Source organism: Dreissena polymorpha, chromosome 6 (genome assembly GCF_020536995.1).
Source record: "Dreissena polymorpha isolate Duluth1 chromosome 6, UMN_Dpol_1.0, whole genome shotgun sequence".
Taxonomy (NCBI): Eukaryota; Metazoa; Mollusca; class Bivalvia; order Myida; family Dreissenidae; genus Dreissena; species Dreissena polymorpha.
In genome coordinates this window covers 69,970,222-70,042,310 of record NC_068360.1, presented here as the reverse complement: position 1 = coordinate 70,042,310, position 72,089 = coordinate 69,970,222, and the positions used below count along the sequence as shown (strand labels likewise).

At 35.9% G+C, this 72,089-nt stretch overlaps 4 protein-coding genes across 5 annotated transcripts in view; 3 read left to right on the top strand and 1 right to left on the bottom strand.

Annotated features, from left to right (window-relative positions):
- The window catches only part of LOC127836044 (mucin-12-like), a 7,609-nt gene extending 4,871 nt beyond the window's left edge, over positions 1-2,738 (top strand). Inside the window, exons 6-7 of the mRNA XM_052362463.1 lie at positions 1-70; positions 2,161-2,738. The exon at positions 1-70 is cut by the window's left edge and continues 113 nt beyond it. Of these exons, the coding sequence (XP_052218423.1) occupies positions 1-70; positions 2,161-2,360 (270 nt within the window). The 3' untranslated portion in view covers positions 2,361-2,738. The remainder of the gene's footprint in view (positions 71-2,160) is intronic.
- A 9,107-nt stretch (positions 2,739-11,845) lies between these two features.
- On the top strand, positions 11,846-16,659 carry LOC127836046 (mucin-2-like). Of its 2 annotated transcripts, XM_052362467.1 has the most exons (6): positions 11,846-12,102; positions 12,456-12,596; positions 12,738-13,153; positions 14,064-14,316; positions 14,744-14,929; positions 15,308-16,659. In XM_052362467.1, exons 1-6 carry the CDS (start codon positions 12,054-12,056, stop codon positions 15,457-15,459), a joined length of 1,197 nt encoding a protein of 398 aa, XP_052218427.1. In that variant the 5' UTR covers positions 11,846-12,053; the 3' UTR covers positions 15,460-16,659. The 2 variants fall into 2 exon arrangements, with proteins under 2 accessions (XP_052218427.1, XP_052218426.1); XM_052362466.1 differs by having other exon boundaries at positions 12,456-13,153.
- Positions 16,660-26,756: 10,097 nt separating this feature from the next.
- On the bottom strand, positions 26,757-38,868 carry LOC127836049 (electron transfer flavoprotein beta subunit lysine methyltransferase-like). Its single transcript, XM_052362470.1, has 4 exons — positions 38,758-38,868; positions 32,344-32,664; positions 31,443-31,573; positions 26,757-27,500 (listed from the first exon to the last, which is right to left on the bottom strand). Exons 2-4 carry the CDS (start codon positions 32,616-32,618, stop codon positions 27,151-27,153), a joined length of 756 nt encoding a protein of 251 aa, XP_052218430.1. The 5' UTR covers positions 32,619-32,664; positions 38,758-38,868; the 3' UTR covers positions 26,757-27,150.
- Positions 38,869-39,090: 222 nt separating this feature from the next.
- Positions 39,091-44,126, top strand: LOC127836050 (mid1-interacting protein 1-like). Its single transcript, XM_052362471.1, has 2 exons — positions 39,091-39,355; positions 41,926-44,126. Exon 2 carries the CDS (start codon positions 41,928-41,930, stop codon positions 42,456-42,458), a length of 531 nt encoding a protein of 176 aa, XP_052218431.1. The 5' UTR covers positions 39,091-39,355; positions 41,926-41,927; the 3' UTR covers positions 42,459-44,126.
- Positions 44,127-72,089: the final 27,963 nt, after the last annotated feature.

The following is a 72,089-nucleotide window of genomic DNA, read 5'->3' as shown; positions in this document are numbered from 1 at the left end:
GCGCTGATACTATCGGATCTGCAATACCGGGCGTTTGGAACAACCAACTCCACGACCTTTCCCAACAACGGTATGTTCTAACCAGTACCTACTACAAGTTACAAGTACCTGCTTTCTAAGAATCGGCATTGAAAATGTGCCGACTGATACAGTGCAAGCAAGTGAACAAAATCCTTTTCCGCACCAGCAATACCGATAAAAAGTGCATGTTTATTAAAGATCCGTTAACACTTAAAACTGTCCGATACTACTATTCTATATACAAACTTCCAATAATAAAAAGCTCCGAAGGTTGTTTACAAAATGATGACCTTAACACAGGTAATATTGGTGTAAAAACATTAAAATACAAACTTTCTGCAATTTTCTGGCATCTAAAAATCGTTTCACGATTTAATCATGTTTCGTGTTATGGATGATCTCGAGTCAGGATCTGACTCATTCGGAATGCGTTAATTTGCATAATTTATGCAAGCGTTCCCTGAAATCTGCAGCTGCCGTCATCAAATTCCAAAATACTATTTTATTACCTGTCCAGCCGTTTACTCACAGTCGGCCGATAACCAAGCAATATTTCGAGCCCGTTTGTCCACCCGAATAAATCTTCGACATACTTTCAAATAATATTTTTGAGTTTTCTCCCCTTTATCGATAGCTCGCGTCATATTCCTTTAAAAAAAACGAGACATGTCACATAATTCATGCATATGCAACCGCTTATTCCTAAAAACTAATTCCAATACAATCAGAATTAGTAAGTATTTTTCATTTATTTACATTTGTCAAAGCGTCGTTGTTGTTGTTGATTGGATGATTTTGTGCCTGGCTCTCATATACTATCCAGCGTACGTTACTTCCACCTGTGTTTTATTATTATCACGGTACTAAAAGAATTATATTGCGCCGCTCTTGTAGAGTCAGGTAGTCGTGATTGCCTTCACAATTTCAATTTTATATACAATATAATACAGAAAAGGTTGTTTGAACTAATACAATTATAAAAGATAATATCATAATTGAAACTGCCTTTAAAGTTGTTAAAAAGTTATGCAGAAATAGAATTTACATACTTTTTAAACTTAAGTAGACTTCAACATCATGGGAAATCCCACTCTTTCTCCGACGCAGTTCCATTCAGTTATGTTTTGCCCCCACATACTCTTTCATTTTTGCACACTCTTTTATTTTTGTTTGAGCTCTGCCATTTTCTCATTACTAAGATAATGAATATTCATGAAAACTACGTCATGCTCCCGACGCTGCCCGAAGCCAATTTCGCGTTCGCTTGTAAATGTAAGGATCGTATCTGGAAATTCAAAAGAAATATATCGTCCCACAAAAAGAGCATTTTGACTCTCGTTAAATCAATGTTACTAGACCAAATCTGGCATTGAAAGTTTGGTTATTGCTTTATGGAACACTGATTTTTTTTCATGGGTTAGCTTTAGTTTACGAAGTATTCATGTTTAATTAATTTTTAGCATTTAAGGATCTATAAGAACCTTACTTACTTATATTGAATAAACATCCGCATTATAGTCAGTTTCGAAGTACGCGATAGTGTTTGTTGCTGGATCAGTACATAAACTTCTGTGTTAATGAATTTACGAACTCTTTATGTTCCTTAGTACAAATCTCAAAATCGTTATGAAAAGATACATCCTTAGTGGCGTTGGTATGTAAATTGTTACTGGTTATTGATATAATCACAATAATACGCATATAAACATGTATTTTTTATTTACATATTTTTGTAGATCTTATGTATAGTACAAATGTCAATTAGTCAAATCCGTTTCATTTACTACGCATCCGCTTTAACAGTTTTGATAGTTAAATACTTGTTTCTGTAAATATATGCGATCAATATTGAAATTGATACAATATGTTGTTTGGACTGTAATATGATGCAATTACGAATAACCAACATATAATTGCCTCGAAATGCATTTTGCCTAGTTTTGGGAGGAAGTATATGAAGCTGAAAAAAAACAGAAACTGTCCATTTTCAGGTAGCTCATACTTGTTTTTAAACAAAACACAAAATGACTTACTCAATAATGTAAATTTACTTGCTACCGATATAACAGGTTTAACTTATTTCTAAGCCTCATCAATGGTACGTTATGTATATCAACACGGCTTCTTTTAAATCTGCAGACGTGACGAGATGCCAAGCCGATCAGCCTTCGACCACCACGCCCAATCCCACAACACCTACGCAAGCCCCCAACCAGGCCGGCACAATCGTTGGGGCCGTGGTGGGAACGTTGGTCTTCCTCGTGGTCGTCGCTATGGCCATTATGTACATGAGGAAGAGGAGTACAATGAAGAAGGCACAAGCATATGGCGAACTCTAGGCCACCTTCCGGAATGTGGTTTGATAATCACATTAATAACTGTGCAACGTTTTGCAATACGCAAATCAATGATTGTGATTTACAGGCTTTGTTCAATCAACAATAATTATTTTTTTTGCTGTATATATTTATTTCGTGTGTGCGTCCTCGATGGGATGAGATAAATGTGTTAATCTGTCATATGATCAATACATTGATATAAATGATATTTGAACAGATACTTATAAAGTGCTTGACTGTACAATTAAAGTTTAAACTCTACTGGACTTTTTTACCTGTTAGTACATGTATATATTTAAAGATTGTTCATTCGTTTCAGATCGTTTTAACGGATATTACTCATTTAATGATGATGTATCAAATGAAATTTATATAATGTCTTTTTGTTTTTACTCAATCCGTGGGAACTCATTTTGAGACTTTGAAATATTTAAGTCTTGCGTTAAAAGTGTCTGAATGTGTACGATGTTTACTCAAATATACGTACAAGGTATGGTTGTTGCTCTCTTATAGAACACTTTACATTATTTTCCATATGACACACAATTATATTGACATACTATTTACTATGTTCAGTACTTGGACTAGGATATGTCAAACATAACAATGAAATACATTTTCCTTAAAACATCCATATAAAGTTCATATAAAATCTACACTGCTTGTGTGTCAACATTCAGTTAAAACAATGAAATGTTTCGATGAAGCACACATACATATAATCTATTAAGCAATTACGGCAAAACGTTATTTGATATTCTGTATTTTTTATGATGCATTTCAAAACTTTAGATTCTAAATAGTCTAATTAGCCTTATTTACTCAATTTTAAAGTTGTGCGAATCATTTCTGAATGACTCTGTTTAAAATATGTTCAGTATTTTACCATTAAATGGGCTAATTCGCTAATATGTCAGTGTGTTTATCTTCTGGAAAACACCACAGAGTTGGAGATCAATATAACATATTTAAATCTTGGTCGTTTTCGCCAACAACCACTTCTTGTAATTAAAGGGGGTCTTTTCACGTTTTGTTAAATTGACAAAATTTAAAAAAAAAATGTTTCAGATTCGCAAATTTTCGTTAACGTTATGATATTTATGAGGAAACAGTAATACTGAACATTTACCATGCTCTAAAATAGCCATTATATGCATCTTTTGATGATTTAAAACCTGAAAATTATAAAGCGTTGTAACGCGAAACGATTGAATTATTTGGTGGGTTCTGTGGTTGTCGTTATATTTTGTGAAATTACGAGGATTGAATATATATAGTAAAAAATACAGCTTTCATTGTATGAGCACGGAATGCCGAGTGGTCTAAGTGGTACCCCTTTTACTCCAGTACTCCATGGGTAAATGGTTGAAGGTTACTATTTTCTTTTTTTTAATTTTATTCTTAATTTTTTACTGGAGCTTTTTAGATCCAATGTTTACATTTATCAATATAAAGCATTTACTGACAAACTTCAATACATGCCATTATCTGTGAAAAGGCCCCTTTAAGAGTTTACGTACAGGTCGTCCTTGCGACTTCACGACGTAATTCAGTATCGATCTGCCTCTGTGACCTTTCAGGGGGAAATATTTAATATTAAGCCAGGTTAGGTCATATTAACCAAGGCGGTCCGGGTATTCGCCACGGAAGACTTTTTGGTTGATCCAAATAATTCAATGCACGATGGCCAATAAGACCTTATTGTGCCCTTAAACTTGTGATGGTGATTTGTGGTGGAGTGTGTTGAGTATATTGTATGTGGGTGATGTGTATATGGCTAGTCGGGATTGAAAGGGTTGGTCAAGTTGTTCGCGTCCGCCAGTCGTTAATTGCAGTTGCGTTTTGTCTCAAATCCCAGTGTGCCAGATGTTGAGTATATTGTATGTGGGTGATGTGTATATGCCTGGTCGGAAGTGGAAGGGTTGGTCAAGTTGTTCGCGTCCGTCAGTCGTAGAAGGCAGTTGCTTCGTTTCACAGTTCCCGGTGTGCAGAGGCCGCCGCTCCCGCGCAAGCGGATCCACGCCGGGCGGGTCAGACCCCACTCACCCGCACACACGGCCCCGCCCCGAGCCTCCAACTGCCGAAGCCATCGAAACAAACGCTCCCTCATCCGTCCTCTCGCTTCACGCGACAACAGATCAGTCCATGGTCGACCAAGTAGTCTCACAGACCCCCATCCGGAGCCGCCATCGCTCATTCCCACCCGCCTCCAAAACACCCAGGCCGCGCACCAAACTGGACTGTGTTTGTTTTACATTTTTATGATTATTTACTGATTTAACCTGAAAAGTTTTATAATAATGAAATAATAGTATATGATCTAGGATTTGAGTATAGGTGTTTTGCCTATTATTATTATTATTATTATTATTATTATTATTATTATTATTATTATTATTATTATTATTTTGGAGTATTCCTATTATCTTAAGGATCAACAATATTGTTATTGGCATTATTTTATAGATTTCGTATTCTTGTGTGTGTGTTTTTTGTGCTCTCTGCCCCTTGAGAGGTGTTAGTGGGGGTTCGAGCGGGATACAGTGGAGCCCCGATTCCAGAGGCGCCCTGGTTCTTTTAAGTGCCCGGTGTACAGCACCGATACACTGCAACCCCGTTTAACGTCCCTCACGGAGGACTGGAGTCGCAAAGTGTGTGTGTGTGTATTTGAGATTTATTTACAGGTCGTCCAGCGTCTTCTCGACTACAGATGTATCGACCTGCCCCTGTGACCCTTCAGGGGAGAAAATAAGGTCATATTATACATCATAGCACGATGGCCAATGAGACCTTAATGTGACTAGATGCTCTTTTTTTTTTTTTTTTTTTTTTTTTTTTTTTTTTTTTTAATGGATTATGTAGTGGTTTGCCTTTTATCAAAATGGTTTTTGCAGTATTCCTATTATCTCTAGATTATCATTATCCTTATTGGCATTAATGTTAATTCCTTATAGTTTGTGTGTGGTTTTTGTGCTCTCCGCCCCAAGAGGTGTTAGTGGGGGTTCGAGCGGGATACAGAGGGCGCCCCGATTCCAGAGGCGCCCCTGGTTCTTTTAAGTGCCCGGTGTACAGCACCGATACACTGCACCCCCGTTTAACGTCCCTCGCGGAGGACTTGTTAGTACATAAACATAGATTAGTACAGATATAACTCTATTGCCCTGTGTCTTGTTGTAAATTCACATGGGCTCTCTCTGTTGTGCTGGTGGATATTGTCAGGTGTTTAATGGTGTTGCAAGGGTCAGAATAGTTTTGAAGTTTAATATAGTAGAAAAGGGGCTGCGTTTGTGTGGTTGGACCGAGATGACTGGTTGGTTGTTGGTGGTACAGGGAGGACAATATCTGGTTCTACACTTTCGTTCTTTGGGAGAAAATGTTCACGCGCCTTTATTTGTTTTTGAGAGAGAGAGAGAGAGAGAGAGAGCGCACGTTCTTCTTCCTGTTTATATTGCTAGTGGTTACACAGATGGTAATTATATGTATTAGTGCATTTTGTTCAGGAGGGAATAGATCTGGGATGTTAATGCTGACCATCCCTCTAATTCGATCTGATCCTCATAGTGACAAGGGTAATACGTGCAGGTTAGCAATACAAGGTTTGCAATTCAACGTCAAACGTAACAAGGCACAGGCATGCAAGGAAAAAACTTACACTACTCTACAAGAAAACATCACCTACGCTACAGTAGGGGAAACAACAACAACAAATACCGTCACCATTCTCTTTTTATTTTTATTTTTGTCATGTTGGGTATGTCATGTCAACGGGGCCAGAGTGCACGGATGTCATGTCAACGGAGCCAGAGTGCACGGGCGAGAGATATCTCTTCAGGCGCGCCCTCTGGCCCAGCTGACACGCTCTACTCAACATGTTTAAGTCTTGTACATATGGGAAAAATGTTAACTAATCGCATTTAATTACAACAATATTTACACCTATAGGGGTTGCACTGTGGGTAAATTTGCCCACGTGCGCACTTACTGCGTCTTCCGATCCTGCGTGGAAGTATGTTGTCTGTGTGCTTTTCCCCTACCTTCGTCGTTGTTGCTGATTACAGCTTAAGAGAAGGAAAGCGAGGGTCTCGCGGAACCCTGGGTTTTGTTACCTAGAGCGCTATTTGGTTGTAAAAGAAGGCTTAGAGCTTATCCATAGTGGTCGAAAGGGGCCAAGTGACATATGTATTGGGGGGGGGGGGACGTACCCTTCCGTCGTTTTAGTATTATTAGTCTTTATCTATTTATTTATTGGTGTAATTTTCCTATATATCATAAAGCGCAGACGAGGAAACCGCGAACGTTCGTTATAGACAGCTCCCTCATCTTTGCCTTGTTTATAGTATTGTTAATTTATGTATTGACGTCAACAAGGTGTTATTGGACACTGCATTGTAATGTACTACCAATCCAAAGTACATTTGGACCCCAAATACAAATATAGGTTCTCGGCGTGCACATTACATGCAGTGTTTCTATATCTATTTATTTATTGATGCAATTTTCCTCTTGTCATAAGTACATAAGATAGTCATTATTAATTGGAATCTTTAAAATTACATATATCATGGATTGTTTTACGGTACAGTTTTAGAACCAAGTTAATTAATAATAGTATATAAGTTCGAGCCGGGCCCAGACGAGTGGCCATATGGACAACACCGGAGTGACCATCGTCCGAGACCCACCCGTCATTAGTACATAAAGTTGCCATTATTGATCTGAGTTTTTATTTATTTATTTATTTATTTTAATTTTTCCTATAGGGCCGGGATAATATGGTTAGGTTCAGTTCGGGCCCAGACGAGTGGCCATATGGTGCACACCGAAGTGACCATCGTCCGAGTCCCGCCCGTCATTAGTACATAAGATTGCTATTATTAATTTGAATAAATGAAGCAGTATATAACTGACGGTATGTGTTGTTATTTCTATCTACCGCTAATAGTCCAACGGAATATTATATTTTATCTAAGTAGCCCGTGTCGCGCAAAAATTTAAACACGTGCAGTCGCACAACAGGAGCGATTCCGCTTGGAGGCATCAACAGTGAGTCGCGATTAATGATAAGTGGGTTTTTGAAGGCCGCTATTACCCCTGCACTTAGTTCTAGTCTCTGTTCAGCGTGTTTAGGGCATATAAAGAAAAGATGTTCAAACGTGTTATGAATGTTGCACTGGGGGCAGAGGACAGTTTTGTAATAGTCGCCGTGCAATCTGGTCACCCTTAGGCGCATGCGCGAGTAAGCCCTGTCCTCCCTTTTAATGGGACTATAGATGTTAATCTTATGGCTAGGGTTGGTTAATATCGGTAAATTATGATCGGCGCAGTAAATTGACCATTTGTGATCCTGTTCATTATACCCTTTTTGGTTAATGATTGCAATTAGTTCGCGCGCGCTAGGCTTTAAATCAGAGGGTAGACCTTCATGGGAACCTATTCTGGCAAGTTGGTCAGCGTGTTCGTTACCCGGAATGCCTACGTGACTCGGGATCCATACGAATTGGAGAGTGATATTGTTGTTTGCTAGTTTTGTGATTCCCTTTAATGTTGCACATATAAGGTCGGGACGCGTTTTCGATGATCCTGCATTAAGTGCTTGTAAGGCGCTGAGAGAGTCGGTTAATATCGCGTAGTTTGAGCGTTCGTGGGTTTCAAGTTCATTAAGCCACTTTATGGCGCTGTTTATTATAGCTACTGGAGTCGCAAACAACCATACACGGCCATTTATACATTATGGTAGGCTAGGAAACCATCAGTGCCACGACAAAAGGCGCGTGATGACTTATATCCTTAGGATTAATATTATGTGACGCATAGTTAAGCTTTATGAGATAGCATATTTTCACACAAATTTACCGCCAAATTGAACTCTTTTAAGATCTATCGGTTCTTGTGCTCGCAATTTTCCGGTCATTATTAATTTTCGCCCTCTTTTTCGTGTACTATCCTGCATTTGACCATCGAAAACACAACACTTACGTTATTCTTTTAAGACTATATTAACCTTAATTTCAAAAAAGATAACTTTAATTTCATTTAAACATGACACTTCTTTTATATTATCTAGATTCATGTACATTTCCTAAAATAAATACTAGTAGTTCTCAGTCGAAGAACAATGGTTATTACCGTGATTAAAGAACATATGAACAGTCTATTTACTAACTCTTAAGCAAGAATTTGGTCACCAACAAGGCATCCGTATATCTATGTGAAACGGCCAGCATGAGAACGGCCATTGTTGCCATTGGTTTTCCTGATCGTTGTGTTCTATGTTTCTGTGCAAGTGATATTAGCAGATCTAGTAAACCATTGCTGATAATATCCTTATGTAGTTTAAGAACCTTGTCCTGTCCTTAGCACTTTTTTCATGTATAGGCAGTTCGGGGCTCTCCACTAGTTGCTGGTTTAGGGGAATCGTATCACGACAGTAAGTGCAATATGTTATAAAAACAGCTTCCTAGAGAGTAAAACGTCACGACATCTTGATATTCAAAAATCGCATCGCATGAGTGATTTACGTTATTTACAAATAAACAATGATAAGCGTTTTACCATAGTATAGTTTAATGGCTTTGATAGACGCGCATCCGTAATAGAATATCTATTTCTAATATCCATAGTAGTCACTACTTCTATTACGCCTTTTATTGAAAACATATACTTATCTGTAAAAACATGACAAAAGTGTGTATTTGTTTTACTCGCACATCTGTAAACATGTGCGAATATTAATGTGACACACGCGCATATACAATACTGTTTGTAACTAGCGATTAGTTCAGTTCCGAATCAGTTCTATTTAGAAGGCATTTTTCAATTCTGCTTTTGTATGAGTGTAGCACTTTCTTTATACTTCATCGAAACTGTAACGACAAATTTAGACCTCTGACAAGGTACATTCTCTGATCATAAAATTTCGTTATTACTAGTCACTTACTTAGGCAGAATTATTGTTGTGCCATCAAATGTAACGAAAGGTGAATAAAAAATTTACACGAATAATAGTTTGGAAGTCGCCTATAACATTTAGCTATATTCAAATATGCAAACAATAAGACAAATGCTATACAATGCATTAATAACATGTGCTGACACGTCTATAATTATAGTGCTAGTTCCTGACATAGAATCGATTCAAATACCACAGGCGCTCGATGGCAATGACTCAATGATCGACTATCCGTTGTGACGCAATTTTAGTAACCCGTTGTTTATAATAATGCATACACACACTAAATCAATAAAAATCTTCCGACAAAACGTCTTAAAAAATTGTTCGGCCGGCCTGCGCGCCCATTTTAATAAGCGAGCGGGGTAACAACGATTTAATTATGGGTTATGACGCATCTCCGTTGCTTGAGAAAATGGCTAGAGATTTACCATGTCAATATCTATATACATAGTCGAACTATCTTTTTTTAAGAAAGACGTTTTGTCGGAAGATTTTTATTGATTTAATTGGCGTCGCACTGGAGTGCGGCGACTAGTATGTAATACGTTTTTTTTCGCTTATGGGAGGAGAAGTTATTTTACGGATCAATGTATATATTTTTGTTGTCAGAATATCTTGCATAGTGGTGATTTTTTGTGTAAATTAGTGTAAATAAGTACTGCATTTGTGCCTATTACATTTACTACAACCTTTATTGCCAATAATGCAAAGCTAATTGTTTTAATTAATAACTGATCACAGGGACTTGGCAATAATAAAATATCACAGGGACTGGGCAAATACACGAACCGGTGAAACTTTCTGGTTTTGTATAAAAACAAAACTTCTTTGTTCCACTATTCTAGTAACCACCTAGTAACTAATAAAGGCGCTATAGAGCGCGAAAAGCGACACGTATTATTAATTGTAATAATGAGTCTTTAAAAAGGAAGCAGCCGCTTATCAATGAGGAGCACCATCACAGCACCCCAGTCTCATTACTATCAAGTACTCTTACAGGTTTTTTTTAAGAACCACATATAGAAGGCCGCAGGCCTGACCCGTATCTTGCCAGTGGTATGGACCCTTTGGTATGGACCTTTAACCCCGCTCACTACCCAGCGTTTAAACTTCCGGGTTTACATTTAAACCAACAATTAATAGCTTATTAATATCTTAGTTAGAAGGTGATTTTCAAGCGGTTCCGTATTGTAGTGGTTACACGCTCGCTTCACGTGTGCGAGGCCCAAGGTTCGAGCCCCAGTAGAATCAAATTATTGTATTTGTGTTTTATGTTAACTTTTTGTTTTGATGTAGACATTTTAGTTTAAATAAATATACTGTTTTATTGTAACCATTTTTTGTTTTTATTATGCCCATGAAATATATGTGTGAGAGGGTGTGTGTGTGTGGGGGGGGGGGGGGGGGTTCGTAAACACATTTAAACTTTTACAGTGTTTTCATATCAATGAGTACTCAACCCCTATCGTAAATGAGCAACGTAAGAATAAGTTCAGAATCATCTCCCCTTGAAGTTGAGAAAAATATGAAATTACGCTTGCAAGATGAAGCAGATTTTTTAAAACCTACACAGTTTTGTTCCATAAATGAAAACTGCACACGGATGCCAGTAAAAAAAGGAAACAAGTGTAAATAAAATGAACTATGAAATATTTGGGGGTTATAACACAACATCATATAAAATGGTTATTTGGGGGTTATAACAAAAAATCATAGATACTGGTTATACCAGTATCTTTTTCTATTTTGTTTAAAATAATCGGCCAATATATTAATATTTACAGTAGAAAAAATCGTTCCATGTAACTTCATTGAGTGCCTTTAACACTGAAATTTCCGACGCCCTTTGATGCTTTGCATCACTACTTATCTTGTATGTGTATGCATTACAACAAACAACGGGTAACAAAAATTGCGTCACAACGGATGGTCGATTATAATTGAGTAATTGTCATCGAGCGCCTGTGTCAAATACTTTGAACGTCGCATCTAATAGACTAAAGGATTCAAACGTCATAAATATTTAGCGGTATAAAAGCAACAATTATTTTATCTGATCGTTCTGCGGCAGTGACCACAACTTTTATAATTTGTCCGATTAGAAGTGTGTTTAGCTGTAACCAGTATTGCCTCTAGATAACGTTTTTCTAGAGTTTATAACTCGTATGCTACTACATAACACCACCTAATTATAAAGCCAGCGGTAATAACTTCAACGATTTCTAATATGCTAATGTAAATGGATACAAATACAGTATGTCTGAAACATGCAATTGTTACCTATAAACTGAAGGATATTAATTAAAAAGCAAGACATAAAAGAAATTTAATTTTTTTACAAAATATGTATTCCCAGTATGTGACTGGGCGTCTACATTTCGGCGATAAAATAACTGAACATTGATAAATAATGAATACTGAAACATATAACACTAGCTATACCCAAGGCATGTACCATTTAGTGTAGTTGTTATCATTTGGACCTGTATTTCGCAACGAATAACAAACTTAAAGCACGATATCAGCACGTATATTCATGTGATACTGATGAAATCAGGGACAGACATCAGATATAGAGATAGTATATGGGCGCTTTTGAGTTGAATATACTGACTGCAATCACTATGAATATATTTTGAATACGAAGAGTTTAAATTCAATTTGGCATAAATATTTAGTTACTAACTTAGTGCGATCTTTTTTCTCAGTTCATTATTGTTTAAGGAAAATAATAAGTCAAAATGGGACCAAGTTTTTATTTTATATGTTTGATATCGACAACTGTGTTAGGTATGTATATTTCATATATATTAACTTTTGCAATTATTTACAGATCAAGTAAGATAAAATGTGTTTGGGAAATATAAAAATATATTCCAGGGATGAAAAGCTAGTTAAGAGTTTATTTTCTTATTTTAAAAGACGATATAATTTGTACCAAAGTCATCTAGGTAAACCCGGTTGGGTTTTAACAAAAATGTCTGAGAAGTAGATTGTTAAAGATGTTAATTTGCTACCCTTACACTAATTTACAGTGTTGCAACAAATATTATAACATTTAAGCAATGTCTTAAAATATTCGTAACATATCCAACCCAGATATGATCGTGGTAAACTTTGTAACATTTTGACGTTTTCCTTAGCACGCTTGTGTATGGCAGCGACCACTACACTGGAACCGACTCATACAACACATGAAACTACAACGCGTGCAGCCACTACAACTGAGTCGCCCAAAACGAAACCTACGTCATCAGAATCTACAACGATGGAACATACGACACCTGGGTCAACGGTGCCAAATACGTCGACAAATAAACCCACGACCCCGAAATCAACAACAGTGGAATCTACAACAACAGAGGCTACGACGCCCAAAACGAAACCTACGTCATCAGAATCTACCACGATGGAACATACGACACCTGGGTCTACGGTGCCAGATACGTCGACACATAAAACCACGACCCCGAAATCAACAACAGCGGAATCTACAACAACAGAGGCTACGACGCCCGAAGCCACAACATCAGCAGCCACGACATCTGAGGCCACGACATCTGAGGCAACGACACCAGAAGCAACTACGCCAGAAGCCACGACACAAGAAGCCACGACACCACAGTTTACGACACCAGAAGTCACGACGCCAGAAAATACAACACCAGAAGCCACGACATCAGAAGTCACGACGACGCAAGTTACGACGCCAGAACCAACCACACCTGTACCTGCTATCATACAGACATTCGGGATTCTTGATAAAGAAAACAAAACCTACTGCATTGTACTTGAAGGAAAACTGGAATTCGAGATACCGTACATGACTAAGGACGGGAAGGTAAATCTGGAGTTCGAGTTACCGTACATGACTAAGAACGGCAGGTAAATCTGGAGTTCGAGATACCGTACATGACTAAGGACGGTCAGTTAAATCTGGAGTTCGAGATACCGTTCATGACTCAGGACGGCCAGGTAAATCTGGAGTTCGAGATACCGTACATGACTTAGGGCGGTCAGTTAAATATGGAGTTCGAGATACCGTACATGACTAAGGACGGTCAGGTAAACTGGAGTTCGAGGTACCGTACATGACTTAAGACGGTCAGGTAAATCTGGAGTTCGAAATACCGTACATGACTAAGGACGGTTAGGTAAATCTGGAGTTCGAGATAACGTACACTACTAAGGACGGTCAGGTAAACTGGAGTTCGAAATACCTTGCATGACTAAGGACGGTCAGATAAATCTGGAGTTCGAGATACCGTACATGACTAAGGACGGTCAGGTAAATCTGGAGTTCGAGATACCGTACATGACTAAGGACGGTCATGTAAACTGGAGTTCGAGATACCGTACATGACTAAGGACGGTCAGGTTATAATTATTTTGTTTTCTAATGTAGTATATGTTCAACGGATGATTCCAAGTCATGCCAGTGGTGTCGATAATGGGCAAAACGCAAATGTCAAGCTGTAAAATATTTTTATTTATTTTTTAAATGCATTATTTTACAGAAGTATATTTTTCTGCTAAAAAGCGGAAAACATCGTTTATTGCGTTTCGAAATAATGTATAATAAAACTAATAGATACGAAAAAATTACACACTAAAACTACATTCTATATTATCTTTTCGAACTTTACATTGTAATAAATCCATTACATATGTCTTTTTATGAATTTAACTGAAATAGTGTGTTGATATACAATTTTGCATACTATTTTTTTAACGTTAATGTCCTTTGCTAGGTTATTAAAGCACGTATACCACTTCCCATCAACACCACGGTCAGCGGTTCCTGCAAATACAATGGGTTGGACACAGCACAGCAGATCATACTTTCATTCTTTGATGACTGGAGTTTTTCGGTTATCATAAACCAATCTCAGACAGTTTCGTTTGGTAGAAGACGATTATTGGCGGAAACCGTAACCTACGATTGGAACGCAATTTCTCTCAATTACGTCATAGATGATAATTTTCCAAACGCACAGGATATAGGTAACTTAGTTATATCCACGCAAAAACCAACAGTTCGCGGCGTAACCTTATATTTACAATACACGACGCATATATTTAGTTATTGCGTGATTTGCAATTCTATATAAAAAAAAGTTCACAATCCATGTGAAAATGGAAATTTAAATAAAATGGTTATTTAAATAGAAAATATTCAATAGAATAAAGCTAATCCCATGTTGTTATTTTTTGTAATTTATATATGCAATTAAAACTAAATTGGAGATGAACATTAGCCTCACCATAGATCTGAAAATATTTGATAAGAGACGCCTTCGACACGGTGTTTGGTTATAATAAGTATGCAACATATAAGAGACAAACGAGTTTATCAGTTGGGCTGTTTACACTATTTTTGCAATGAGATTCATATCCAAAACACTATTTTGACCTATTGTTCACGTTACAGGAAAGCGGTTTCAAGACTTTTCAAAGCCGAATTTCGCCGAATTTAAATCCAAACAAGACGGAAGCTACAAATGCGACGCCGATCAGAGAATCGACATTGGTGATCAGAACATCACGTTGGTCTTGTCAAACTTCCAGTATACAGCTTTTGCAAAGCAGGTTGATAAAACATTTGAGAACGAAGGAGGTAAGAGAATTAAGAATTGTTTATTAAAACATATGACAGTATGATTTATTAAAAGAATTGTTGAAGTCGACCTATTGTAATAAATACATATTCATTCAAGATTAAATGTGTGCAATTTACGCAGGATTATTTTTTGTTTGACAGTAAACACAAATCTGCAGTTATGATCCAAAACTATCAAAACAATGCTTGAGGTGTTTGACATTTGATTCATACGCATGAGAACTCCAAATCAGTGTAAATGAATACGAAATCATTGTGCATTGATATAAACTAAACATCGAAACATAATGTTTTCTCGATCAATGCATATCAAAAGAGTTTAATTTGAACTATTTCACATGTGTGTCCTTATTTTATAAGTAATTATTATTAAAGTGACCGAGTGTGGTGCGGACAAGAAAGATGACGACGACCATGTTGGTGCTATCGTCGGTGGGGTTGTTGGCGGCACCGTCGGTTTGATCATCATCATCGGTATCGTGTTATACTGCAGGAACAGGCGAAGGAAGGACTACGTTGTCATGTAGAATAATAGACACTCTTGCTTATTCATCATTAGCTTCTGGTACATTATGTATGTACATGTTAAAGCCGTATCATTGCGTCACACGATTCAGTTTGTTTTACAAACGGTTTGAATGTTTGTGATGTGATGTTCATGTTCAATATGTGAGTTAAACGGTAGCATGGTTTGCATATATTGTGTCTATATTAATTTTCACAGCTTCTAAAATCATTTACGTTAACAAGTACGTGATATTTTCTGTAAGTCTAATTTGAAACGTAAACTAGTCTGTAAATGAAAACAGATCATATCAATGCGTATAAGTAGAAAAATTAAATCAATTTGAACAAAAGACGTGCTAGTTGCTTAGCAAATTGTTCACTAGTTTAAATTCATGCAAGCCTATAACGGCGCATATACCCAGTCACCACATCATCATTTGCATGAATAAAATTGTCACAGCACATTTCCTAACGTGGATACTAAACTAATATTTCCATACTGTAAGAACGGAAATAAATCCCTTACATCAAACCATCAATTCAGCATTGCAAGTTTTACTAAAACAAGCATGTTTAACACCCTATTTATAAATAATACAAGCATTCAATAACAACATTGTAGGTCTAACAAATACACCAATATATATCATATAAACACCTATATTTAATGTCGCAAAACAACGGTTGATATGATGTTTACTTTATGACTGAGAGGTCCCATGTCCAATCCTCAGTCATTGAGATTTCTCAAACTTCGTTAGGACACAGGTATCAGTATTCCCCTGAAATGGTCCAGACAGGTGTATTGTTTAAACTTAGACTTGTGGAACTTGAAACGGTTTAAAGTTCATGCAAGCCACAATAAAACTAACAATCAGTCATTTCATTAATTTAAAATCGACTTTTCCTTCAAAGCTCTACTCCAGGCCTGCAAACAAAGACGTTTCATCGTACATCGATCAGCGCCAAAACAATCATCATTTCAAATAGAATTAAAACAATGACCAAAACATATATCTCACCAAACCAAGAATACAATGCAGTATCATTAATCTCAATTTTTTTTATTGAAAAGGTCATGCATATTTGAACTTTTTCGGATACGAATGAATATTGTTTGAATATTATTTTGTATTTGGTGTTTACAATTATAAAATGTGTATTTGTATGCGTTTTTATATGTGTATTTCATACTTCAACATAAATGATTGAGATAGTGAGTCTTTTTAATCACATAATCATGACCATGTGTCTGCATGTTTAGAAACACTTAATGTATGTATATGGCGATTAATTTATTTTCTGTATTTTTTTAAAGGCAGTACTGTTTAATTTTTGCTCAGCATGTCTTTGAGAACGCCTTAGCCAATATTTGATAACAGATGGCATTTGTTAAAAACCAATCTGTACACTAGCATAATTATTTACATGTCAACATGTTTACCACTATTTTAATGAACTCATTATGCAACAGGTTATGTACATTTGCAGGGGGGTCACATGTTTGTGTATCTGGCGGGGGGGGGGGGGCACATGTTTGTGTATCTGGCGGGGGGGGGGGGGTCACATGTTTGTGTATCTGGCGGGGGGGTCACATGTTTGTGTATCTGGCGGGGGGGGGGGGTCACATGTTTGTGTATCTGGCGGGGGGGGGGGGTCACATGTTTGTGTATCTGGCGGGGGGGGTCACATGTTTGTGTATCTGTAAGAGGGCATCTGCAGGAGGGGGGGTCACATGTTTGTGTATCTGGCAGGGGGGGGGTCACATGTTTGTGTATCTGTAAGAGGGCATCTGCAGGGGGGGTCACATGTTTGTGTATCTGGCGGGGGGGTCAATGTTTGTGTATCTGGCAGGGGGGGTCACATGTTTGTGTATCTGGCAGGGGGGGGTCACATGTTTGTGTATCTGGCAGGGGGGGGGTCACATGTTTGTGTATCTGGCGGGGGGGGGGGTCACATGTTTGTGTATCTGGCGGGGGGTCACATGTTTGTGTATCTGGCAGGGGGGGTCACATGTTTGTGTATCTGGCGGGGGGGGGGGGGTCACATGTTTGTGTATCTGGCAGGGGGGGTCACATGTTTGTGTATCTGGCGGGGGGTCACATGTTTGTGTATCTGGCGGGGGGGGGGGTCACATGTATGTGTATCTAGCAGGGGGGGTCACATGTTTGTGTATCTGGCAGGGGGGGGGGTCACATGTTTGTGTATCTGGCGTGGGGGGGGGTCACATGTTTGTGTATCTGGCGGGGGGTCACATGTTTGTGTATCTGGCGGGGGGGGTCACATGTTTGTGTATCTGGCGGGGGGGGGTCACATGTTTGTGTATCTGGCGGGGGGGTCACATGTTTGTGTATCTGGCAGGGGGGGGGGGGGTCACATGTTTGTGTATCTGTAAGAGGGCATCTGTTCATCGGCCTTGCCTTTCCCAACAAATATAATCAGATCTTCACGATAACGATAAAACGAGTACTCGAACATGACAATAACTGATAAACATCAAATATAAACTAAGTTTGAAAGCAAAGCATGCATGTAATAGTGTTGGTTTCAATGTACTTAGTTTGAGTCTGGTATTCGCTAATAGATATATGAATGCATCCGATATGATAGCATAAGATGAAAAGCGATAATGATAACAAATACATGTGCAACCGATTAATACTTCCGTGTTCAATGAACAGAAGATAATATAAAATGGCAGCAGTGTTCAAGTATATATTTCGGATCAGCACAATAATTGTCCTATCCATATATACATGCATAAATACTCATTATATATCGTAACACAAAATACTTAGGACCGTAAGCAAAAACTAAACATGATCTACATTTCTCTTGAGTGTGAAGGCACTTGAACGTCGTTCAATATTTAAGGAACCTTTTAACATTTTGGCAAATTGACAAAATTGAAAACAAAAACAAATTTGCAAAGTTGTTGTAGTTATGATATTTGCGAGGAAATAGTAATACTGAACATGTACTATGCTCTAAAACAACCCTTAAATGGACCTTTTGACGATTTAAAACCCTAAAAATCATAGAGCGTTACAGACGCGAAACGATTGAATAATTTGGAGAGTTCTGTTGTTATCGCTATATTATTTGACATTACGAGGATTGCTTACATTAAGTAAAACATACAAGATATAAGATGGGAAAAGTGGTCGAGTGGTTGAACTGCTTGTCTTTTACTCCAAGGGCCAGTGGTTCGAGCCCAATTGAGGATTAATTTTTTCTTTCTTTAAAGTTATTCTTGTCTGTTTTGCCAATTTAAAGCATTTTTAATGACAAACTTCAATACATGCCAAACTCTTTGAAAATGTCCCTTGAAAAGTCGGAACACATCCTGTGTTTGTTATACACAATATATTGTGAATGAAAATCGTAAAATACACCAGTTTTTTTATTCACACGTTCTTTCACGTTCCTACTAAAATACAAACCGGACATTTGAGATTCCTATCCATCACAATATGTGATCGATTCTTTGTGGTTTACGAAAAAAAATAATACTACAACAGAGACGAAATATACACATGCGACTCAGACAATCAACATTGGTGACCATCGCATCAAGTTGGACTTGTTTACTTCATTGTTGACCAGCGCATCAAGTTAGACTTGTTTACCTACTAGTATATCGCATTGCACATCAGATCAAAGATACGCTCGGTTTGAAAACTGGTAGTTTATGAGCAGATATTAATTGATAATTCATTTGATTTGACATATCATTTAAGCCAAATCATTTAATCCAAATCCAACAATGAGATTCTCTGCAGACGGCTGATGCCTTTTCCTGTTTGTTAATTAATATCCGTACTCGGCGGTACCGAAACAGTTCATAAACAATAAAGTGACAACTACAAATGCATTGAGTACTCACTTTAAGTACGGAATGGAGGCTGTCATCGGCTGAAGTTTTATGATTATTTTTATTTCGCAGACACAGCGCAGTCTTGAACTGAAGCCATCGTTAGCGAATTGTTTGTCTTGGAATACATGGGATTTTCCTCGGATGCCAAGAAACAGCACAGTAAATGGACATTCGACACATTGGTACCCTCCAGACAGCGTTGCGTGATTCAGTTTACTCTAAGTAATAGTTGGGCAAATCACTTGTCTTTAAGTTATCGATGTGCGAATCGGTTGCATTTGATCAATTTTGTGTCGCATCGGTGTCGCATCGGCTCTCTTGCGCTTATTGTTGGTCAAAGCGATTCTAGATTCCTAGAGTCAAAACGTAACAATATCACCGTGCAGATGTGTTTCCATGTATTTCACGCGAGGCCAAATATATTGTCTAGTATGAATGTATTCTTTAGTTGACATCCAGGATGTATAGTCATTTTTATTGGAGCAAGAGAGGCAAATATCGGTTGTATTAAATGTCACTTTCGCAAATTATTGGCCTTAAAATTATTGTTGGAAAGTACACCAATGTGTATTACCAGTATTCTATATAAAGTTGAAAGTTATATTCGTTTTTAAACATTTCAACTAGCAATACACATGCCATTTAACATGACTGTATGATTCTTTATAGTAACAGAGTGTAATAGCCTTTAGGGCAGCCTGTCGCCGAAATACGTTCGCCTTTAATTAGGAGGGATTATCAAAATGGCTGTCGACTGGCGTGTCAATCGGAGTAATGAAAGTGACGAAAATAAAGTAAAGAACGCACAAGGTGTAAATGAACATTTAGTTTTAAGGAAATGATGCATGTCATATTAATATTATACAAATAATACACTCCCCATGTTTCCACACCATTAATTGGCATAGAATCCCGAGAAATCAATGAACATGTGCAGCTGAGAGAGGAATTTACATCAACAATTTGTCAAATGATCGATATCTTTCAATGTCATAACACCTAAACATATACTCAAAGATACACGATTCATAACTTTCTCGCAGACATGTTTTTTTATTCTTATGTGGTATAATAAGACATTCTTAAATACACACACTTGCCATATTTTGGTTTAAATATGTTTACTGTGATATTGGAGTATTTGGAAAATGAAGCATGTATGTGTTGGTCACTATTAGCTCTCATATCGTCGCTGAACATTTCGCAATTACAAATTATTTACAGTAAAAATGAAATACAATTCCGTACAAACGTACTGTAATTATGTTTTCTTTCAACAGTAAATCTGGCAATTAACGAAATGTATCTCTAAACCACATACTAATTTTTCTATAGATTCGTCTTCAAGAAATAAGATTACGTCATTGGGACACCATGTTCAGCCAAGTATGTTTTGCGTTCAAAATGATACTGGGGTTTGGATGAAATGAGTTTTCCATATACATGTACATGTATACGAAATGTTAGTGCACTTATACAAACAATACCCCTTTTTAACAGTAAGAATTATCTTTATAAGCTTTCTAATGACGGATGTGATGTCCTTTCGATATCATGGTACAATTTTCGAAAAACTGAAAGTAGTATCCGTCTAAATAAATGAGCATATGATTAATACTATTCCGTAATATCTGTTTAAATGCGCCGCCAACATGGAAAAGTCCGATGTATAAGAGTATCAGTGTATTGGTGTATTTAAATAAACTAACCACTTTCGTATAAAGCTTATCATTTGAAAGAACGTCAATATCGATCAGCAGTAAATACGTCGAGGTTAAACACGGCATTTGTGAAACACCTACATGTTTTAATACACATCTATCTACTAAACTGTTCACGAAAAATCGATATTCAACCGCGATCAAATTGATGGATAATCTTTCATTCAAATAAAGCTCCGATATCATTACAAACAATAGAAACAACGCAATTATTCATTGAAGTGGTTAAAACCAGGATTTAATTCCATGCAGTATAAAATACAGGTATGTATCAGTCTACTTTCGTTTCAGGTTAAGGAGTATATTTTCTTCACGAATAGGTACACGTTCAAAGGGGTACTTTGTTAAGGTGGACCTTGCGATCATCGATCGAACAAAACGGTACAGTTCCAAAATTAAAATGTATTTTCCACCAGCAAACTCCCCGCAAACAAAATAATCGATAAAATGGAAGAATGAAATTACGTTCTTGTGTGCGTATTTGGGCATAAATTACAACGTCGTCGTTTAATAAAAGAAATACGCGATAGGTTTTAACTGTAAACAATAATGGTGCAAACAGACTAACAAGATAACACAAAATAGTATATAGGTTTAAAAGAAGCATATATTATTTAATGCATAAAAACAACATTTCAGACCTAAAAAGGGGCCGTCCATAAAGAACGTCACGTTTCAGGGGGAGCAGGCGTGTAAGAAAGTGTGATAGTTGGTGACAGGGGGAGGGGGTCAGGCCATGTGTGACGTCAATTTAAAAAAAACTAATTTATTTATTATTATTTTTTGTAAAATTTAATAGCTTTAAAAAGAATGTTAAAAAATTAAGTGAACAATTTTAATTGGTATAATTTCAAAATAGCATGAAATGCGTATCTCCTGAACGTGTTGTTCACGAATCCTCTCGATACAAGCGCCAGTATGCCTTGTTTTATGTATAACCTTGGTTTCGTCATGCCAGAAGTATTATAAATTCTATGTTATCCGCTGCATAAGAATGTCTGATGTTTATGTTAAGAAGTCACCAACATAAATAAACATAGTGTACGATACATACCAAAAATGTGTAATACTCAATAAAACCAATAACTTAATGTTCAACGTTATCAAAATAATTCATCAGAAATATTTGTAAACAGTTGATAATTTACGAAATCAATATACGATAATACTTCTTCTTGAAACGATGGTTTGTTTCCCTTAATCCAAATACTTAATTTACTAAACGGCCAAGGTCGACGAATCTTAATTAGGCTCGTATATGGTTTTTCCCACCTCCTAATCTGAGCGCCACCTCCTTGTCATTGGCTCCATCTCTTTTTTTAGCAATGCAAATTTGTCTATAAGATCGGCTACAGGCCGATGTTTTTGTGGACGCATTAACTTGCAAGGTTAAAATAAATCTTTTTATGCAATGAGCGATTTAATTGGCTGGGAATTTGCTCGTTACACAGGTTAAAGACATCGATTTGCTTTTACGAATTCTATCATGCCACAACTTATAAAGGTCCTCACGTGTGTTTGTATCTTTCTGTACATCTTTGAATGAATTTATTATCTCAGAATCGCAATACATCGGCCGATTTATAAAAATAATGCGAAATATGTTGGAAAAAAAACCCATATAAAACCTAATCACCCTGTAAAATTATCCGTTCCAAACATCTGGGCCTGAGCGCCACCTCGGATGTAGCATTGTCTCTTTCATTAAATTAATGCATCTCAAAAAGAGGTGGCGCGCGTGATTAACGGCCGAGACTTTATGCACGTCCCCAACTAATCGTAATGGTAGACTGATTATTATTAAATATCGTAATGCAAATATCGTGTTCTCGTATGTTGCTATGTACAGGGACTTTTCGAACATGCATATATATTATGTTATACGTTTTAATTTTAACATTCCTTATGTTCAGTTATAAATCAGGTTCTCAGTATCGTTCACATGCCCCCCCCCCCCCACACAATTAATTAAAGGTAAAAAGAAACCGTTCGCGCAGCAATTACGCATAACTACATAATTATATATAGACTATCAGACTATACTAGAGGTAAATATAAAAACCGGGGTCTGTATACAACCCCGCGTTCTAGGCACCTTTAATTACTATGAGGGGGTGTAGGGATATCTGTGTATGTAAACTGTTCCAACATTGGAAGATGTGTTGCGGTGAAAGTATGGGGTATATAACTGTGAATGAACCATCTATAATTGGGGATGGGGATCTCACAATGTGTCTGCTTCATTCTGCACCGTAGGTAGGCGCACACGCCGAAGTCTCCAATAGGAATATGCCTGCTTGTCTGTCTGTTTGTATGTCTGTGAATCTGGGTGTTCACGCATAATTTTCTCCATATATATTAACAATCGACTGTGAACGTGTATCTACTAATAGATCCCGGAAAACGGAAATAACGCTGTTGTGAAATAAAGTTTTCTCCCTTGAAACACAAAAATACTCATAAATTTCAACTGTGAATGAACCATCTTTAATTGGGGCTCGGTCAGCAGCTGGAGCGTGTGCGTCGCGACCGAGGCGAGAGTCGCCCGCAGAAGATTTTCTCACCTGTACATATTTCCTTATAGAGGGGAACTTCTGCGGGTGGCTTTGCTAATCCAGCTGAGTCCGTCACCCTCGAGCCGGACGTCTTTCACACTGCTGGGACTGCTGTCTTCTCCAAGATGCAGCGGACTTGTCACCCGCTGTTTAGCGTCGAGAGTTCGCTGGCCCGGAACTACCAGAGGTCCCGTCTGTAGGGGGACGGGACAGTGGGACAGCGAGACCACCAGTGTGGGGGACACACGGGACGGGCCTGGAGCTGCTTAACTGAGGGGGCCAAGCGGTTCCATGAACATCGAGGGGGGTGGCCTTATAGAGGGACCCCGGGGCGGCGGTACTCAGTACGCTCAACGCACTGGGGAAACCGTCTCGGGGATGAAGACGACGGCCGGTGACAGCGAGAGTGGCCATAAAGAGCTGTGTGCTGCAGTCCCTTGGCGGTGCTGCGTTCAGACATGAATTTGTCTTGAGATTGTCTATCTACCAGTGCACACTAAGGTCTCATTGGCCACCGTGCACTGGTCTATTTGGATCTAAATTATATCTTTGGCGAATACCCGGAAAGTCGGGGTAAATTTGATCTACTTTGGCTCTAAATTTATCTTTCTCCCCTGCAAGGTCATATGGGCAGGTCGGGCTACAAAGACCTAGTGAAGAGGCCAGTAGGACCTGTAAATAAACTCTGATACACACACACTTTAATTGAGGATGGGGATTTCACAGTATGTCTGCTTCATTCTGCACCGAAGCTAGGCGCACACGCCGAAGTCTCCAATAGAAATATGTCTGTCTGTTTGTCTGTCTGTCTGTTTGTATGTCTGTGAATCTGGTTGTTCACGCATATATATATATATATATATATATATATATATATATATATATATATATATATATATATATATATATATATATATATATATATATATATATATATATGCTGATGCTTTCAAATAAAATGAATATCCGGTATGGATGGATAAACGAAACATATATTTTTCTACCAAAAAAAATCCATTTCATAATTTATTTCCAATACGCAAAAATTATCTTAAATTTGGTAAGTTTCTTGTTTAAAAAATTAAAAGTTGGATATAAACTCTCCAATAATGATGTTCATAAAAACGCTGACAAGAATATGTTAAGAAATCTCTTTAAAAAACAATTATAATAATTTATACGAACTATGCAATAATTAGTCAACTGTCTTTTCCAGACAAAATGAAATCAGGTATCAAACGTCGGATATCGTCGAACCTCGAGGGGTCCGAAGCGTTCCGAGTCGCGAGAAAACACCGGGCGGTCGACTCGGACACGGACGATACCGTTTCCATCAGCTCTGAAGCATCGTCAGCGGCGCGTCGACCAATCAGAAAGAGGGTTTCATTGACACGTAAAGACAGTTCCGGTAATAAAGCGAAACTGACGAATAAGGAGAGCACAATTCAGGGCGTGGTCACGTCGTTTTTGGCGTTACGATCCCGCACAATCGCGCGCGAGGTGTCGCTCATTGAGGACGATGAGGGGGGCGAGAATCCACCAAAGCCGAGGAAAATGCGGAGGGCGAAGAGATGCTTATATAAGAACAGTTCATCCGTAGGCGATTTCGGGGCGACAGTGTCCGGATTAAGAAGAAAGTTTTCGGAGTCAAGAGCTGCGACGGCTGTGTTCTAATACATGTACGTTCAAAATTGTCTTAGCGAGATGACGTCATTTTAATAACTTTTGTACGTGCGATTTTGTTATGTATAATTTTATGTGTAATTACAACTCAGAAACCTTACAACGCGTGAATAGCAGTCCGATTTGAATGGTATGGATGTAGAAAATGCAAATCCATGCTCCACGTGTGTGTTCACGGAGTTGAAAAATCGTCTGATCAATCATCTGTATGCATTGAAAACTATGATTCAAACATTATACTCGGAGTTTACCATAAACTCAAGATTCGCAGATTTTCAAACACGAGGTTTGCCGATTTAAAGGCGTTTATCGCATGAACTATTTCAAGTCAATATCCCGTTTAAGTCCTACACTGTGAACATTGTTCGAATCAAACTGTGGTTTATTGATAACATATATACCCTACGAAACATGTGTTTGCAATTGAGGGTACAAATCAAAACAAGTGCATGCATTTAAATCAATGTTGATACATTATGTACATATTTGCAACCTATTTTTATTTAGTTTAGTTTAATTTAATTTAAACCTATTTATTTAAGCTCGATTGCATCGAAAGCCGAAGGCTTATATAAACGCTCTCGAGTCCGTTTCCTGGGCCTAGAACCAGTACTTGGTGTCTTTGGGGGAGATCTAAAAAACGCTCCCACGGTGGGGATCGAACCCGTGACGCTAGGTCGCTAGGCGGACACCATATCCATTACACCACGGCGACCTATTTAGTTTATTGATTCATCATATAGTTACACGACATCGGGTGTGCTGAACGATTGTTTAGCACGAAGGCTATCCGTCTACAGCAGAGAAAGGTACACCCGTGTCTCAATGCGGCTGCCTGGGTTCGCTCCCCACCAAATGACAAAGGTATTCGACTTTGACTGGTTGTAACCATATTGTATATATCAGTTTTCCATCATTTCGCATAGTTTCGTTCACAACGCAAGATCTAGCCGAATTTTGAAGAAAAACAAACAAACAAGAGATGTGTTTGTCAGAAACACAATGCCCCCTAGTGCGCCGCTTTGAAGAAATATATTTGATCTTTAACCTTGAAGGATGACACTCAAAATATGCAACTCCATGAGATACACATGCATGCCAAATATCAAGTTGCTAAATTCAATATTTCAAAAGTTATGGGCAATGTTAAAGTTTTCGGACTGACGGACAGACTGACGGACGGACGGACTGACGGAAAGTCCAACTGCTATATGACACCATTCCGGGTGCAAAAAAGGCAAACGTGTTGTTTACAATTTTAAAGCGCATGCTCTCCGTCATATCGATTGACGTACCGGTAAAGTCGATAGAGGTTGCTACCTTTTGAGAGAGATAAAACGTTTCAAAACATTGTATACAAGTGAATTTCATATTCAAAGAAAATTGTCATAAATAATAATAGTGTGCATATTACGTGATATGCTTGAGTATATTTCTCTACTAATTTCTGAACAAATTGTTATTCACATAAAAAATTAACATTGTATTCGAGAAGTTTATTTCTGCTTATTAATACATTAAATACAATTACTTGAGGGTGACGCTGAACTCTCGGATAGTAAATCCCAAATGAAATACTAGTATATCGAATCAAAATATGCACATTAATCCTTTCCGGTATCGAACAGCTATGCGTTGCCGTTTTCAACAACATGTCAGACACACATGTATCAAGGTGGTTTGTTTATCTACCTTTTCTTGGTTAGATGAGTTACCAGAAAATAAATGCGCAAACTTACGTCAGTTAATGACAACTGACCCACTTTAATCAATGTTAGGATGGCGAATAGAAATAGTTCCATGACCAATCACCCACGCAAGTTATATGGCCTTGCCGGGAACGTTGGAGACGACAAATCAATAGTCATAAGCACTTCAAGTATACTTCACATTGAGTTGCCACACAAAGCCCTCTGTCATTCCATTGTTTTCTTCTCTGCATCGCTTCGGTAACACATACTGACCAACTTTTCTTAAATGACTTTTGATTGGATGTTCAATCAGCGGAAGTCTACCTGGATCCCCAATGAAAACGTTCGATTTAAATTCGCGACATTGCATAGTCAACCAATCAATCATGACGTCTCTAAATGCAGCGTCATAAAACATATCACCAAGAACGATTGTTTTCCATTTGTTGTTCACTTGACCAATCAAATTCCCAGACTCAACTACAACGTTGACATTGTTCATTGCAGCATTTAACATGATCGCACTAATAGCATCTGAAACAAGAAAAAATATACTAAAACTATTTAACAGCACTAGAACAAGAGCATATTTTTCGGTGCTACTGTGAAACCTAGGCTTTTACTTCAGCAGCAAAATGATTATAGAAAAAAATCCGCAAAGGGAACCGAATAAAGAAATCTTTTATAAATAAATATTTTTGACTTATTTGATAGCAATATCGCAACACATTGGTTATTTTACAATCTGTGGCTTTTTGCTTATGAAAAATAGCATGATTAGATATTACATTGGGAAACATCAAACAATATAAATACGATTACCCATAACAGTATTTCAATTGTTTATAACTGCATTCTTCAATTTAAATAATAAGCGCTGCCTGTATTTATATTTACAATCAAGTAAAAGGGGCCTTTTTACGTTAGGTAAATTGACAAAATTAAAAAAGTTCTTTCTTGCAAAATTTCGTTTTAGTTATGATATTTGTGAGGAAGCAGTAATACTGAGCATTTACCATGCTCATACATAGCCATTACATGTATCTTTTGACGATTTGATAACCTGAAACTTATAAAGCGTTGCAACCCGAAACGATTGAATAATTTGGGGAGTTTTGTTGTTGTTATGATTTGTGAAACTACGGGATTGCTTATAAAAAGTATAAAATACGTCCTTAATTGCATGAGCACGGATGGTCGAGTGGTCTAATTTGTTGAATTTTACTCCAGGGGTCAGTGGTTCGAGCCCTGTTGAGGATTACTTTTTTTTCTTTTTTAATTGTATTTTTGATTTTTTACTGGAGCTGCTTATATCCAATGTTTACATTTATCAATATACAGGCCCGTAGCCAGGGTTTTGAAAAGAGGGGTGCGAAATTTTGCCATCGACGATTGTTATTGAGCAACGAAGTCGCGAAGGGGGTATATGCGGGACGGGATGTTCCTCGTGCAATCGGAGGCTTTGGAGGTCTCCCCCCCCCCTAGACAATTTAGAAAATGAAACGCTAACTCCTGCATTCTGGTAACTTTTTTACTGTACTTAGAGACTGAAGTTATAGAGCATTTTGATATGAAATTTCACTTTCATTGACCATACTCAATGACTGATCGACATGAATATGATATAACATACATGTATACCCCACTACGTTTTTCAAAAACCACCTTTTTCGATCAGTTACGGAAATACATCATTTGATAAGTGTTTAACCCGACACTAGTATGCGCGCACACACTTTGTTTATATATACATATGTAACAACACATTTATAGAATGAAAATTATCAATAAGAACGGTATAAAATATCATTATTTATTGGAGTCTTGGAATCTTGATAAAATTGGTGCGTTTTACCATTCTAACATTCTACCATTCATAAATCGAGCAAATAAAATGGAAATATTTGACTTTTTTCAAAACAATTGTTTGTCTGCTACTATGGATAGTACCAGAGGCCTAGCATTGCTCAAAACGTGCTAGTAGTGTATTGTACAACAAACACTGATTAACAAAACTGGGTCTTCTCCAATGTGCATCAATACTAAAAAGGAATCAAAATGGTATAACTGGTTACTTTTTTTTTTTAAACTATTTTTAACAAATTAGTTATCTTTTTCTGAACGATTTCCAGAAACAAATAACACTTAAGGCTTCATTAAGACCCTATAACCACAATCTACTGGCTCCCTGTGGTCTAAAAGTCCTTAATAATGTATACCAGGACGTTGAAGAAAAAAAGATGTACTTATTTGCCCATAATATGATCAAGATCCGTCACAGTTGATGAAACTTAAACGTTAACGTCCATCTGATCATATGTTATAACGTTTTAAATTCATTATAACAACTGTTTAAGAATAGGACATTCCTAGTTTCAAGTTTGACATAATTAAAACATTGTGGAAAGCTATGTGGAGCAGAACAAATGCCATTAAGTGTTGGTAAACTACAAAAAAAGCTTCATTGCTTTGTAACAATGATTTGTTTTCTTTTCATTCAACAAAAAAAATCTCAAGACTTGAGCATAGCTGATATTTTTTGCTGGAAAACCCTTAAGGTGATCCGAAAATGGTTGTACGAGGATATAACAAAAATACAACTCAGTCTGTCGAAAATGCTGTGCACAATGTGCTCTTGTTATAAATCGTGGTATAATGCAAAGTTATTAACCCGTGACCCATTAGTATTCGGCAATAGTCGAATGGTGTTCTTTCATTTCAGTCAAGTAAAGATTCAGTTACTTACCAACAACTGGAAAAGAGACGCAGCCAATTAACGCCAAGAATTAATTATTTATCTGCTTTGAAGATATCCTATTGAGTTTTAACGAGGGTAATGGGCCATTGGAACGAGGCTGATTTAGAAAGCACCCATACAAGTATGCTAAAACTATGAGGTTTTACACAATTTTTATGACCAAAAAGCTTTCTGTATCGTAAGGTTTTGGAAGCTGACATAACATTCCGTTAATTATTATCTAAAATTTATTTTCTTTTTTATATGATTATGTATTTATTCAAGTTAATCAAATTGTTTTTCAGCCATTTAGAAAATTGTCGAAAAATGTTATTGGACTGGGATTTCAACCCACAATAAGTAGGCTTCTACATTTCGTTATGATATCTATTACACTTATAGACATTAATAACGATGACAAAAGTTACAAAACAATCATTTAGTATCAAATATCTATAAATAAGTTTCGATTTTATACGGATTAGAGTGCCTGGTTAATAAATTTGCATTATACAAAAAACAAATATCTATTTGTAACAAAGCTTCCAATTCCATTTTGCGGGGACCAGCTTCTAAGATCTTTTCAAAGTTTGCTGTCAAAACTTCTGTTGATTTCAACAATTCTACGGTTAAAACTTGTAAATAAAAATCACGCGCTTTCTTGGAAATGACTAAATCGAAAAAAATAATTATAAAGTGACCTGTCGGTTGCATATTGCATACAACATTATTTTAAAGCTTTAATACGAAGACTCACTTGGTTCCTGGAAAAAACTAAATAACCGCTTTTGCGTCCAACAAAGTTGGGTGCTACTTATAGTACAATTTTTTTTTACAATTTTTTTTTTTACTTGTCCAAAAACATTGGGTGCGAACGCTCCCAACGCACCCCCCTGGCTACGGGTATGATATAAAGCATTTAATGACAAACTTCAAAACATGCCACAATCTGTGAAAAGGCCACTTTGTCAGAAAATATTCTTTTGCCAGTATGTTATACTTGCCAAAATTAATAATTCATTACAACACAATTTAAACATCGCCTTTATGAATGTTATAAATGTAATCCAGTAAATGAGTATTTTTATTTAAATATAATGTTGGGCACACATTTTAAATGTATTTATAACCTTTATTTTTAATGCATTTTCTTTTCATGTTTCTTTATCTGTTTATGTTAAAGCTGCTTTTAACTACTAATAACATTACAATGGCAAGTGTATTTGATAATTAAACCTTCGATTATTGCCTGTTCATCGGGATGTTCTGATCTTTGGTGTTATTATTATTATTTTTATTATTGAAAAACAATATATGAAGTTATTTCATTTAAAGTGAATAACAAACATGGACAACCATCAAATAGAAGATTTCCTCAAATATGATTCCCACTTTAGTTTTCTTCTTACGCGACTGACATCATAATCGAGAGACTTGTAATAAAAAATGCATTCAATAATAAGGTAAAGTAAAGGCTTTGACACTCTTTTGTTTTTTGCAACTTTACCCGCTTATTTCGGACGTGAATATCGTTTTCCCACGTTCAGTTTCAATAAATGTATCCAAAGAAACTGGCGAAAAATGAACGCTCGTTTTGATTTGTCGGCAATGCAAGCATCACAGTAATCAAGGATTTTCAGTGAAGCAGAATCCTGCCTACTGATACAAGCCTTTGGCAATAATCTCGCCTTTTCAACTTATCAATTTGACAAAACATCGCGTAGGGCAATATAACTAACTTGGATCGATGTCATTTGCGATGACGGATGATGCCCCTACCCTGGCAGCCGCAATGGCGGCGGCTCCACATCCACTTCCGACATCAAGCAGCGCGTCTCCTCGAAATAGATCGGGGTTATCTAGAATAAATCTGAAGGAAAGCATAACCAGATAATAATCCATTGTAGAAATAGGAAAAATTCATTTGTATCACATTAACTCTATAACAAACAAGTGCTTTTTTAATAAAGAAAAACAGAGAAATATAGTTAAACCATGATATATAATAGACTTTAAATCATGAACATTTAATTTATGTGTGCGCTTATATTTAATGAAAATTTAACAGGTCTTCTTAATATACACATCAACACAAAACCCTGTATGTGTTCCTTTCTGATTATATGATCATGTTTTCCTGCTTGTTATTATTTTAGAAACCTATATTGTTCATGTGTGTAATATCGTAGACTACAAGTAGATAACTTCATCATTACTAAGTATACCAGTATAGGCATGCGTCATATGCGCATGAATGCTTATGTTCAACAACCATTTTTAATAAAGTTGAGTTTCTTAGCTCTTTGCTTATGAAATACTATCTTAACTTGGCATGGTTCCCATTTATTGATTTGTGTGCGAACTTTTCAATGTTTAAGCATACTGTTTGTGTAGGGTTAAAAGTTCTCAGAGGGTTGTCAAGAAATCCTTATTGCTAACTGGTAAACACATGGCATACACACACGCCAAATATATACACAATTTGTTTCCGACAAACATCGAGTAATCAATGACTTTCTGGCAGCTGTGATATTGTGTTTGTTTTTTCAAAATAAGGCATCAGAATATGATATCTCGCGATACAATTACTGCCCTTATCGACAAATCTCTCATTACTAAACGTATAAGTCCAATTCTTACCTCGTCAGAACTTGACCCCCGGGCCAGTAGATCGCCCAGAACGGGTCCTTAAATGGCGACTCTTCCTCCCTTGCTCGCCACAGCACGCACTCCGGTGTGATCAAGCGAAGTCCTATCTCCGGCGTCAAGTGGTCGCGTGACATCACCGTGTGACGTAATATCAATTTTGCGCGCGCTTCGTTGTTTTGGCCGGAAGACACGCTACGATTGGATCCAAGAGTACGATACCCACCGTGACCGCTTGCTAGTATGGAGAGCGTTTTTAATAGTCCCATCAGCGACACATCTCAGCTTATTTCAACTCTTTGCAACTTCAGTTACCTAAAGAAGCATAGGGGCATTGAATTTATATTGGTAAAATTCATCTTATAGTTGTTGCTGTTATTATCCCCACGCTTTTTGAAAAAAAGGTGGGGATATTGTGGTGATCTCCGCCGTCCGTCCGTCCGTCCGTCCGTCCGTCTGTCCGTCCGTCCTGGCCACTATCTCCTCCTACACTAAAAGCACTAGAACCTTGAAATTTACACACATGGTAGCTATGAGCATATGTGCGACCCTGCACTATTTGGAATTTTGATCTGACCCCTGGGTCAAAAGTTATAGGGGTTGGGGTGGGGCCGCGTCAGAAATTATCACTCATTTTTTTAGGTTATTTTACATTTACTTCTTTATTTCTACACCGATTCACTTCAAATTGATACTGGACCTCACCTATGACAATACGGTCAATCTCAACCATGCATGGCCCCATTCCCAACCCTGGGGCGCCCCGCCCACATAGGCCACACCCACCAAAAATTTCCATTTACTATAATTTTTTCATTTCTACACGGATTCACTTCAAATTGATACTGAACTTTTGTTATGACATTAGGGTCAATCTCAACTATGCATGGCCCCAATCCCAACCCTGGGGCGCCCGCCCACATAGGCCACACCCACCAAAAAATTCCATTTACTATAATTTTTTCATTTCTACACGGATTCACTTCAAATTGATACTGAACTTCTCTTATGACATTAGGGTCAATCTCAACTATGCATGGCCCCATAACCAACCCTGGGGCCCCGCCCACATAGACCACACCCACCCAAAATTGCCTTTACTATAATTTCTTCATTTCTACACCGATTCACTTCAAATTGATATTGAACTTCTCTTATGACAATACAGTCAATCTCAACTATGCATGGCCCCATTACCAACCCTGGGGCGCCCCGCCCACATAGACCACACCCACCCAAAATTGCCTTTTACTATAATTTCTTCATTTCTACACCGATTCACTTCAAATTGATACTGAACCTCTCTTATGACAATACGGTCAATCTCAACTATGCATGGCACAATTACCAACCCTGGGGCGCCCTGCCCACATATGTCACACCCACCCAAAATTGCCTTTTACTATAACTTCTTCATTTCTACACCAATTCACTTCTAATTGATGATGAACTTCTCTTATGACAATACGGTCAATCTCAGCTATGCATGGCCCCATTACCAACCCTGGGGCACACCTAGGTCAAACATTCGGCGTGGGGATACGCGTCGGCCTCTGCCGCGCCATTTCTAGTTTCGTAGTAGTAGTAGTAGTAGAAGGAATAGTAGTAGTAGTAGTAGTAGAAGTAGTAGTAGTAGTAGAAGTAGTAGTAGTAGTAGTAATAGTAGAAGTAATAGCAGCAGTAGAAGTAGCAGCAGCAGCAGTAGCAGTAGTAGTAGTCGCAGCAGTAGTAGTAGAAGTAGTAGTAGTAGTAGTAGTAGTAGTAGTAGTAGTAGTAGTAGTAGTAGTAGTAGTAGTAGTAGTAGTAGAAGTAGCAGAAGTAGTAGTAGTAGTAGTAGTAGTAGTAGTAGTAGTAGTAGTAGTAGTAGTAGTAGTAGTAGTTGCATAAGCAGTAGTAACAGAAGCAGCAGTGTTAATATTAGCAGCAGCAGAAGAAGAAACCGTAGTCGCAGTAGAAGTAATAGTAGAAGAAATAGTAGTAGTAGCAGTAGCATTTGCAGTAGTAGCAGAAGCAGCAGTATTAATATTAGCAGCAGCAGAAGAAGAAACAGTAGTCGTTGAAGAAGTAGTAGTTGCAGTAATACTAAAAGTAGTATAAATCAGCTTTCACAAATAAAATGTATAAACAGTGGTCCGTTGGTCCACCAAGCTATATAATAATACTTGACCGAACCAGGACTTACTGGACCACCTTTTTTGCATTTTGTATTACTTTAATTATGTGTAATTTACACGGATTTATTTAAAACAAAAAATGTTGCGGCAGATACCGACGCGTATCCCCACGCCTCATGTTTGACCCAGGGGGCGCCCCAGGGTTGGTAACGGGGCCATGCATAGTTGAGATTGACTGTATTGGCGTGTTGTCATAAGAGATGACGTTCAGTGTCAATTGGAAGTAAATCGGTGAAGAAATGAAGAAGTTAATGTAAAACAAGAGATGTGTTTGTCAGAAACACAATGCCCCCTACTGCGCCGCTTTGATTTTTTTTTAATTATCATTTGGCAGGTTCATTAATAACCTTCCTTTAAAGCTTATTACTTCCCTTTGATTAGTTTTTTGACCTTTGACCTTGAAGGATGACCTTGATCTTTCACCACTCAAAATGTGCTCCATGAGATACACATGCATGCCAAATATCAAGTTGCTATATTCAATATTGCAAAAGTTATGGCCAATGTTAAAGTACATAAAATAAAAAAATGAGTGCAAATCTCTGACCCAGCCCCACCCCAACCCCCATACCTTTTGACCCAGGGGTCAGATCAAAATTCCAAATAGTGCCGGGTCGCACATATGCTCATAGCAATAAGCTACCATGTGTGTAAGTTTCAAGGTTCTCGTGCTTATAGTGTAGGAGGAGATAGTGGCAAGGACGGACGGACGGACGCTTTTCAAAAAGCGTGGGGATAAAAACATATTCGTAGTGTTAAGTCTGTTACCCCATCTAATGTTATGATAAAAGCCATATTTCAATAAGTTGAACGGACAAAGTCATATACACTGTAATATCCATTTATTCCATCTACCGCACCATTGTAGCATTATACTCCAACCCATGGACGTCTGGTGTTCGGACCTTTTGAAAGTGCACGGAATTGGTATGCCATCACCACCTGAGTTACTAAGCGCAATGCAGTCACTAAAAACTAAGCATGTTATTACAGTCACAGTAACAGATACATGTCGTTTTATCGTTTTTACGATTTGCATTTGATAGAAAACGAATTAAAATAAATGAAATAAAATATAAATCGTACAGAAAACGATCATGAAAATAGAAAAACATGTACAATCGATTCATCGGTTTCCCTTCCTAGTACCGCGTTATTATTGTCGACATTATTGTCTTAATGAGTTACCTTCGGAAAATAAAAAGATTAATATTATTATGTGAAAGAAGTTCATAGTGTGTGTATGTGTATGTAAACAGTTCACACCAACATAACTAAAATACTGCATAAGTATAGCGATCGTAGAACGGGCACAGTTGGGTGCGTCTTCAATAGTGTACACATGTGAAAATATTGAGTATGGGCGATCGCGTTCAGTGCAAAAAAAATGCGCAAGCAAAGCAGAATAAAAATTTCATAAATTGTACATACAAAACAATCCTGCAATTTTAACAGGTAATCTCTACCTTGTACCGTTGCTTACTTAGTGTCATTTAACCCTTTACCACTTAGATACATATTTTGACAGATTTGTAGTCCCTTACAAAGTTTTATTTATTTAAGAACATTCTTACTAGATTCAAGTTTTAAAAGCTTAATTTTCAATACGTAAGGCCACGACTTTTTTTTTTATTGGTTTACAAAAATTATTTTGAAAATGGTACATCGGGCGGTCGAAAAAAAAAAAAAAAAAAAAACATCATTGGAAAAATAAGTTAATACTAATAACATCAGAACAAAGACATCATATCTTTTATAACCTTAACACAGAGACGAAAAATCTAATTATGCAATGAAACACATCTATATCTTCAAATGAAATGAGTCACCTAAAAGCACCTTTTGAAACATCAGGCAATTTTAAACACTCCATTAAATGACATGCGTTCTTCTCCCATTAAAACGAAAAACTGCGCTTCATTTCCGTAATTCGATGCGCACCATTACGCAATGCGATGCCCGTTGCATAAATCTTATATAAGATAAACTACTCATACACAAAGTTTGTGTTTGCTCTTATTGGACTTATGACATCGTCCATGAAAAAATATCGAGGTAGATCGATCCCCGCGTCGTCGCGGTAATGTTTGTTAAAGTTGTTGTTGTCGTGAAAACTCGTTGATTTACAACGCAACACGTCTTTTTTAAACTGACGCGAATTAATACAATCATATTTGTCAACTTGGCTTTTGCTTTATTTTGATAATTTAATCCAAAGTTTAATGTTGGCAAGTGTTTTTACTGGAATTGTAAACAAGGAGCCAGTTAAAGTCTTCTGAAAATGTGCAGTCTGTGTGAATTGACAGTTTGACGTCATCAAAGCAAAGCCGCTTGCTGTCTGAAGCAATAAAGCGACAAATTTCGCGCCGACAAAATTGGCTTCCTTTGTCTAGCAATCAACATGCCGAACCAATCGTGCGTTTGTTTCTCAATTGCAATCCTCCAATTTAATAATAGCACGTGCATAGCTCCGCCTTCGAATCTTTTGCAGAGAACGGAGGCGGAGTTTAACGGTTAATTGAGCTAGTATTTTTAATACGCAAGTTGAGTTCCGATTTGCCGAAATTACTTGGCCCTAAGCATTAAAACGACAAATACATTTATCAATGATTTTCCGAGATATACCGATTTGTTCCGATTTCCAAACTTTCTGTACAGTTCCTATAAACTATGGCGGACGTGTTTACAAAATTCCTAAACACATATATCGTAAATAATGGCAGCGTTTTATTGGATTATTTATACTAATTATCAAATTGCAAGGTAATACTTTTTTATCTACTATAATATCGGGTATGTTTAATATAATAAACATGTTAAACAATATAGTTGCGTCACAGACTCGGAAATAAATTTTGATGCGGTCGACATTTTACTGACGCTGATTTTCCTATTGTCTGTAATTAAATAAATTTTGAGAAGTGCACATAAAAGGACTGGTACATACTGTGTCACATTGAAAAATATCCCGATCTCTGTAATATATGTGAACCAATCGTTGATTGTACTTACTTGATTTTATTCGCAACCGTACTCAAACCGGATCGTTTTTTTTTCTCGTTTCGCTCGTTTTTCAGTGCGGTCGGGAATAAAATATATAAAAAAAAGACGATTTTCCGATTTTATTTTTTTTCCCATTTTCCAAAAATTAGGGTCGGCGGTTTTGTAAACCAAGAAATATAAAAGTCGTGGCCTAAGAGACTAATGAGCAGCAAAGAGCATTAAACCTGAACAGGCTACGAGTTACTCGCAGGCTGTTCTGGTTTTACGCTGTTTGAACATAACCATTTTTAATTTGCTTCTAACTAGTAAAGGATTAACTTGTTGAAAAATCCTTATAAACCAGTTTGAGTGTGACTGGCTAAAAAGATATATAGTGGCCTGCAGTTGGAGGCGTTTATTATCCCCACGCTTTTTGAAAAGCGTGGGGATATTGTGGTTATCTCCGCCATCCGTCCTCGCCACTATCTCCTCCTACACTATAATTAGCACTAGAACCTTGAAACTTACACACATGGTAGCTACATGAGCATATATGCGACCCTGCACTATTTGGAATTTTGATCTGAACTCAGGGTCAAAAGTTATGGGGGTTGGGGTGGGGCCGCGTCAGAGATTTTCACTCATGTTTTATGTTATTTTACATAAACTCCTTCATATCTACACCGATTTACATCAAATTGATACTGAACATCTCTTTTGACAATTTTGTCAATCTCAACTATGCGTGGCCCCATTACCAACCCTGGGACGCCCCCTGGGTCAAACATGTGGCGTGGGGGTACGCGTCGGCCTCTGCCGCGCCATTTCTAGTTATACATACACATATATAAAGCAATGAAATAGCTCAACAAATACACTCAATAATTGATTCTTTTTTCTTCACAGCCTTTTAGTTTTTCCATTCGAGTGCATTCGTTATCATTTTTGTCTTACATATAACATAGACGGAAAGCTGTGACACTATGATATTTTGAGCGCTTCGGGTCAAACAGGTTTGATCTAAGCACGTTGGTTCCTCAAGTTCAATGTAAGTTCAATGCAGCCCTGACCGACGTATGATCACGTCCCCAAACTGGATCAGATTTAGCAAAAGTTTGCAGAGCGAGTGAGAAACACCAAAATACATCATCAAAGTAGCAAAATGCAGCCATTGTTTTATTTTATAAAAATCAATCCTTAAAAAATGAAATGTATCTACGCTGAAAGTACAAGTAACATAAAATCGATTTACCCCTTTTTGCCCACACAAACAGTAGAGTGTTGTTAGTAACCCGCATGTCGGTGTGCAATGATCGAATCATGCGTTGTAATATTAACCAATCAGAACGCTTTGATGGTCGCCCGACCTTGGCAGTGAGCGAGTCCAAGTTTCTTTGGGTGAGAACGATTTACTTTCTCCAAATCAAATGTTGTATATCCCCGAATATTCTCATATTTGTTTATTATTATTTATCTTTTACTTATATTTATGAATTCTTAATATGTCTATTGAGATCATGAAATTTAACTTGTCAGGAATTCAATTCTTATGTTTCATTCTTACCTGACATAAAATTATGGTTTGTTCCAAAATATACATGACGAAATCCATGAGTTTAATCATAGCATGTCGCGAAAGAAGAGAATTTCGTGATTTTTCTGTGATATATAGTGGCTTATATCTTTATTACGGGTGATATAGATTGCAAATGTTCATTTGAAATTAACAAGTTGCAAAAGAAATTCCGAAGTTGACGCATTTTATTAAAATTACGGCCAGTCAGACAACGGCGAATCATCAAAAGTTAAGCTACCCGAACCAGGAAATCGAAACCCGCCGTGGTAAAAAGGTAACACATATTTGTATTTTGACAAGTGTTGCGTTTTATTTAATTCATTAGATTAGTGCTTAATTAAAATGAAAAAAAATCGAATATTATGTTGTGCAGGCGCCGAAACGATGCAGCTTTGCATATAGCTAAAGAAACTTCAGCGTACAGTTTATATAGTACTATATTGTATAAAGTCGCGCCAGTCAAAAATCATAAAAAGCGACATTTAAAGTTATGGAAGCCAGAACTACTTTGCCTACTAATTAATAATTTAGAATTGACCAATTGGGGAAAAAAACATAGACTGGTCGTTCATATTCGCGGATATTAATTTGTAGTTACTGAAATTAAAATACCAATGAAAAGCGCTTTTAAATTCATTCGATCATAACATTACACATTAGCGACGTGTATTTTTGTCTCAAAACGATTTTCATTTAAAAAAATAAAGGAAAATACATTTAAAAAGCCATTATCTGTTCATATCCTCACTTTTCAGTCAGATCCGTCAATATGAATCATATACGCATTTAAGTCGTACCCTGGTAGAAGAACGAATAGGCCTTTTCCCTATTCCTGTAGGGCCCAATTTAGGCCCAATCCAAGATCAAAGTTTTTTCCTTATCAGAATAAAATGTCCCATTTGGAACCTTTTGCACAAAAAAACCCGTCAAAATTGTAAACATTGACCCTAAAAATCGAGTGCAATTACGTATCCGAAAGTTGTATTTATCCGAATAATGTGAAAAATTACAATTTATATGAGTTAAAATTTTACAAATGTAAAAAGAGCTTTTTTCATTTATCTGTTGTTAGTTAAAATTAAATTAAAAAAATGCTCAAATGTAAGTGCCTTGTTGACCATTAAAATTGCTATAAAATGGCCCAAAATGAAGAAAATCAAGTGCTCAATTAAAAAAAATTCCCCTGAACCCCCCTAGAAGGCCTGTTGGTTTCACATTTTGGCCTGTTGGCTCGAAAGTTATTGAGAACCCTGATTTTCTTCATCTCTTTCGGTAAATATAAAATTAACTATTGTTTGATGTTGTTAGCGAGGTTGAAATTTGCTTGTCACTAAGGCAAAAGACATTTGCTTTCAAATACTCGACCATGCAACAACTTATTAAGATCCTCGCGTTTCAACATTGGTTGTGATTGTATGGTACTGTAGATTAGCTTATCTTAGCAGAATTCACTACATGTACATTACTCAATGAATGAAAAATGAAAACTTTGAATAATGTTGAAACAAAACAAAACCACCCTGAAGAATTATCTGTGAACTTTCAAGACATTTGGTCTTTGGCGCCACCTCGGAAGTACATGTAGCATTGGTTCATTTACAAATGCATCCCAAAAAAGAAGAGGTGCCCATCTTTTAAATTTACATAAACTATATAATTACAGGGCCCTCAATCTATCAAATCTGCCGCCGAATTTCGGCGGCAGTCCCCCACCTGAAAAGTATACTTTTTTCCCCTTTTGGGGGGAAAAATTCCCCCTATAAAAAACAAAAAAAATAACATTATTTTTTTATAGAAAGATGTGTCTCATGATTATTATATCTCAATTCTATTTCAATTTAATCTTTTCAAACATACTAAATTATGAAAAATGAAATGAATATAGTGCAAACATGTACAAATGAAATAATGAGAGAGTAAGTAAAAAGTAAAAAAATCCCCCAAAAAGGGAAACGCCGCGAAAATTCCCCCTCCTTAGGGCTGCGGACCCCTTCCCCCAAAGTAGAGTGAGGGTCCTGAATTATTTAAGAAATGTATTATCAAGTATGTAATTGTGGTCATTTTATAAGGGAAACTGGGTAGAAAATGTGCATGTTCCCATGGCTCAATATTTTCTGTATTCAAATTGACACATTTATGTCCCCCACCACTTTAGTGGGGGACATACCGTTTTTGCCCCGTCTGTTGGTTTGTTGCTTTGTTTCTTCCAACTGTAACATTTTGCCATAACTTTTGCAATATTGATGATGGCAACTTCATATTTGGCATTCATGTATATCTCATGGAGCTGCACATTTTTGAATGGTGAAAGGTCAAGGTCATCCTTCAAGGTCAAATGTCAAATATGTGGGTCAAAATTGCTCATTTAATGTACACTTTTGCAATATTGAATATAGCAACTTGATATTTGGCATGGATGTGTATCTCATGGAGCTGCACATTTTGAGTGGTGAAAGGTCAAGTTAATCCTTCAAGGTCAAAGGTCAAATGGGACCATAATGTTTCACAAACTCATCGCTTGTTTATTTTTTATTTGGTTTTATGATTACAAAGTTGTGGCAAAAATAATTTTTCTTTAGTAAAATAGATCAATTTGAAAGCATTCACTGATTTTACAAGTGGCTAAGTGAGCCCTGGTGATACCATCAAAATTGAAGAATTGTTGAGTGCTCAGAATCTCAGGCTTTTGTTTTTTTAGGTCAGTCTAGAAACTCGAGATTTAAAAAATGACTTCTTCACCAGGTTTCCCCCAGAAGTGAAGATACGCCCTGATGGCCTTACTATGTAGTTTTCAAATTTGAAATAATATACATGTATTTACTACAATTTCTTTCCAATTTGCAGAGATGGCTAACCGAAAGATTCCGTGTGAAAAGTGTGGAAGGCAGTCGCTGATGACCGCCCTCAACACGTTTGTTGATGCTGTGAACACCATGGACGATAAGGTGATGGTGCCAAGTCGGCTGAGAGACATGGAGCTGAGAGGTGAAATGCCAAACAGCAGTTCAATACATCGGCTGAATACCACCCTGGAAGAGAACAATAACAATCCATCACCAGTACCGTTTTCACCCCGTTGTGGCGAAGACTTGTACAGCTACTACAACATGATCAATGCGGTGAAAAGCGAACTTATCACTGGTACAAAGGCAAAAACACCGAGTGATTCATCCCTAGAAATGGAATTCTTGAGTGACGATTCTTCCGATGACAGCCTATCAACGGACCCTGCTCACAAAACGGCGCGGGCTTTCCAGTATCATTTACAAGGACTATTTTCAGTGCTGCACCAGCTGACAGACACTGCAAAATATCTGGGAGATGCATACGAGCAGCAAGTTGATTCAGGACGAAAGCCTCAGAAGTTTTCATTCTAACATCTTCTTTGAAGAATTTATATGTGTCAAAAAAGTTTGCACGATTACAAATAAAAAAGTGTAAACTGTAAAATTCTTCCACATTCAGAAAATATTCTTATGTTTCAATTTGCTTGAATATTTAATATTAGATCTGTTGCATGTACAATGCAGTGTAATGGATGGATTTTGACAGCTGTCGCCTTTTTTAAAAGTTAAAAACTTGAATAGTTTTTCTCACTGATTGGAAAATGAGAATTTTGCATGAAAATGTCATATATTCACACACAAATCATAATTTTTTTGCTGGGGTTAGCCCTTTTTTTAGCTCATTTCTTTTTTGAAAAAAAATTATGTGCTATTGTTATCACCTTGGCGTCTGCGTTGGCGTCGGCGTCCGGTTAAGTTTAACGTTTAGGTCCACATTTCTCAGAAAGTATCAATGCTATAGCATTCAAACTTGGTACACTTACTAACTATCATGAGGGGACTGGGCAGGCAAAGTGAGATAACTCTGGCGTGCATTTTAACAGAATTATGTGCCCTTTTTATACTTAGAAAATTGAAAATTTTGGTTAAGTTTTGTGTTTAGGTCCATTTTATTCCTTAAGTATCAAAGCTATTGCTTTCATACTTGCAACACTTACTAACTATCATAAGGGGACTGTGCAGGCAAAGTTATGTAACTCTGACTGGCATTTTGACAGAATTATGTGCCCTTTTTATACTTAGAAAATTGAAAATTTTGTTTTGTTTTGTGTTTAGGTTCACTTTATTCATACAGTATCAAAGCTATTGCTTTCATACTTGCAAAACATATTATCTATCATAAGGGGACTGTGCAGGCAAAGTTATGTAACTCTTACTGGCATTTGAGCGGAATTATGGGCCCTTTATACTTAGAAAATTGAAAATTTGGTTAAATTTTGTGTTTTGGTCCACTTTACCCCTAAAGTATCATAGATATTGCTTTCATACTTGGAACACTCGCACAATATCATAAGGGTACAGTAAAAGGACAAGTTGCATAACTCTGGTTGTCTTTTTTACGGAATTATGGCCCTTTTTTGACTTAGTAACTTTGAATATATGGTTAAATTTTGTGTTTCGATCCACTTTACTTCTAAAGTATCAAGGCCATTGCTTTCAAACTTCAAATACTTTCATGCTATCATGAGGTTACTGTACCTGGCAAGTTGAATTTTACCTTGACCTTTGAATGGCCTTGACTCTCAAGGTCAAATTATTAAATTTTGCTGAAATTGCCATAACTTCTTTATTTATGATTAGATTTGATTGATACTTTGACAAAACTACTCTTACCTGACATACCACAATAGACTCCACCCAAACCATCCCCCGTGCCCTCCCCCCGAATCCCCCCCCCTAATTTTTTTTTTAAGATCATCTCGCAAATGACAGGGTTTTTTTACCACTTTTTGGGAAGATAGCCCATGGCTTTGGAATTGGGAATTTTATCGGCATTTACATGAAATTGGGAAAATATATTCATTAGCCTTTTTATCCAAACTAAAAGTCCACTGATTAGGGAAATACTAAATTTGATATAACTCTTTATAATCATTCAAATTAAAAGAACACAATCATATAATACCATGTTAGGTGTAATTGAATTAAAATTGAGATAAAATGCGCATTAGACACTTCTTTCTAAAATAATAAAATAAATTTTTTTTATATTATTTCTTTTTTGGAAATAGGGAATTTTTTGCCACATTTTGGGAAAAAAGTATACTTTTTGGGATTGGGAACATAGCCGAATTTCGGGTATAAAATCGGGCCAAAAAAAACCCTGAATGACCACCACACCCTCACACTATACCCCCCCACCCCACCCCCAATATTTTTTTTTGAAACGGTTAAAAAACACAAATATTTATTTTATTATTTTATTTTTGAAATACCGTCCAACCATCGCACCCAAGAATCCCCCCCCCCCCCCCCCCCCCCGATTTTTTTTTGCGCATTTTTGAAAGATAATGTAATAAATGTCCACACACCCACACTATACACCCCTCTTCACTCCACCCCTCCCTTCTTTGTGATCGAAATTGAGAGTCCCTTCACCTTTAAAAAGAAAATAGATGAGCCGTCTGCACCCGCAAGGCGGTCCTCTTGTTTCTTCATATAATACCGGTAATGGGTACTTTCCCAATTGATGAAAAACTAGATTAATATTCCAAGTGCAGTTTGGAAAATGCCCAATAGAAAGGACAATTTTGTAATTTTTCATTGTCTTCAAATGAACAAATAAAATGAGCACTGACACTGAACGTTTTAAGCCACAATGCATGAAAATTAATATATGAATTCAATAGGTTTGTGCAACTTATAATACCAGGCCTTGAACAATTGTTCTAGAGCCACTTGTCCTGCAAGGACAATCCACTCGCCCTTCACTTTTTTCTTGCCCTGCATTAAAAAAATCTATATTGATAGTAATGATCAGCGAAAATCTTTTTCTAAACTTAATCTATCATCCGACTTTGTCTCATTGTAATTAAGAAACATTTAAAGTCAATACTATAGTTGTATTTATTTTGCAAAAAAATACAATTAATTAATCATTGTCATATTTACAAGTGGTTACAGTATGGCTATGGCTTCTGATCACGAATAAGTGAATATCCTGTTGATTAATAATTTATTGTTCTGACTGTTTATTTATATTTTAAATATAAGAATTATCATAATAAACCAGTTTTGTATTTATTTTTTTTATTGATATTTAGTATTTACATTAAAATGAAAATTTTATCTTCATGAAATGACCAATATATTTAACGCTTTTTCACCATTAATCGATTAGCTAAGAGCACTGACATATACGAATCGAGCGCAGCCAATTTTGAGAATTATTTTTACTATGCCTGTGTCTCAGTGTGACGTCATTTACATTGTCGAAAAGAAAGTGCAGTTTCTTTGTGTACTTAACCTATTTTTTTTTAATCGTTTGAGAAATAGTTCGCAATTTGTATCGATATGGCCGTAGTTCTAAAACTGAATTTATATTTCTAAACTGGAAAAACAGCACTCGCCCAGTCGGTCAAAGATTTAACAAACTATACTCACCTGCCTGATAATTTCACTTGCAAATTCGAGGGGTCGAGTGGATTTTTCAAGGCCTGAATACCAAGCAATTTGAAAGGCCCATAGTTCCCAATATAAAGTTTTCACAACGTGAATTATCAAAATTTCAAGTTTTTTAGTTTTAATTTTCCCTCAAAAATCTCTGGGTAATCGCTGGTTTTGATGGGGGTAAAATTGCATTTTTTTTGACAAAAATAGGGAAATTGGTGGTGCTCTTTTTTGGCTTACAAATACTTAGAAAATTAGAAAAACAGTATTTTTAATATTTTATATAATGCACATATATTGTATAATAGTGTTCAATTATAAACAGAGGGAAAATAATACAAATTTATTTAACTTTTTGTCAGGCTTTTGAAAACAGCGCCACATCTGTTTGTTTTGCATTGCATTTGCTTGCAACTGCATTTTAGTAAATCCACCTTTTTCAATTGTTCTCTGACTAAATGTGTGATTTTACATATGACCTCTTTTTATTTTATTAATTCAGACTAAAGTTGAATACTTATTTATCAATAAAAAATAAACCCATACAGGGTTTATCTTTAACGGTACACACATACTGTACATGTACCAGATAATAGTAGATCAGAGAAATACAGAGCGTACATACATTGATTGCAGCTATTAGAGTTTCCAATTATGTCACAAATATAGTATAAAATGTTAAAATGCATCGCTACTTGTAAAGGCATGCTTTATCTATCTCTGTCAATTTGTTATTAGCTTTCATATTGCTCAACCACTTATGTTCGGTTTTATTTTTGTGTTAACATGATTGGTCATTTTGTGTTCAAGGTTCAGCTGTCCTGTAATTGACTGTTGAATTGCTAGCCTATTTATATTATTGTTGTTCGTTTGAATCGTTTGTATTCTTTTTTGATCTGCTGAATATAAATATTTACCTTTGCGATCAATGGCTACGCCATTTTGTAGGATTTTTCAGTTAAAAATGTCTTCCAAAAGCTTAAATCTGAACTCTTGTACTAAGTTTATGTGGATATTCTACACTTTCTTAAATTTATAATTGTTTATCACTATATTGCTTATTTATGGATATTTTACTTTTTTGTTATAGTTTAAATATGTGTATTTATATAGTTTACTTATACAGCAATACATTGTATGACTCAGAACAATGTTAATTGTCACTGCAGATGTTTAATAATTGGTAGTTAACCCTATCACTCTTCATTGGCAGAATCACAATACTTTTGCAAAATAGTTTGCTTGAAATTGTTGACCTGATCTCACTATTTTGCACCACATTTAGCAATCATATAAGGTTTAGTTAATTTTTGCCCAATCAGAAAAAGTACATATGCCATACCAATTAGGAAAAGTTAGCGCGAAAAACCCTGACAGTTGATACAATATTTATATTCGGAATTATTGGTCTTTTTTAACTGCTTGGTATAAATTGCACAATTTATTTCAATTATTCATTAGCATGCAATTTGCATTTTGGCTTGACCTGTTCTGTTTCAGTGCTCATTTTATTTAACTTGCAGATAATGCACTTTATAAACAAAATTTAGGGAATTTTTCAGACCGCAATAGGGAATTATGTAGTATAAAGTATCTTAAACACTTTTACAGGTACTTAATAAAGAAGATAAATATCACTGAGGTAAAGACAAAATAAGAAGGGTACTTGTAGAAAGGACTGGACTGAACATTTGTAAATTGGTTTGCAAAGATATCAACATAGTACTGGTTGCTGTAGCTTTAATTTTACTCTTAGCTCTGTCCCTAGTTCATATTTCACGTATGTGTGCTCAAGTTCAATTAAAGGGAAAATGTGTCTACATATTTACGGAGCAGCGAAAAGTAATCAAGTAGTTATTTGATTAAAAAGCACCAGGTGTGTCCTACAGTATAGACCATATAGTCCTGGTGAGACGGATCATACTGCAAGTATTACATTTCACACACAGTCTGTTTTGTAAGCGTCTGCTGCCTTATCGGTTATAAGTTATACGTTGGCGATAATGATCTATATGCCGGTATATATGTATGTGTGTGTATATATATATATATATATATATATATATATAGGCCTATATGCCGGTATTGTTTCTGTCAGTGCACACTTGTTTGTACTGGTTACTGGTTAGTTTCGTGCTCCATCCACACTAAGCATTTCACACAAGACACCCAGGGCATTCTGTTCTAGTAGAGCAGACGCAAATGAATGAATGTCAGCATACATGATGTGCACATGCGAAAACGGAGAAAATCGGCATTGTTATTTTACTTCATTTCTGTGAAGTCTGCGTTCAAGAGACATACCTTACAATTGTCAACATTTGAGTATACATGTATGGTGCCAATCTCCACGCAGAGTTGTCGTTCCTTGCTCTCACATACAATCTCTGCCATCACAAGGAAATCCTACCAGATTTGGAAGGCTTTTATCTTATTAGTTTAAGTATTATGTTATCAAAAGTAGTAACATGTTCTATAACATTTTGAAATAGTGTATAAGTTAAGGTTCATTATAGAAAAATTACATAAATTTAAAAAAAGTATAAATAACGGTAAAATTATTGTAGCTTGTGTATCCGTAGTATCGGCCCACTTAATGAATACATACGAATGTTGGAAGTGTACAAATACAAAATCGCACATGTGTTATATGTCAATCTATAGTTAAATGAATATTCCTTGACAGCGAAAACTGCATTTAAATCGGCAATGTTTTGACTACTGGCTTGACTTTACTCCCTGTAGTAATCTGTTTCATATACAATTGTCTCATAGTATCGACCCTTCTGATTGGTTGCTAAGATTTGTTACAATGCGCAAGTGCCTGTTCTAAAAAATAAATAAATGGGAAAACGAAACTCTTGCTCAAATTGCTCTTAAAATATTGTAATATTTTTACATTTTATTAAAAAATAAGCGGCATATACAACATTTGATGAAGCTACTATTAATCTATAAACAAACAAACATAATTGTGTGTTACGTAATTAAAAATCAAAGCACCACCCTGAAATAAACATGACCTACTTTCGCTTGATTGGTCATTGTCGGCCCGGGTCCTACTTACATGTACCCCGGGTATTCTTAAGTGTACTCACATGTACCCCGGATACTGTAAATATACTACATGTAAAACGTACCCGGGAAATTTAACGCTAAATCGGTCGTTGTCGGCTATTTTTTGTTTAATTAATTATATTCACATTTATGTCAATTTTCTGTAAAATGGCCTATATTTTATCGAAACTCATAATCAAACAGCATATTGATGCAGTTTTTTAAAAGAGAAGTTTGTTTATGATAATCGGTAGCGCGTTTTACAACATCGGATTTGGGGCGGGAATACAACTTGACCGGGAACGATTAAGTATATTTACCGTACCCGGGGTACATGTAAGTATACTTAAGAGTACCCGGGGTACATGTATGTAGTACTCGAGGCGACAATGACCAATCGAGCCCTACTTTCCAACGAACAACGGAAATCATGAAATGATCGTCGTTATAGTCATGGATAACCATCAAACAAATTACAACTTCAAAAAATTGAGAAAGAAAACCACATTTATTTTCCAGCACTTCTTTAATGTTTGTTGTTAAAGGCACGACACAATGAGGAGGACCGACACTATGAGAGTAATGGATACAACATGTCTAGGCTATCATCACGTGGTGGTTATGAAGGCAGGGATTTGACCCCCCTATGCTGGTTCCCGTCAAATTTCTGCGAGGAGGTTGGTATGGTACCTCACCATATGTACCCTTCGTTATCTATATGACCAGTTTAAGTCGGTAAAACACGTTATGGGCAGTAAAGAACACTCGAACCAGTCACTATAGTATAATATGGATCGCGCGTGCCTAATATTGATCTGAATATTAACGAATGAGTAAACCGTTCGGTTTGCACCCAGCTAAACTGCACTTTACAATAGCGATTTACATGTATCATATCGCCACGTGGACGCTTTCGATTGTTTGAAACTGAGCGGTTATTTGATATCAATTATTTATTATTTTAAATCTTACATGAACGAAAAAAGAACAATTAAACACAATTAAATACAAGTAACCAGCCAGGCATCCCCTTCGGCTTTGGTCCATTTGCAATTGTGTCATAGGTCGTTTAATGTGTTTTCTATTATTTTTTTAATGCTCTGAATCGATATCTGGTATTGCAATGCTCCCTTAAAGTGGAAGCATGTAGCCACCGCTTTTCCCTTCCTTCCAAATTTTGATTTTGGTGATGCTGAGTGTGCGGATGTATGAAATGAATTTCCTGGATAATGATTTTCGTTCCAATTGATGTCCTTCGGTATTTCCTGCTGCTCATCTTTCCTTTAGTCAAATTCTTCGTTTGCGCGCGAGATCACTTGAATGACACTTTATATGCAGCATCTCTTTAGGATGTGCTTGCGCATTGTGTCGGGTCGTTCCGCTCCATTTAATTTAGCCCTTCGACATGACATATTTGTGACCTGTTAGTATGACACTTTAATTTCCAAACGAGACTTCAGGATCAAATTTTTAGATTTTGTAAAAAAATAAATTGATAATTAATCACAAAGGTTGGCATGCTGCCCGGTCTTTCCGCTTTAATTATTTTTTAAAGTGATTGCCTTTTGAAAACTGTAATAATATAATTCCCCACAAGAGCTCAGACACATTTAATCCAACTATGGGAACTTTATTCGCAGCATGGCTATAGAGCGGACGTGCACATTTTTTAAAGGTCGTTACTCTTAAAGGATTCTAACGTGAGTTACTGCCCCTTTATTGATAATATGACATTTTTGCTTTATGTGTTCCGTTTCCAAAATCAAAACCCTGCAGATATTTACAGAGTAGTGGGTAGATTGATCCGCATAGCCGATGAAGTAATGTGAATTGAATATCCACGTATTGTTGTCGGCCCGGTTAATCACGCTGTACAAAGTCGACTTCTCGAGATTAAATGTGTAAAATGTTATAAATTATTGTTATAAATCTACATTAAATTGTTTTGCTTTAACCGAGAATTGTGGTAAAACCGTGTTAAACCGTGTTCCTATGCAACACTCTCAAGTAAACATCAATTATAAAATTAAAGTGGTGTCCGCAATATAACTGATTTATTGAAGATTGTTTACCAGTAAGGAGATTGTAGAATTCAATAGTTACTGTTTTCAGATGGTGTGTAACACGGCGTTAGTACAAACAAACGCACTGTAATGCTAAATTTTTATTTGAAGAAAGAGAAAAGAAAAAAGAAAAACAAACAAACAACAATATGGTTTAAACATGTGTACAAAAGCCATGTAACACTGAATTAGCAGTTTGACACAGTGATAAATTGACAATTTCAAATATTCAAGACAAACGTTGTGTACATAGAAATATAAGCAAAGTAACACCACCACCAAGAAAGCTGTATAACTATTCATGTTGTTTCGTTTAAAACTGACCTCTTCAAATAGAATGCACCCATCAAACTTGCGATAACAAAGGCACACAATATATCGATCTATCGATTCAGTGCTTTTGTAAGTAAGGGGGATGAAAATATCGCAATCTGACTGTCATTCTGTTCATCCGTCCATCCTCTTGTTTGTTTGTATGGACACTTTTATTTACTTAACTGAATAGAGAAAATGAAATCTCATCAAGTAAAAAAATCAAGAATACAATTAAGAAAGGAAAAAAAGTAACCCTCAACCACTTAGACCATTCGGCCATCTGTAACGGAAATATTTTTTTACTTTATATAAGCACTCCTCGTAGTTTCACAAAATTTAACGACAACAACAGAACTCTCCAAATTATTCAATCGTTTCGCGTTGCAACGCTTTATAATTGTCAGGTTTTTAAATCGTCAAAAGATGCATATAATGGCTATTTCAGAGCATGGTAAATGTTAAGTATTACTGCTTCCTCACAAATATTATAACTAAAACGAAAATTTGCGAATCTGAAACAACTTTTTTTTAAATTTTGTCAATTTACCAAAACGTTGAAAGGCCCCTTTAATAGAAAATAATGTTAATAAATCCCAGTGGCTCAATAGACTTGATATTACCAATCTGTTTTGAAACTGACTAAAAGAATGTTGATCCAATACATTGCATTTGGTGTATGCAAATATTATTGGGATTTATTTTCTTAACGGTTTTAATAAAACGTTTTAATGTAAATTGCTACAATTTGGAAATGATGTATTTTTACCACTTTCGATCGAAATAAAGAACCTGATTTGAACCACCCAAATATGATAATATTATGTTGTATGTTAGAGGATATTGGTCTATGTGCAAGCAACACTGACGTAAGGAGACTCAGCTTAGAGTGTAGAAATAGAAATATGTTTGCAATTGAAAGGAAAAATAGAACAAAACCCGACACCAAAAGCTATGAGTTGATTGCAGTTAGATTTGATTTAACTAATGTAATATTAAAATTAATCCAGTCAAAGACGTTGGGCTGTCACATGATTTATGTATTATTTTAAGAAGCTGAAGTCGAGGTATATTGTTTAAATGAGCCTTGTTCTGTGAAAACTGGGCTTCAAGTTCAGGCGAAAAGTGTCATCTCTGATTAGCCTGTGTTTTCCGCACAGGCTAATCTGGGACGACACATTCCTCTTAAACTTGATTTTCGGTAAGGAGGAAAGTGTCGTCTCTGATTAGCCTGTGCGAACTGCACAGGCTAATCTGGAAGGACACTTAACGCACATGCATTATGCCCGGTTTTCTCAGAACGCGACTCAAATATATAACCATACGGGAGCATACATGTATTTTGGAAAAAACATTTGAATCGATAGCTGTTCAAAGTTATCCCAGGTGAAAGTAGAGCAAGGTTGTATATTCCTACAGAAACATTGAAATTCCCTTAAGTGTATAGTGTAATTAATGACATGGGCATGCAAGGAACGTATACAAATATATAATCATAAAACAAACATACATTCATGTGACTGCAACCACCTATAACCTCAAAACTGACACATAGTTGTTTGTCATATTTGTTATAAGAAAAAAAGAGAGATAAAAAAGAGAAGAAAATTGATATTTTTCATAGTCCGTATTTTCGTTCTTGAGTTAGTCGTTGAGCCGGTCTCATCTCGTTGTTTAAGTACCAGCTTTATGGAGAACCGTTGAAGCCATTAGGCGCATCCAAACATTCGTCCTTTTTCGGTTTTTCTGTTACCAGTTTACAACTAGCCGACACTGTCGAGCTGTCGTAGATATAGTTCTGTTCGGTCTCACAAAGGCAGAACTTTTTATTGCATGGGACTTCTCCAGCTTTATTTCCACAGCAGTCGTATTGTTTACACTTGACTCCATTACTTCGAACACATGAGTTGGCTGAGGTACCACAATCTTGGCCGAATCCGACTATGAAATGAAAACAATATCAACATGTAGTACTAACTTGTCGTTTTCGAAACTAATTATTTAAAGTATCGCAGTCTTCAAGCCAATATATTTGACAATCAAAACTATCTATGCGCGTTTTATTGAATAAATATCACACACATCTTAAATAGCGAAATATCAAATGGGCAAGATTACAGATACTATAATGAAATGACAGCATTGTTCTTCGCATGACAGCTGTCAATGCTGAAGTTTATTCCCTGTTTTTTTCGGTAATGCAAACATGATGATGGATAAAATACTTTCTATCGCCGAAACAAGTAAAATATTCAATTTAATTCTAGAAGAGGCACTATCTTTCACGGGTATTTAATAAGATATACATACTCGCTTTTTAGCCATGATTTATGGTGGAATGGAACTGCCTTACGATAACCTCATAGGTTACGCGAAAAAAGAATCACGTTAAGTATTAACTACTTTGCCTTGCGAATAAATTTGAGTGACTCCTTCTCTAGTGTGTCTGTTTGGATGAATACTACAAAAGTGTATCCGTAATAAATTCCCGCGCTATTTGGTCACTTAATGATGGTGTTGAAAAAAGATGGCATTCGGATGTACACGTATACGGCTACATGCGACACAGTCCGCTTAACCTCGATTGCTCGTACGAATTGTGTCGTTTTAATTGAAAATAATCACATGAATTGTATAAGTTAACTTAGCGCTGTATTTGATTTAATTGGGCAATGTCGTACCGGTAAATAAAATTGTATAAAATATATATCAGCGTTATTATTACCTTTGTAATCTGTTATCGTGAATGCAGTGCTGCATTGCATGTAATACAATTGGCATCGAAATAGTCAACTGTCATTGCAATATCGAAAGTTTAACTTCTTTTAGATTTTAATGTTCTCAGTTCAAAATATTTACTATGTTATTTCCTGCAGCTATGTATACGATGAAAATAGTTATTTAGCTTTGAATTAAAAACAATATGGATACACTACCTAACCAAGTTTTCGTTAACGAAACTATTTCTATAAGATCATTAATTATTGTAAATGCCCATGAGTGACTTAAGTAAATGTTTATGGGATTGCTAGGTCTTCGATTTATGTGAATTGCATCATGATATGTATCAGACAATGTAAATCTTCAAGTAACCGCGTTAATATTCCCGCAACATGCGCGAATAATATCATGATTATTATCTGTCAACGTAAACCCTTTACAGGTGATATTTCATTAATAGAGAATTTTAACTACGTAAACCAGAACTTAATGTACTTTCATTAAAAAACGACTTAAATACTAATACGTTTTTCGTGGGACATATAACTTATTGTTTATAAAAACGAAACCTGTGTATAAAGCAACCATTAAATGAAAAAATCTAATTTATAAATTAAAAAATATAATATCGTATTAGCCGTTTATATGCCCCTTTAATATGTCGGACCCGGCTAACTCATTTTAATTGTCTGTCAACCACAGGAGAGTTCAATCCCAGCCCGGCCATGGTCACTATGTGGAGAGTTTTCATAAAATTATGTCCACGGCAAGTAGGCAACTTACCAGTGTACGAATTGTACTTAGTATATGATTTCTTTATATATGGAAGATTACTTACTTAATTCTTCATCTACGCAATTGCCATTCTCATCACACACCTTTCCTTCGCCACAGTCCGTGTCGCCTGCATTACAAGACACAATGTATCACGCATGAAATATAAACAGTCAATAAACAATCAACAGTAAATACCGATATCGAACATATCTTAACCCTTTGGATGCTGGGAAATTTGTCGTCTGCTAAAATGTCGTCTGCTGAATTTCTAAAATAAGCATTTTCTTTTATTTTTTTTTCAAAGAAAACCATCAGAATAGCAAACAGTTTGGATCCTGATGAGACGCCACGTCTGAGGTCAACAAGTCTGAGGTTAACTAGTCTGAAGTCAACTAGTCTGTGGTCAACGGGCCTGATATAAACTAGTCTGAGGTCAAGTAGTATGAGGTCAACTATTTTGAGTTCCACCAGTTTTAGCTCAACTTGTCTGAGGTCTACTGGTCTGAGATCAAGTTCTGAGGGGCTTGTAACATTAGACCCGCTTCAGCGAAATGTGTTAAGAACGCTTTTACGTAAAAACAAATATACATTAATAGGCTGACTAATAATGCAGAAAATGATACCTATATAGATCAAAGATCATTCACATAGACATGAATGATTATAAAACTCGTAGCTTTAATATATTTCGAATTAACAACACACGTTTACAAGCAACTCATGTTATTAAGTACCTTTCAGGATTACCTATATTTCAACTAATCACAATTTCGATGCGACCTTAATGCTCTCGAAACCAAGATGTAGCTTAATATGTCTTATGATGTATTGTTTATTCTAACATGATGTAAAACACAGCCGGTGTGTGCTTTGTTAAATCGAAATTAAGATAGACAAGCAAACAATTCTTACAGCATTTGTCGGAACCTCGAATTATCCCGTTCTCACAGTAGCACTCTCCCATTTCGGCACCCCCTCTGCAACCATCCGAATTCTCACAGCAAATCTTACCCGCACACTGGCAATTAGGGCCTAAAATGACGAGTCAAAAACGAATAAAAAAAATCCAAACCGTACAAGCCATACTGCAAATAATTATAATGTCCAGAAATAACGAGCATCGATTTCTAATGTGTATAAGGGTTGTCCAATAAGCAATAATGTAAGGCCAATAATATGTCTTTTGTTTTTACTAAAACTATTTAGATTAGGTAGTAAGGTAGTTACATTTGTCAGCTAAAGATTGTTGTTTGGTTAACTTTATTCATTTTTCCCATTTTAGTTTTCATATGCAAAGACAATCTTCCAAATTTCCGTTAGACATTCGCTTTTGGACTATGTCTAATTAGTTATTTAGTGTCCGTTATTTAAATGAGCTGCCGTTAAGGTGAAAAAAAAACAACTTAATAAAGTAAAACGCACAAACAATTACGAAGTGGATGCGTACTTTCCCAGCTGCATTAATAATCACAAATAATATAAATGCAATTTATTGTAAACGTGTAATAATACACATTTGTAATCATGGTGAAATACTTACAGCAGTCTGGGTATGTACCATCGTACCGACATTCGCATGTTCCGCCCGAGCAGAAAGCGCCGTTCGCATGAACGCAAGCTTCAGGGCCTGTCATGAAGACGGTTTTGATCAAAATCAAATTCTTAACAAGCAGTGATGTATATACGAGTTAGAAAATTAAAGGTAACTGATAAAGATAAGGTCATGACACAGCTTATGAATGTAGTATCAAGGATATTTTTTTGTTGGAAAAGTATGTATTTGATAAAACGCATTTAATAATTTATCATAGATATACTGTATGTTAAAGAAACCGAGCAGCGTTTCACGAATGATAAACACGTTTATCGAATGATAAACACCACAGTTTTAAATAATTAATTTTATGGCATGAAATGTAAAAAATGCAATTCTATAATTGCTACATATGTTATACTTGTACATATTCAATTTGGTATTGCCTAACTAAATTAGAATACAAACACATTTTGGCTAACGACCCAAGTAAAGCTAAGTGCAATTCACTTACAGCAGGCTGGGTGTATCCCACCAAATCTGCACACGCAGGTTTGATCACAAACTTTGCAGAACGCATCGGCGCCGTTTGTAGTTGTACAATCCGGACCTTATAGAACAAATGTTGCGATGTAATTTCTACATTATTAATATTGCTACAAATATAATTCATGAATGTAATTAATGTTATCAATCGCAAGTTTGAATCCTCGTAAATAGTAAGCCCACAATTAAACACCAAGAATAACATTTCACAAAACATATATGAACGCTATTCGACATAACTCAAAAGAAAAATTAAGATAGGCATTACAAAATACGAATTCATTACATGATAAACTCATTTGATTTGATCGGTATGAACATCCAACGAAATGATCTGGTATTTCATTATTGGATGATTATGTGTTCGTGCCAAACATAGACAGAAGTCATTCTCTTTCAGCCCTTTGGTCTGTATGCTTATCGAACAGTCTTCTGATTACATACAGTAAAGCATACACACTGAATAAAAGGTCTCTTGTTAAAATGCGAATATACCAAAAACATGCGGTATTAAAAATTAAATCAAAATTATTTGCATAACCTTAAGTTGCTGTTTCTTTCACCGATATGCTGGTCGTAATGAGTAGAGAATTAAGATTGATTAAACCTTGTTATATCTATTCGAAAAGCCGACATAAAAAAGTAAAAAAATGTTATTCAAATTAATGACTGTTATAAACATTGTATGTGAAATAGCTAAATAAGTAATAGTTACTTTTCGAATGGCATGAACGGTTAAATATTACTAGAAGATAATCAAATAGAATTATTGAGTCTTTCGGTCAAAGGCACAGTTCAGTCCCGCAAATGGCTAATCAAAACCAATATTCAACAACTTACGCAGTGCTATTATACAACGTATTTGCCGAATCAGAAGATATTGATGAAGATGCAATAAGATTAGTGCTATAAAGTATTTGATTAAATGTCACGATTAAATTGACACATATACACACTTTTTTCAATACTGATTAGTGTATAAACAGCCTTTACTTGTACCAGCTTATTAATATTTTTACCAAAATAACCCGTATAGACAGAAGATTCCTAAAACAAAAGTCAATAATTTAGCCTGTGAAATCCAGTCCTAACTGAATGGGGAGGCGGAAAACTACAACGGGCGAGGCATGGTATGGTATTGCGCAAGGGGGGGGGGGGGGTTAGAGGGTTAGGGTTTGGGTTAGTGTAAGGGGTCGGGTTAGGGTTTGGGTTAGCCTAAACCCAACCCTAACCCTAACCCGACCCCTAATCCTAACCCTTACCCTAACTCTTTTTGGGGTTATCACCCCTGACCATGCCTCGCCCGTTGTAGTTTTCCGCCTCCCAACTGAATGCAGGTGCGTAGAGTAATGCCCCGGATTACTCTGTGCGGCCCACAAAAGGTAATCAGTGACGAAACTTTCCGCATTTACGGTATTTGTTTCGTTTAAAGGAATTATTTTCCAAGCGTTATTTCATTTAAGTCTGAATGTGTCGGCCAGATTTGCATATGAGAAACTGACACCAAATTTTAAATACTGAAATATTTGTTTTACCATTACAACCACAGTTGTGACAAAAAAAGAAATACAGTGCTTATTTATCATATGACCCACACCTTATCCAAATACTATGTTTTAACAACTTAGATTAAGTACGTTTTTAACTATCGAAGTATCAATCAACGAACTGAGTTTCATCAAGTTAGTTTAAGTATGGTTTTCAGTTATATTAGAATCCAGGTGTTCGGACAAAAAAGGACGGACTGAAGGACATTTATTACTGAAATGAGTCGCGTTCTGAGAAAACTGGACTTAATGCATGTGCGTAAAGTGTCGTCCCAGATTAGCCTGTGCAGTCCGAACAGGCTAATTTTGGACGACACTTGCCGCCTGAACTTGATTTTTGGTAAGGAGGGACTTCATTGAAACTAAAAATACCATAAAAGCGGAAAGTGTCGTCACTGAAAAGCCTGTGCGGACTGCACAGGCTAATCTGGGACGACACTTTACGCACATGCATTATGCCCAGCTTTTTTTATCAGAACGCGGCTAAAATAATCTGCATATTCCCGAATGGCCCCCATGCGATGTTTCATAAACCAATCTTGAGTACTGTTTGAATAATCTAAGGATCAAGATCATCATGTTCAATATTTTTTGTAACCATCGAACATTTTAACATATCAACCAAAACAATTACATAAAGAGCATATTCCACATATGGGTTTACATTTCTTATTATGTTTCATAAAACTAAATTGAGTATTTTTTATTTATCACAGGATCCCGATTGTAGTTAAGTTAAAATAGCAAATTATATTTTTCCTCTGGAGAAAAACACCTTTGACGTGGATATTCCATGTATGACCGTCTATCTAAAGACGGACATACCCTGACACACGGTCAGACGAACGGACAAAAAGAAACTATAGTTTCATCCGGTTACTAATAACGGTGACTCTCTTGTTTCAATAAGCTCGCCATCACATGCGTTTCTTTTATACTTTGTATCAATTTAATATTATTAGCACTTTGTAGCTAGGTATGAACCAAAGATGTTTAACATTATGTTTCAAGAATTAAATATGCTCATATCAATACAGGAAATTAACAAAACTATTGCCAAAGTAAGCGTTCAGGCCATGATTTATATTTCAATGATTTATTTTTATAAACTGAAAAAAGTATACTCACACCATATTTACCTACTTTATTTAATAACATATATATCTACGTTAGGGTATGTTTTATACCGCATGGTTACAGGGTGCAAGCATCACGTTACTGTGTGGGGTTTACCATTGACCTTAAATGGATGTTAACACACCGCTAAGTGGTGCTTTTTTCAAATAACGTTTTAGAACATTTTCCTTTAGTATTGCAACTAGCGCATTAAAGACAGTCTTTTACGTAAAATACATCAGTATTACTCTATTTAATAAGCTTGTATTCTTGGCCAAAACATTCGATGTGTACCGCATTCATCTACACGGTCATGCTGCAAGCAACGTGACATTTTGGCAACGATTTCAGACGTATTAAAGGATTATATTAAATCTTAAAATATCGGCACAAACCTACATGAAAAAAATGTCTGTATGCACTTAATATTTTTGCAAATTAATTTCATTTGAGATATTTGCAAAAATTAACGGTGTGTTTACATTCTATCCAGCCCATGTGTAAACCCATGAAAACCCTGTTGATCCTGCACCCTGGGTCAGATGGTCTCGTGGTTTCTTTATACAGGAAATTACTTTTTTTATAGAGAGGAATAGGCGGGATTCAGGTCTCACATGAGTACAGTGGATAATGTATTTGTAGTACATGAATTCATAGCTCACATTTTAAATCATGGTAAGAGGTTGCATTTTGCTTCAAGAGATTTTACTAAGGTATATGAGTATTTTGTCCTGGATGATTTATGGTATAAATTGACACCATTAGATATTCGGGGTCCAATATTGGATAGCATGATGTCGATGTATAATGCAATAAAAAGTGATAGCTACGAATGTATGGTTGGGGTGAGACAGGGTGAATGTTTCTCTCCATTGTTGTTGTTCATGCTTTAGAGTAAGCTTCTTATGATAAAGGTACACAGGGTGTTGCTGTTAATTCTTGTCAAATGTTTCTTTTACTTTATTCTGATGATATAAATGTTTTCGGAAACGCGGCAGAACACTCTCAAAAATGCAAAGCTTAACTTTAAAATTATTTTCAGCGCTTGAAACTTGTAAACACAACTAAAAAACAACCAAAACGTTTGATTGTTAGAAATAGTAAACAGAAAACAAATTCTAAACATTATACCGGTAAACGGATTGATATTGAAAGCAAATTTAAATATCTCGAAAATTATGATTGTTACACCCGGAAGCAAATACTAAACATTGAGAACAAGCATTCAAAGCAATATTCAAAATGAATACAATTTATATAAATGTACTGATATTTCTGTAAATCACATATTTAATCTCGTTGATATACTTCAATAACTCCAATTTTGAACAATGAAAGTGAAGTTAGGGGCTTTCTTAATGGATTGTTGGCTGAGCGTATTCATTTGCAATTTTGTAAAAAAAATCTCTGTTTTAAGAGATGTACATAAAAACGATTTCGTCTGTGGCGAAATTGGTCGTGTTTTTTGCCAATCTGCAGATATATTAAAGTCTTGATATGCATGATTGTGATATTAGTTAAATTGTAATATATTTATAAAAATATGTTACAATAACACAAAATAGGCGAGAAAAATTATACATTGAAGACGAATTTCATAAAATGCAGCAAAGGCAAATTAGCGCCTCGAGCCGATTGTGACGAAGATATTTCGTACATATTTTCCTCCAATAACCGAAATATTCGTCTTTTTATTAGGATCGGAGTTAGTGATCGTTGTCGTATGAATAAATATCGTTGCAGAAAATTAATATGATCCGCCAAACTAAATTTAGATTCACATCGTACATGCATGATATACATACTGGCGAATTCGACTGTACAGACATTTTCGATTTCAGAATAAAATATCTGGCCTATTTCGCATTTTTCGGCATATGTTCTTCTTAACTTTTATTTTAATTTATATTGAAATACATGTATACTAAGTTTTTTACACATTTTAGATTATTCATAAATATTTTACAAAATCGTGCATACCCACTTTAACATTATTTAATATTAGCTTGAGTTAATGAGAACATCAGAAAACAAGTATACTAAAAGTGTATTTAATGCTGGTTAATGATTCCAGTATTCTATCTTAAACAAATAAGCTGGTGTTCTTGCTTTGTAACTTAGGCTTTTATGAGGTATGACTTTTTGATTACGTCGGAAATCATAATGTTTTTATATAAAATGTTATACAAAGAGTAAATGATAATTTTATTCAAACCTATACTGAGTAATGGTGCCACTTTAAAATTTCAGCCTTATTTATATTTGTGAAAAAAAAGATCGTGGGAGATAGGCCAAACCTTCATCCGCTCCTATAACCGAAAGAAAGTGTAATGCGTGAAATATATAAGAAGATGAATTTCACTTTGTTTTAGAGTGTAAGATGCACGCTGCATTAAGACCTTAGTATATACAATTTTAATACAGACACCGACGTACAATGCACACACTAACAACTGAAGATAAAACATGTTGTTACGTAAATATATCATTTTTTAGTAAGGATATAAATACATATTTCCCGTTTTGACCTATGTATGTGTTAAACGGTCGCTTTCAAATTACCGTCAAAACTGTAATGCAATGTTCTTGTTGTGTGTGTATATGTTTTATAACTTGTCATCATTATCTTTTGAATAAAGGTATTGTTACAGTATCGTGTATGTTCCTGAACGTCTTCAACGATAATATGTATTAGTATCATATGAATGTTTCTTATGAAACGAATTTTGTTACTTGAGATAAGTACAAAGTTTTTTGATGGCATTTCAAATTTTCGTAAGTAAACCTTACATATGTTTCTTATAATAAAATCGATATATGGTTGCAATTAATACGCCACATTATAAGTAATTAAACATATTTCATTTTTATTATCGATAGTTGTAAATACAATAATCCAGTATTTAATAGTACATGTATGTATTGTTGCAATGAAATGTATTACTTTGTATACATGTAATCGTAAACTATTTGCTTTAACACTTAATGCTTATAATGTTCACTTTGGCTTTTTGCCTTCTTGGTGTATTGTAAAATAAACGTTCTATAATAACAGCTTCGCTTATAACGATAGCATGCATAAGTAACATGTCACTTACAGCAGTCAGGGTACCGTCCCCCAAAGTTGCATTGGCACACCCCGATAGATGTGTTACACTGCGAAGGATTTATACTTAATCCACAATCTGGACCTGAAAATATATTTCCCCCCTTTGGTATAACAAACGTTAACTGTAAGCAAGACAGTCAGAAAATGCATGCGTATTAAACGAAAGAAAGTCATTCACATGAAAATAACGCCGACAGCGGACAAAGTGTATTAGGACAATTTACCTTCATGTAATAAACAAACATTAGAATGGAAATAATGCTCAAACGATTAACCCGGGATAAAGATGATGCTTTCCAGTTTTGCTACTAAGATATTGTAATTTAATACTGCTCATAAGATATCAATATCGTCATTACTTGACCGAAAAACAATTAATTGAAACGTATTCATTATATATTTAAGTCAAGCATAGTCCCTATATTTTTTGTGATATATAAGGCGTCCGTTCCTTACACATGACGAAATAACCCATTAACAAACAAATTCACACATTCGTTATGTCATATATATATATATATCAAATGCATGTATAAACAAAGGGAAGTCAGAAATGTATTAAGTCATCTTTCTTTTATTGCATGCAACTATATTTTACTAACTCCCTCGCCATACATCCCAGCAATATTATGTACTTACAACATGATGGATAAGTGCCTTGGTATGTGCATATACATTCGCCGTCAGTACAAGTCACACCATTCGGATGCCTACAGTCTACGCCGAAAGAAATGAGAAAGCATACATGATATTTAATTTCTTTTTGCTGAATATGCAAACCGCAGTCACTTCAGGGTTTTCAAAAATTCTCATGGCCTTACTTAATGGCATAAAATGCGCGTTCATCATACGCATAATGTTATATAACACTTTAGAGAAATGCCCATGTGCATTTGTATATGTTGATACCATACAAATCGTTTACATTAAGTGAAAATGCTTTATTTAAAGTACAGGAAGGAACGAATGTAATCGTAGTGGTAGTATCCTTTTTGGATTTGAATCCCGATGGAAAATACTTGTTTATCTTTATTTTTCAGACATAGATTTAGTAAAAGCAGTGTATTACTTACTAGAAAATGTTTTATAAAAACATAAAGAATATAATTATTTGTGTGTGTTTTTTAACAGAAAATGTTAATTGTCATGTATTTCAGTGTACTCTTGTTTACCGTCAAAAAAAGCTCGATAAAAACCCTCTCATATTTAATTACCCTGGTATTAGATGCAAATAATGAAAAGGTAAAGATTAACTAATTGATTGTTTGATGCCATGATCGAAAATAAACGAAAGTAGTTTCCGGAATATATGGCGGTCAGCATTCATTTTTTTCTATTACGTTCGGACCTACGTGTACATTCTTGCACAAAAACGTGCAGGAAAACTCCCCGCGAGAACATCAGCCTGCAGCATGTGAACTGCGACCATCCACCTAACCTGCGAGAACTGATTACTCCCCATTTGAACTTCTGCCCTCCCCCTCCTTGTGAACTGCATCCTCCTAAATGTGAACTTCTTCCTCCTACATATAAACTGCCCTCTTCCCCGTGTGAACTAGCTCACCCACTAGTAAACATCCCTCAACCCCTAACAGTCCGCTGTGCAAAAAAATAAAATTACTCCCTCATGTGAACTGCCTCTCCTAAATGTGAAGTGCTTCGTACCCCCCCCCCCCCCTCCCACTGTTGTGTAGACTGCATCCTTCTTCCCTTCTTCATAAACTATTCACTCTCCCGCTTGACCTGCTACTCTAACATGCCAACTGCATCCATACACCGCCCCTGTTTGAGATGCCTCCTCCCCCAATGAAGTCTGCCTCCCCTTACATGTAAACTGCCCTTTCCACGCATGAACTGCTCTACCACGTATCCCATGTGTAGACTGACAACCCCATCCTCTAGCCTCTGTAACCTACCTTCAAACCAGTGTAATTTTTTTCTCCCCAAAGTTCACTGCCTCGTACCCAATGTCAACAGTCTCCATCCACATGTGAACTGCTCCCACCTTCACATACTCATCACGATGATGACAGAAACATTTTCACCATTTATGGATTAACAAACATGCGAAGCGTAAGATATAGTTCTTTTAGGTTTTAAATGAAGACGGTATTTTACGCTCCTTTAAATGCGTTACACATAAAAATGACATAAATTTGTCGGGTTTAAAATGATAACTGCATAAGGCGACCTATTTGATAATTAGAACAACTTGTCCTTTTCCTAACAGTTGCTGTACCTGGCGATTAACTGAGTTCCACAAAACATTTTTAACTAATAAAAAATAATTTACTGTTAGGGTTGCATCCAGATGGTGCTCGCCGCTCCATGCGCATGGGTACGGGACTTTGGTCAACGTCTACAAATAACTCAGTCGCCATACAGAGCGTGGCCACAGCGAGAAGGAGAACCAACTGCGAATAAACGGACATGACATTAGATCCTTACACAATCTAAATTTGTTAGCATGAATTACATACACATGTAAGTGCTTCGCTCGTCCAGTGCTACAATAACAGATCACGAAGCTTTACTTGATCCAGTTTACTAGATTGAAGGCGGAAACTACATACATATATAAATGCACCGCGTTCTGAGACAACTCGGCTTAATGCATGTGCGTAAAGTGTCGTCCCAGATTAGCATGTGCAGTCCGCACAGGCTATTCAGGGACGACACTTTCCGCTTTTATGGAATTTTAGTTTCAAGGAAGTCCCTCCATACAGAAAATCAAGTTTAGGCGGAAAGTGTCGTCCCTGATTAGCCTGTGCGGATTGCACACGCTAATCTGGGACGACACTTTACGCACATGCATTAAGTTTTCTCAGAACAGGGCTCATATTATTATGGCATTTTGAAAATATGTACACATACTGGCCCGTATCAGCTGAATATTAACGAGCTTTATAGCACGAGTCAGCAAGTGAACGCAGATATCAAGTGTGCAACTTTGTATGGACTGCGCTCTATGTGCGTAAAGTTTTTTCTCCGATATTAGCCTGTACGTTGCGCTCAGTCTTATCAGGGACGACACTTTCCGCATAGACTGGATATCCATTTAGAAAAGACTTCCATTAAACATAACAAACATAAAGTGTCGTGCCTTATTAGCATGTGCGAACTGTACAGGATATTTTTTTCTTAAATTAAAGTTATGTTAATGTAATTAGAAAATTCAAATCGATGTTTCAACTCTTTGTATAAAGTTAATGAACTTTTTACATTTAACTCATTTCGCAACAAACCTATGTACATTTAAATAAGTCTAGTTTTAAATATAGGTATAAATACATTTGACTTTACTGACTCTGGATACATCCATACATCTACAAAACCAGTATTTTGAAGCAAGTCTCGTACTTTGGTTATCCAATTGTTACATCGTATGATGTTTTCAGCACCGTTTCTCATATAACATAGTGTAATATATAATGTACAATCAGTTTGTTTTACAGTGTACAATTTTATAAAATATTTTATAATTCGTTCATAGCGATATATATATATTACGGGTATCGCCCTAGTTCCCCGTATACTGCTGCATTAGGAGTACTCATTTTGACACAAAATATTCGTTTAAAAATCTTCTATGAACTCTTTCAATATCCTCAGCATTTAAAAAAAAACAACCTCACACGCATAGCACAGTATTGACGTGGCATAGGAATCAAATAGATTCAATATTGTTTTAACAGGAACATGCATGTCTTCGGCGATTGAAAAAAGCGACCCCATAGCCTTTAAGCCTTTAACTGATAGCGTTTGAGTAGTTTGTATAAATGACCCACCACTTAAAGGGGCCTTTTCACAGATTTTGGCATATTTTGAAGTTTGTCATTAAATGCTTTATATTGATAAATGTAAACATTGGATCTTAAAAGCTCCAGTAAAAAAATCAAGAATAAAATTAAAACAAGGAAAAAAAAGTAGCCGGTACCAGGGCTCGAACCAGTGACCCCCGGAGTCCTGAAGTTAGTCTGAAGTAAAAACGCATTAGCCCTCTCGGCTATTCCGCCGAGTATACGCATAATAAGTATTTTATACTTTATATAGCAATCCTCGTAGTTTCGTAAATTTAAACGACAACAACAGAACTCTCCAAATTATTCAATCGTTTCGCGTTGCAACGCTTTATAATTTTTAGGTTTTCAAATCGTCAAAAGATACATATAATGGCTATATTGGACTATGGTAAATGTTCAGTAATACTGTTTCCTCACAAATATCATACCTAAATCGAAAATTTGCGAATCTGAACAACTATTTTCAATTTTGTCAATTTACCAAACCGTGAAAAGATCCCTTTAATAGTACAATGCCGAGATAGTTAAATGAATTGACCATTTCTATTTGCTCACTATTATAAAAACATTGCACATTCTGTGAATTATTTCCACCCTTTTTATATATGACTAATTTTGTTTTGTGCACATTAAGTTTCAGCTTCCATCAATCACAATATTAAGCGAGATTATCTAAAGATTTTTTTGCAATCCTTGTGGTGTTTTGGAAACAATTACAGTATCATCTGCAAACAATAATAAATGAATAAAAAGCTGTTCTAACGTTATAAGGTTTTCATTGTTAATACTAAAATAAGTTCGATGTCGTTAGCGAAAGGGAAAGAAGTATAAGCAAGATTGTTTCCTCTTGCAATAATCCAACTCGCAATTAAAGAAATCCGTCAAAGTCCCCATATGTTTTACACACAATGTCACTTCATCATACATCGATCGAATAATGTTTGACAATCTACCGTTAATGCCGCTCATAATACGATACATTGAATCATAGCATTTCATTAGGTCAATATAGCAACAGTATTGTTTCTTTTTACTACTAAGTTGTTTATCTATGAAAGCCTTCGGAAGAAAAATAGCATCCACTGTGCTATTGTTGGATTTAAATCCGAAGCGTGCGTCTTTGAGCTTATCATTTAGAATAGCCCACTTTGCAAGTCGTTCGTTTATTGGTACTGTAACAATTTGGCAAAACAGCTTACTAATGTTATACCTCGATAATTGTTTGGGTCGGACGAGTCGTCTATTTTGAAAATAGGTATAAGTATTCCCTTTGACAAAGATTTGGGAAATGACTGTTTTATAAGAATATAGTTAAATACAATTTCCAGTGGTGTATCAAAGACGTCCTTTCCGACTTTAAATTATTCGTAGATAATATTATCAATTGAATGATAATTATTTGTTCCCAATAATTGTATTGCCTTTCGTAAATTCACAATTGTTCTCCATTATCTAGCTGAGTGTCAAATATATGATCCAGGTTGCTAGGGTCATGGTCAAAGTCACACACAAAGGTCAATGTCACACATTGTGATTAAATATGCCTTATTTGGTAAGGATTCTATCATACTTAAGTTCTATACCCATCCATAAACAACATTTATTTGATGGGGGATATCAATTCAACGAATTTGCTTGTCTTTGCATTGACATAGGTCCTGACATAAGCGATTAACTCATGTAGATATATATTTAAAACATATCACTATAATTATTATCCCATTTAACGTTATAGCTTTCAGCGTGTATTGCATGAACATATAATTTTGTATTCGTGTCTAAATCAAATATAAGTGGTGCGTGATTTGACAATTCGGTAAAAATCTTGAACGCAGAAATTCCGTATGTGGTCAAAATGATTGTATCTACCCAACAAATAATAAACCACGCTTTCGCCATTATGCGTGCAGCACGTGAATTTACGTGAACACTCGCATCGCTCTCTATTCGACCGTTACATATACGTAAATCACGAGCTTTGCATAACTCCAGTAATCTGTCGCAAAAAGCGTTTGTTCGATTATCATTATGTAAAATGTAAATGTAAAATGTAAAAATCAATTTCGTCATCAGCTGTTTGAGAAACATATCGATCATTACGTAAAAAGTCCGATGTCTGCCCTACCATCGCATTTAAAATCACCACACGCAAATATTATTCCTTTGCTTTGAAAATTACATATATCTTTTTCTAAATGGAAAAATGCATCTGCATCGACCAGATCATGAAAAGATGCAATATAGGTTAATAGTAAATAAATATGAGTCGTGTTCTGAGAAAACTGGGCATAATGCACGTGCGTAAAGTGTCGTCCCATATTAGCCTGTGCATTCCGCACAGGCTAATCAGGGACGACACTTTTTGCTATTATGGTATTTTTCGTTTCAAGTAAGTCTCTTCTTAACGAAAATCCAATTTAGGCGGAAAGTGTCGTCCTTGATTAGCCTGTGCGGACTGCACAGGCTAATCTGGGACGACACTTTACGCACATGCATTATGCCCGGTTTTCTCAAAACGCGACGGCAAACTGTCATAAATAACCACTTTAATATTGCATGTTGAGAATAAAAACCACATATGAAAGCGATTAAAAGGCTGATGTAATGGTGTAAATGCATTGACAATAAAAATGACGCTTAAATTATCACAATTGATTGCAGTGGAATGTGTAATTAAAAGAAAGTTTTTTTTATAATTTTAAAAAGTATTTTAACAGTCAAGAGAGTTATAAGTGCAAACAATTCGTTTAATTGTTGCAAAGAAATTTTAATGTAATATTATTTTCTGTAATACTTCGTTTGCATAAAAAAATATTGCGTTAGTGGTTGTTTGCTGGTTTTTCCATCAAACCTATTCAAATCAGCCCTCATTGGTCAAAACCTCAGATTCAAATTGTGTTAATATTATGTATGGCGACATCCCTACAAAATAGTTCGAAGAAGTGGGCTGAACAAAAAAAACTAATTGAAAATGTCACACGCTATTTTTAAATGAAGGCTGTGTTCAATTGAGTCATTACTTCACATAACAGAACGCATAGTATCTACTTTCTTTTATCCGACAGTGCTCTTCCAAAAAAATGAGTCAAAATGTAAAATGTCTCAACAATGAAAACAAACCAATTACTAGTATGTAACTAACAACGAACTTGTCAGCACCACCACCAAAAACAGTACACTTGTTAAGCGAATGCGTCCATCACAAAGCAACAAGCATGCGAATATGTCTTCTTTATACAAATGCTGTTATTAAAAAACTTCGTAAAGGTACAAAAAACTACAAACGTTCATCAGTAAAACAGTTTGTTATGCATAAATGCATGCAAACGACATTAGCATGCATCAAACAATAACATTGCATATGTTATTATAATGATGATAACAATAATAATAATAATGATATCATTATTATTATTAGTATTATCATCATTACTATTTTATTAGTATTTGTATTATTATTATTATATTTTATTATTATTATTATTATTATTATTATTATTATTATTATTATTATTATTATTATTATTATTATATTTTATTATTATTATTATTATTATTATTATTATTATTATTATTATTATTATTATTATTATTATTATATTTTATTATTATTATTATTATTATTATTATTATTATTATATATTATTATTATTATTATTATTATTATTATTATTATTATTATTATCATCATTATTATTATTATTGCTTAATTAAATAGTAAACAGTCCATGGCATATTATTAATGTAACACCATAATAAAACTTCCAGAGTATCCCCATCATACTGAGTACAAGTGCCCGCTGTTAACATACAACCTATCAAATAAAATGTGTTTTGTAAGATACCTATCGTTTTACTGACACTTTATATTGCTAATGTAATTTGACTTAGCACTCTTATAGAAACAACATGCTGAACAAACTTCCTAACACAAATATATTAAAATGTTTAACACTTACACGTAGCATTCTCTTGTTGTACAGAAAGCGGAGTTGCTTCTTCGAGTTGTGTCGGAACCAACAGTTTTCGACGACTGTCACCAAGAAAACCCTCACTGTTTTATAACCAGATGCAATTCCTAGTCAAGCCTACAGCAGTTCAGCCAATCAAATTCCTCGGCCATGTTACCGTAGAACCGTCTTCTCAATTTTAAAGATAACGTAGCGTCCGTTCGTGTTCTGACAGCTGCAGAGACTGATAATCATAGATTTTATTTAAATTAACAAGCCAGTGTCTCATTAAAAACTCCCAGATGGTTCGATACAATCAGGACTCCTCACAATAATTATAATTTAAAATAACAAATCTAGCTGTTTGTTTTGTCTCTCTCAAAGTTGTAAAACATTTACTAGTAAATGAATTTTACTCTAGTTCTGTATTTAGTAAACTTATTTTAATGTAACAGTTATATAAATACTGTGTTAAAACAGAACAACAAGACCAACAACAAATTTTCTAGATTGGCAAGTCAACAAAGATTCCTTTTCCTATTATTCACTCGTATTCATTTTAAACTCATATGTACATATTTGGTGTTATTTTATTTGGCAAAGTCATTATTTAACAACAAAATGCGTATTGCCATCTGCACATATTCTTAGAGTATGATTCCGTTGTTAAATACGTAATATTTGTATGAAAACTTTCTTTTGAGAAGCATCGCAGATTTGTCATAAAAAATAATACGAGATGTGTGGGTTCGTGTCGTGTCAGACAGTAGTTACGAGCAATGAACATTTATAGGCATCTGATCTCCTGGTTCTGCGATACGGCAAAATATCAAATAGTATACAGTTGTGTCAATCAGTTTGTTACTCTACTTCACTTATTAGAAATGATGGGCCATGACAAAAGCAGTGACAAAATCAAGATGCGGTGGAATCAACGAAAAAGCAATACCTCACAAACGGGGACCTACCGGTAAATTGAAATACAGGAACTTTTTATTTTGTGTATTTTTAACTTGATATTTATGTAAGGATTTATAAACGAATATTTACATTATAATTAATATAGCACTAGAGGGAACATTTGTTATCTTGTCATTGTGATTGAAGAGACATTAAACTAAATCATTCACATTAATACGTATTGAATTGCTGCAGACACGTAGTATATTTTAAAATCTCTTTTAGTAATGAATTGCTAATTGTCATTACATTTATAAAAGTGTACGACATTTAATGTAACATTACATCGCTCAAGGCAAGACTATCGAAGACGCATTCACGATTTTGTATAGCATTACAAAATAAATTCAAGGGTTGTTGGCAAATCTTTGCACACACAAAGTCGTTCAATACATAATAATTTCCAAACTTTATGCATAGCAAAAAAAATGTTTGTTAGTTCGCCCAATTTTAAGATTGATACAGTTTACATATATCTAATAATCAACCTGTAATCAACCTCAACTGTTGAACGATAAAATTGAGAGACCTTATGACGACCCTAACTATTAATTGAACTTTTTATCTATGTGGCAGCATATGGCCATAACCTTACTGTATGGGTTCAAAGGGTGTTTTAAGGTCATTTAATGTAATTAGACTTTGTTGATGATGGAATATCAGCTTTGTCTTTGAATTTGTAACGGAAAGCAAAATACACTTTTTAAAACTACATGTCTAAATGTTAAAGTTTTCAATGATTTACCGCCCGTTTTTCAAATAACATGATATCGACAAGTAAACATTTTGAGTGCACACAATGAAGTTTGCGATGTATATTAATCATAATATTGGAAGTACCTGGGAAGGTTCGGACCGCTCGTAAGAAAAGTAAGATCGTTTTCATATACGAACGATCACAGCAAATATACGACTGTAAAATATAAGTGGCGTTTTTGAACGTGATGCTGTTTAAGCTAATGAACTCATGTAAATACGTCGATTCACTTCGAAGAAGATAAACATATACAAGTGACCAGTATAAAATTAAGTTTTCAACCATAAATTCAAAGTCTAAC

What these genes read in the sequence shown, in the direction of transcription:
- LOC127836046 (XM_052362466.1), top strand. Translation starts at nt 12,054, where the DNA reads ATGGGACCAAGTTTTTATTTTATATGTTTGATATCGACAACTGTGTTA. An exon ending in GATATCGACAACTGTGTTAG is followed by an intron (nt 12,103 to 12,455) that starts GTATGTATATTT and finishes CGTTTTCCTTAG; the next exon opens with CACGCTTGTGTATGGCAGCG. An exon ending in TCCAAACGCACAGGATATAG is followed by an intron (nt 14,317 to 14,743) that starts GTAACTTAGTTA and finishes TTCACGTTACAG; the next exon opens with GAAAGCGGTTTCAAGACTTT.
- LOC127836049 (XM_052362470.1), bottom strand. Translation starts at nt 32,618, where the DNA reads ATGGGACTATTAAAAACGCTCTCCATACTAGCAAGCGGTCACGGTGGG. An exon ending in GGGGGTCAAGTTCTGACGAG is followed by an intron (nt 31,574 to 32,343) that starts GTAAGAATTGGA and finishes GCTTTCCTTCAG; the next exon opens with ATTTATTCTAGATAACCCCG. An exon ending in CGCAAATGACATCGATCCAA is followed by an intron (nt 27,501 to 31,442) that starts GTTAGTTATATT and finishes TTCTTGTTTCAG; the next exon opens with ATGCTATTAGTGCGATCATG.
- LOC127836050 (XM_052362471.1), top strand. Translation starts at nt 41,928, where the DNA reads ATGGCTAACCGAAAGATTCCGTGTGAAAAGTGTGGAAGGCAGTCGCTG.